The sequence below is a fragment of the Bidens hawaiensis genome, unplaced genomic scaffold (assembly GCF_021521415.1).
Source record: "Bidens hawaiensis isolate Kalapana, Puna unplaced genomic scaffold, B.hawaiensis_p1.1 tig00009577_1, whole genome shotgun sequence".
Classification (NCBI taxonomy): domain Eukaryota; kingdom Viridiplantae; phylum Streptophyta; class Magnoliopsida; order Asterales; family Asteraceae; genus Bidens; species Bidens hawaiensis.
The window spans coordinates 186,002-256,117 of NW_027491716.1; the positions used below are offsets into that span (position 1 = coordinate 186,002).

The 70,116-nt window shown below is 35.7% G+C and overlaps 2 protein-coding genes across 2 annotated transcripts; both read left to right on the forward strand.

Annotated features, from left to right (window-relative positions):
- The first annotated feature begins 16,383 nt into the window (after window positions 1-16,383).
- Window positions 16,384-17,821, forward strand: LOC143533012 (transcription factor ICE1-like). The gene is made up of 4 exons (XM_077027901.1): window positions 16,384-16,556; window positions 16,986-17,111; window positions 17,204-17,374; window positions 17,712-17,821. The coding sequence occupies exons 1-4, from the start codon at window positions 16,476-16,478 to the stop codon at window positions 17,808-17,810; spliced, it is 477 nt and encodes a 158-aa protein (XP_076884016.1). The 5' UTR covers window positions 16,384-16,475; the 3' UTR covers window positions 17,811-17,821.
- A 21,192-nt stretch (window positions 17,822-39,013) lies between these two features.
- On the forward strand, window positions 39,014-55,301 carry LOC143533039 (protein NRT1/ PTR FAMILY 5.1-like). The gene is made up of 4 exons (XM_077027922.1): window positions 39,014-39,165; window positions 39,312-39,529; window positions 39,938-40,494; window positions 54,322-55,301. Exons 1-4 carry the CDS (start codon window positions 39,063-39,065, stop codon window positions 55,205-55,207), a joined length of 1,764 nt encoding a protein of 587 aa, XP_076884037.1. The 5' UTR covers window positions 39,014-39,062; the 3' UTR covers window positions 55,208-55,301.
- The last annotated feature ends 14,815 nt before the right edge of the window (window positions 55,302-70,116 follow it).

Sequence of the window (70,116 nt, forward strand, 5' to 3'; positions counted from 1 at the left end):
AAAGTGGCATAACGATATTCGTTATTAAAGTGGCATCAAGTGGCATAAAGTGGCATAAGTGGCTAAGCTGTAGGGGTAATTAAGAGGCTAAGCTATAGGGGTAATTAAGTGGTTAAGCAGTGGCATGTTAGACTGTGGACTATGTGTCTTCGGATACGTATATATTGTATGTAGTGGTTGTATGATAAGTTGCTTGATTAACTAGAACTCACTCAGCGTAGCTGACTTTTAGTATGCACGCAGGTGAGTAGAATGAGACAGCTAGCTTGAGCGGGCACATGGTGGGCGAATAGGAGACTGGCATCTGAAGACTCAAGATGTTTTAATCTAATTGACGTTTATTTTGAAAGACAAGAATGTTTAATTAAGGCAAGTTTTGGATTGCTGTAACGTTTCATGAAAGTTTTTATATTCCGCGAAAGTTTTAATGAACTATGATTTGTAAGAACTGTGTTTATGAGTAAATCCGACGCTAAAGTAGGGCTACCGGGTTCGGGGCCTTACACATGAAATAGGTTGTGTTTAAGGGCTGGAAATATTTGTTAATTTATTGCATAAACCCCGTGTGTTGATTGATTAGTTTTGTATTGATTGATCAGTGCATTGTTTGATTCTAGACTTGGTGTTTAGGGTTTGTTTGCGGTGGGAACATCCGTAGGGTTTTGTTGCATGATTTATTGGATTAAATACAGCGGTTAGGTACCTTCTTTGAGACCGAGAGGTGATAAGAAGTTAGGGTTGTCTCATTGCCTTTGCATGCTAGAATAAGGATTGCGCGAGAGCGAGTTTGTTTCTTGTCAGGTTTAGGTGTTTTGAGCGACTAGTTGATCTATTTTGGTTTAAGTTGAATTGTTCCTCTATCCTTGGTTGTGTAGTATTCATTGCCATTAGGGTCGAGTGTTGGTGAGACCGAGAGGTGATCTAGCATTAGAACACGTTAGCAATTGTTCCCCGGTTTGGACGTTTCAGGCGATTTTGAGTAGTTTAGGCTTGTTGAGTGAGACCGAGAGGTGATCCAGTAAGCCCGAGCGATCCTTAGTCGTGTCATCTTTAGGAACCGGTGTCTTGAAGTCATTCAATCCATTAGCTTGTTAGGTCTACAATTTGATTCAGACCTAGGTAGACGTTTTTCTTCATCCGAAGTCAACTCAGTTAGTTTGTCGTTAAGTTTTCTATTTTTGGTAAGTTTTGCCAGTCAATCTAGTTAGTTCAGATAAGTTAAAAGAATTCAAAAATCAATTAAATATTATTCTAAGGTAGGTCTTGTCTAGGGTTAGTAATCGTTAGCGTCTTACGTGTCCACGTGTTCGATACTCGGACTTCCTAGGTCTAACTACTTGCGATCGGTACACTTACCGGTTGTGTGTGGTTTTAGGATTTTCGTTTTAATATTAAAGCTTAGTTGTGAGGGTCATTATTATAGGGTTATTAGACACACATCACTCATGTATAATCTTAATTAACGAGATACGATAAATTCTATATTGTGTTGGGCAGTTAGTGCTCAAGATTATGGTAGGAAACTAGTAACTACGAAACATATGAGTATCACCAATGGCATTTTATCGATGACTGTTTTTCGTCGGTTATATCAATGGCTTTGTGCTGGAAATAAAAAAAGAACCTTAAAAATATGCTTGATTACAAAATTTTGTTGGTTTAATTGGTGGGGGAGAATTAACGGCAACCATATTCTTTTTGTCGATGGAAGTGCTCATCGGTGATACTCATTTGTTTAGTAGTGAAAAACAATATATATACGAACTTAAAAGCTATATACGCTAGAGTGGAATCATATGCTTAATATTGCATCACCAGCTGAATGTTGATTGAAGATGAACGACTCCATGATAGTTGATTTATGCTACAAGGCTTTATTAGTACCTCAAGTGAACCTGTAGAGACTACTAAAAAATAGCTACTTACGATCGTTAAAGCGGTCATGAAAGACCATTTGCTATAGATTTACCGCGGTTTGTTACAAATTGGATTTTCGACTCTTTTTATGACCTAATTGAGTTTGAGACAGATGAAGCTAGTGCTCATAGTCATATATAAATAAAAGTAACTTTTACTATACATCCTTTGCATTGTATTGATAATTGATTAGTTCACATATATCGGACCTAGAAACATGTGAACAACAAAGAAAACCCTAATCTATAACAGAATCTTTCTTTTTCCAAGTTTCTAACTTCAGCATGACGGTAAATTAATAATGTACTGTGTTTAAGTTATCAAATCAAGCAGCTTCATCTTTATTCCATACATAGCAAGTTTTATATATTTCCATATATACCAGCTGTGCACTAAAGTCTAAACTCCTATAGGGAGAAAATATCTACATCTATTTGTCGACACAGTTATTTTTATTCAGTAGCCAACCCTTCATTTAAATAGCAACTAGCGAGTGATCACCTTTTGGCGAATGCAGGACAGGTCTGGTAGCGGCTAAAGAGCTTTGGAATGTAATCTCCATATTTTAGGGGACTTTGACTATAACAAACTTAATGACATCCTTAATCTCCCAAACTTATGCTTCTTCTAGGAATTGTATAGCATGCAATGAATCATTTGGACATTCATAAGCAAAACTAATCAACCCTTCACTTTCATCTACTCCAACCAATTTAGTTTATTTTCATTAATCGTTAAGAGAAATATTGCATGCATCTACAGTGGCAGATTCATAACCTTTTTTTTTCTTTGTCATAATTTTTGCTCTTTGTATGTAGATTTTTCTGATAATTGGAAATGCTTTTAATGACTAGAACTTTGATCTGGAAGAAGCATTGTATGGGACAAGGGGCGAGGTGTTTTTAGGGAAAATTATCAAAAATAAGTATGTTTGAACAAAAAATTCCTAAAATAGGCCTTGAGCATGTTGCTAACCAAATAGGCATGATAAAACAAATATCTCTTCTTGGGCACCATTAGACACCAAAAAGGTCGGCACTAAATATCATGAAAAATTGACTTGGCAAAACCTTGTTATGACATATGTCTTCAATTGGCAATAGAGGTGCCTAAACGACGGTGAATGAGATCTAATATTGCAATGCACTTATTTTTATGTTTCTTGGAAATTAAAAACAGGTTGTATACAATATGGATAAACTAAAGGGGAATCTAACAATTCGTGTCTGATCTAAGGTGGAGCCTCACCATTCGTGTCTGAACAACTAGTGTTGCCCAAGTGTTGATATCGGTGAGACTCCACCGTAGTCTAACCAATGTTGCACATATAGTCCTTTACAAAAAATAAAAATAAAAAAGTGTAAGGCAACGCTAAAACTCACTCATCTTCCTACACTTCTCTAACCCGATTGCAACACATATCATAATAAGGTTAATTTAGCCAACTCAGTTTATATGTTATTCCGTGTTGATCCCTTTGGTGCTTGATGGTTCCCAAGAAGCTTATGTGTTAGATGTGATCCCATCCGTATTTCGTTAAGAAAAATTTATTTTCCTATTTATAAGTTTCATTGAGTTTTAAGTTATTAGAGGAAAAAAAAGCAAGAAAGAAAAGAAATGGGAGGCAAAAGAAAAAGAAAATGAAGTGGATATATTATATGAGATTGTATGGAGAGAATTGTATTTTTGTAATGATTAATGCACACATGTGAGCCATCGAGGGGGAGGGGTATGTACTTGATTTGTCTGGGGGAATGGAGATAATTCATCACTTGGAACCAAATGAAGAATATATATATATATATATATATATATATAGGTATTATAACCATGCATTTGCGCAGTCATTCGTATCTAATCAGTCATAAACATCTCGTGATGCATCATGTACGTATATGTATGTGTGCAAATTTGTTTGTATCTGTTGTAATTCACATATAATTTATATATACACACAAGAAGGGTCAATTGACATTAATTGTAGTTTATATCGTGTCGTTTAAGAAAGAAAGATTATATCAAAATGAACATTTATGATTCAACTATTTAGTGTGATATCGCTAAAGGAAAATACATTATACTATAGTCTAAAGTTGGATGTCTATGTCGTAGTTGGTTTTTCAGAATATTTTATTTGATTTTTTGTTTAAAATATGTTTAATTTAAAAAACATCAATTAAAATGTTTCCTAAGTATGTTTATTTTACGAATTTAGTTTTTGATTTGATTTTGCTACCATAACGAATCTAACAAATATCAACAGAATTTGCATCGACTAGCCACCGTAACATCCGGCCCTAACTGTTTTTTTTTTTTTTTGGTTTTTTAAGATATGTTCAATTTACGAATTTACCTTTTGGGTTTAGTTATGGCACCGAAATGAACCTAATCGATTCCAACTGAACATGTGTCGACTAGGCGCAACAATGCCCGGGTTTCACCGAAAATATGCTCATTTTCATATCTTTTTTCGGTTTAATTCCGATACCGAAACAAGCCTAATTGATACTGATCGGATTCGCGTTGACTAGCCGCCACACCGGCCGAGTTTTACCAACGTTTGGGTAATATCATGTTGCCGGAGCACGGCGGGTTCTACCTAGTTCAAAGTTATAATCGTTTGTAAATATTTCCGTAACTGTAACATTACCCTCGGCCAATAGGTAAAAGTTGGGATTAGTAAAATCCAATAACCCTTAATAAGTTATCAAAAGATTATTTATGAAACAATTATGATGTTAACTACTTTTGTTGTAAAGCCGAATTCTACCTAGTATGTTCAGACCTAAACAAATGAAACTCGGGACTTGACTCAATATTCAATAATCTGTATATTTTGTCTACTTTTTCTTAACAACGCCATGCAACATATTTTGGAAGGTGTTTCTTAAATCTACAACGGATTCCATGGCGAGTTCATATCGCGCAATTAAATTAATTATACGTAACACATCAGCTATGGAGAAAAGCATAGTTGCAACTCGGTTTATATTTCATTTTTAGTTTTTTAACTGTGTTTGTGAAGTTTAAGTTTGAGGTGTTAGCAAACGACATTGAAAAAGAAATTGTTTTCTAATTTGAAAGTTGCAATTGCGTAATCTAAAACTTGAAATTGTTATGCGGATACCCAAACAATTCAAACGCAATCGGTAGTTTCGTCATTTGCCCCGTATTAGGATCTACCGAATGAGCGACACCGCAAAGGTGCATTAATTCCAGTAAATCATGTGGAGCTGATCAAACATTGGTAGCTAAGTTTACACCGCTTTGTAATTTTTCAAAGCCTAAAACATTACTAGTTATGTTCACACCAATAATAGATGTTTTGCATGTTGTGACTAAACAAACATGTCTAATACTTGTTTATACTAACATATGAGAGTGATATGGGGCAAAAACCCGATTTGAACAACTACAAATGGTTTTAAATGCCTACAATACTGGTACTGGTAGCTTTGTTAAACAGGTAGAATCAATTCTTAGATTGGTTCCTAAATCGGTTTCGATTACAACCCGGAGCCGAATTCATTGGTTTCAAATGGGTACATATGTATACCAACCGTTTACAAATTGGTTTCAGGTTGGCTTTTAACTCGGTTTCTAGGGATAGAAACCGGATTTTTTGCATCTTTATGCTATATGAAAAGCTCGAAACGCCAAAATCTTCAATGCAAGATAACAAAAAACGGTGGAGATTTTAAAGCCAAATAAGGAGCAATCGTTTCTCTGGCTCTAACATGGCACAAACGTATTTTAGAGTGGAAATTTTAGGTGCATTTTCGTTTTCAAGATGTTTTATTTTTTTTGGCATCATACTAACATCTTGTTGGTGCTCTTCTAAATGAGATCGATCATGACGTTAAAAACATATATTATTTGCATATCTTACACCACCGGCCTGCAACTTATTCAAACTTGTGCCTCTTGGTAGAGGAAGCACCCCAACCACCATGCCAACTTGGCATTTAGCCTTTTATATATTTAAACCCGTGAGTTGTGTTCTAATGGGTAATGGCGTGTTGAACAAACCGGTAACCGGCAATGAATTAGATTTTTATTTTCTTTTAAACAACGACGACTTTCTTGTGTTTTATGTTATCGGGCTTCCTGAATTAGAGAGTCCCGTCACCCCACTCTGGTCAGACTATGTTGTCTTAATGGGTTCACCCTTGCTTCAGAGTTTGGCTTAAGCACTTCCCCGGGAAACCATACCGCCCACTGCCACTTGGTAGTCTTTGTGCTGCCGCAAGAGCGGAACTCTCTGCGTAACACATAGTGGGACGAAAAGCCGCGTGAGCTCGGGATTCTATCTAACAAACCCTCAAGGCCTGGCTTAAATTCTTCATTGCAGATCCACCAAAGTGACATAATAGGGATTAAACTTGGGTCTCCGTGAAAAAACCAAGCCTTCCTACCACTAGGCCACAAGTGGTTCATAAGACTGCCCGCTATGGGCGCGGTGGATGGGGCGCGGAGGGCGCTGAACACCGTGGAGGGGCGCGGTTGCAACGGGCGCGAAAGGGTTGGGCGTGGAAAGGACAGCCGGCGCGGAGGAAGCTTTCTCTCTCTCCATCTCTCTCTCTCTCTCTCTCTCTCTCTCACACACACACACATATATATATATATATGCATTGGGGATGAATCTTTTGAGAACCATGTTGAGTTGTAAGAACTTAAAAACTCTATTATAGGCCACACATTTAATTAGGTTGATTGGAATATGTGGTTGAGATTAAATCTGGCAAAAAAGTCAAAGTAGGAGAGAGAATAAAGATGTAAGTGGTTACACTAACTTTTACGTCCGTTGCACATGTGTAAAAAGTCGGCTCGGTGCGTAAAAAATTCTATAATTTTTACGTGTATGTAACTTACATATATTACGCATGTGTAAAAAAAATTCGAAAAAAAAATCGTTACACTGAGTTCTTTCGAGGTCTTAAAACTCAAAAGGGTTCACATTTGAAATCTCCCACACACACACACACACACACACACATATATATATATATATATATATATATATATATATATATATATTAGGGGTGCCCATAGGGCATTAAACCATAGTGGGGCGGGCTTCGATGCCTCGTTTTCTACGAGGCGATGACGTGACTTTGACGTAGCATGGTGGAGAGGCTTCTATGCCCCCCACCATAGCGGATAGCCTAAGTGTTGAATTAGATAGTTTGTTTTAGTTAAATATGAACAAAAATAAAAATAAATAAATAAAAACGGAATAAAAGGAAAAAAAAGGAAAAACAAACAAAAAAATACAAGAAAATAAAGAAAAATATTAGCGATATTGGATTTTAATAATCCAAACTTTGGCCTAGTGGCCGGCATTAATCTAAACTTAAGAAATTTCCTAAGTTAATCACAACTTTCTTTCTGTTGGCCTCAACCGAGCATTTTCCTAACGGAGACTAACCCGGTTAGTTTTAAGGCAAAAAATTGCCATTTCTCCAATTTTGAGATGGACAAATGGAAAAGGAAAATAAACCTCAAAACCCACCACCACTGTCAGCGCCGCCTCCGTCGCCCACCAATATCGCCGACGCCGCCACCACTGACGCTACCATTACTTCCGCCTTCGTCGCCACCACCGCCGCCACCGTCACCTCCGCCGCCTCCACCGCCACCCACCGATACTGCTGACGCCGTCTCCACCGCCACCCACCGATACCGCCTATGCCGCCACCACTGACGCTACCGTCACCTCCGCCTCCGTCGCCACCACCGCCACCACCGTCACCTCCGCCGCTAATGCCACCACCGTTGTCACCAACACCTCCTCCGCCACCACCATCATCGTCACCTTTGTCGCCGCCGCCGCCACCGTCGCTTTAGAAATAAAGATAGAAACTATTCGAGCTCGAGCTCGTCTCGACCCGTTTTTGTACCCCTGATTGGGGAGAAAAATAAATTTAATTTATAATAAACAAAAGTTTTTTACCCCATGAACTTGAAGAAATGACATATTTTGCCTAAAAACTAACTGAGTTAGTCTCTGTTATAAAAAAGGCTAAGTGGATACGAATATAGTAAAAGTAATATAGGAAATTTCTTAAGTTGGAATTAATAATGGTCAAAAGACCAAAGTTTGAATTATTAAAATATAATATCCCAATTTAAAACACTTAAAACATTTTTGAAGTATAAGTCATCACTCTAATTTTAATATTGTTTTATTTTTGTGAAACCTTTTTTAAATGTTAAAGCTAAATGACATGAATGAAATAAATATGAAACTTAGTTACTATTTATATTTTTAGAGTTAGGTTAAACTTACCCTTCTTACTTGTCAAATTCATACTCTAAACTTTCAATGCATTTTACATCTTTATTTGACATATCATTCTCTTCTAACATTTCTTTTTTTCATTTTATGGCCTGTTAAATAAAAAACTATAAAGTTTATATTTTATTTTTCTTATTTTCTTTCTTTTTGTATTTATTATCCTTGATCATAATAGTGATATTGATTATTATCAATGCTGATACATTATTATATTAATAAATTTATATATGTGTGTGTGAGAGATACTAATATTAATATTGATACTATTAAAAATAAAAAAAATTGATAATATTTACAATAATAATAATTAATAATAACTTAATAGTTTTTAATTTTGATATATTTAGTGGAGACTATTAAGTGAAAAAATGTTAGAGACACTAATATGTATATAAATAATGTTAAGGGAAAATGGTAATTCATTTGATAGGTTTTTTTTTGTTTGGGGTGGGGGGGGGGTTCACTCGGTAAAAATCGTATGAATAAAGGTATGTTTAGGTTTAACGTTAAGATAAAGAAGTAAAGTAACCCAGGTAAATGAAACAAATATTAACTTGGTTACTTTTTATTGGTATGCTTGAAGTTTAACCCAAAATAAAAGGTAACTCTGAAAAAAGGAAGTCACTTATTAGTGCTCGATAAATAAAGTTGGTTACTTTTTATTTGATTGTTTAGTGCTCGGTATCGCCTGAAACTTCGATTCACGTTTTCCTTGAATGTGTTCGGGCTAAAGAGGTGTGGAGGGTTGTTTCTTTGTGGTGTGACTGGGAGGGAAGGGCTTTTTTTGGACGGCCGGCGCGGAGGAGGGTGGGGGTGGGCCCCTCTTTCTGCATCTCTCACACGCATAATTTATATATATATATGATTAGGTTCATTTCAGAAGTGATTCTTATAGCGAGAAGTGATCTAAACCATTAGATTATTAATCAATGGTTGAAAATGTATTGTATTTATTGTAATTAATGAAATTTGAGAAAAAAATAAAATAAATAAATAAAAGGGTAGTATAGGTAGATTAAAATAATTCAACATTTAATTTTTTTTAATATATCCCTAAATAAAAGTCTAAAGCATTAATATCCAGACTTTATGATTTGTAAGTTACAATTTATTTATACCACCAAATGTCCTTTAGTTAGTATGGATTTATTTTTGTTTCTTTTTTCACTAGTTCCATTTACCATGAAATAATTGATGCATTTCGAATACCAGTTTATCAACTAATATAACCAAATAACAAATTACGTTCTGTTTTAAATTATTTTTTTTAATCTATGAATAATTCGTTCGTCATAATATTTCAAATTTAATCATATCTATAAATATTTTCAACTTTATACCGAATTCGTAAAACCACCTACATATTACATAAAATGATCCTACACACGATAAAATTTACACTTATATAATTCGAGATACCACATACCCAGTAAATATATGAACCTACACACGCTAAAATTTACACATACACAATTTAAAATACCACTTACACAGTATATATATGAACCTACAGAATATAAAAATTACGAATACACAATTCGAAATGTTATCTACACAACCCATATATGAACCTACATAACACATAAATGATCCTATATGTTATAAAATGTACACGTACAAAGTTCGAAATACCACCTACACAGTACACATATGAACTTACGCACGACAAAATTTACATATATACAATTCGAAATACCACCTCCACAATACATATATGAAGCTACACACAATAAAGTTTACACATACACAATTCAAACTACAACTTACACATTACAAATTAAACTCTTTTTTTATATTAAACTACATATAATAAATAGCGGATCATGCTAATAACTTATAATTATAAAATTTTCACATACAGTAATGTCTAGCTTAATGAAAGAAATATACTAGTAAAAATTATATATGACACTATGACCATTGATTAAGCATAAAAAAATTAAACCGTTAAATATCACTTACACAATACAAAATAAATTCTTTTTTTATATATATTAAACTACATATAATAAATAGCGGATCATCCTAAAAATCTACAATTATAAAATTTTCACATACATTAATGTCTAGCTTAATGAAAGAAATAAAATAGTAAAAATTATATATGACACTATGACCATTTATTAAACATAAAAAATGAAACCGCTAAATGCATTAATATCTAGCTTAAAAAGGGCTACATCACAAAAGACATATGCACCATTTTTAATTAAAAATATGTCATAAACATGTGTTTGTATTTACGAATTTGCCATTTCTTTTGTTGACCATTGATAAAACAAATCAATGGTTCAGATTCACTTCTCGCAAGATCCATCAAATATATATATATATACATATACATATACATATACATATACATATACATATATACATATACATATATACATATACATATATATATATATATATATATATAGGGGAGATATTTTTTGAGAACCATGTTGAGTTGTAAGAACTTAATAACCACATTCTAGGCCACACATTTAATTAGATGGATTGGAATATATGATTGAGATTAAATCTGGCAAAAAAGTCAAAGTATGAGAGAAAATAAAGATGTAAGTGGTTGCACTAACTTTTACGTCCGTTACACATGTGTAAAAAGTCGGCTCGGTGCATAAAAATTTCTGTAATTTTTTTACCTGTATGTAACTTACATATATTACACATGTGTAAAAAAATTCGAAAAAAAAATCGTTACACTGAGTTCTTTCGAGTTTTTAAAAATCAAAAGGGTTCTCATTTGAAATCTCCCCTATATATATATATATTGGGGCGCCCGAGGAGCTTTAAACCATAGCGGAGCGGGTTTCGAAGCCCCGTGACAATGACGTGGCATGATGGAGGGGCTTCGATGTCCCCCACCATAGCGGATAGCCTTATAGTAACGCGCGCTAGAAAAAATTTAAGTTAGTATAATTCTGTTATTATTATTTTAATAACGATGACTTTTTTTTTTGTGTTAGGCCATCGTACTCTCTAATTTGTAGAGCCTCGTTGCCCCACTATGATCAGACTATGTTGTCTTAACTGGATTTACTTTGGCTTTAAAGTTTAGCTTAGATGTTCATTCGGGAAACCTATCATTGGCTGCCACTTAACAACTTTTTCCCTTTTATTTATTTATTTATTCCATATGAATATGGTAAGTTCCTTTATCGTTTTATCATTTTCTTCTTTAACGACCATTTGAATAACCGATGGGTTATCGCCTAACCGATTATTATTTTGTCATATAACAATAAATTAATTTTTATCAATCCAAAAAAATTAGAATATTTTTATTCATATTTATGTGCTATATATTCTTGTTTGGTTTTATCAAAAGCAAAGTATTAAGTTTATAGTTGCATGTATATTCCTTGAAAATTTTAAATAAAAAGTTTTAGTTATGTGTTAAAAAATTCTCTTAGTTTAATTAACTAAAAAATTTTCTATTAAGTTTTTGTATTTATATATTACTATAACTATTATAATAACTATTTGTGTAAAAATGGCTATAATTCTGACAAATGTTCACGAAAGTTTGCAGCAACAAATATCTACCTACACTTCCGTGCAGAAATAATATCTTTTGGGATAAATACATTAGTGCATTTCTTCATTTTCTGCTTCTTTTTAAATAATTAGAAACATAACGATCAAAATGAATTGAAAACCGAAGGATGTGCTTTGGATATATTTATTATTGAGATATTGGATTTTAATAATCTAAATTTTGGTCTGTTGGCGGGTATTAATCACAATTTAAGAAATTTCCTATGTTAATCTCAACTTATTCCTATTGGCCTTTACCGAGCGTTTTTCTAACAGAGACTAACCCAGTTACTTTTAGGACAAAAAGTTGTCGTTTTTTCAATTTGAGAGAGACAAATAAAAAAGATAAATAAACTTCAAAACCCACCACCACCATCAACACCGCGTGCCACTACTACCGCTTGCTGCAACCAATGTCTCTACCTTCACCTCCGTCGTCGTCACCGCCGCTATTGTCACCTCCGTCGCCACCACTGCCGCCAATGCCACCACAGCTGCCACCGTCACCTCTGCCACCGCCGTCACCCCTGCCGCCGCAGCGCGCCGCTGCCACCGCCACCACTGTCACCTCCGCCGTGCCGATTATAGATTTATGGGGGAGTTTGAAAATTTATATTATTATTAATTAATATATATAGTAACAGAAAAATAAATAAATAATACATATTATATAATATTTTTTTATATATTTTTTAATTATAAATATATAAAAATTCATTAATAAACGGTAAACGAGTTGAACTTGAGCATGAAAAACCACTCATGAGCCGAGCTCAAGATTTAAAATAAAGATAGAAGCGAGTCGAGCTCGTCTCGGCTTGTTTGTACCCATAGTTGGAGAGAAAAATAAATTTGGTTTAAAACAAACAAAAGCTTTTTACCACATCAACTTGAAGAAATGACATATTTTGTCAAAAAACTAGCTGAATTAGTTTCCATTAGGAAAAAACTCAGTAGAGACCAATATGATAAAAGTTGGGATTAGCATAGGAAATTTCTTAAGTTGGGATTAATGATGGATTGATGGCTAAAGGACATAATGCCGAGTAAAAAAGATATATATAATTGTGTCTTTTTACTTATAATTTTGTTTATGTTAATTTTCATCATTGACTGTGTTTTTTTAACATTGTGTTATTTTTCATTGATATTGTGTTATATTACTTAAAATTATGTTATATTTATAACCTATTGCGTCTTTTTTTATCATTTTGCTTTTTTTTTTGTCTATTTTCGTTAGTGTGTCTTTTTTGTCTTTTTTTTAATTTATATTTTGATTTATGGTTTTATATTATTTTTTAGGAGGGTTTTTTTAGCACAAATTTTTCTTACATTTCTCATTTTTTTCTAGTTTTGTATTTTAACCCTTTCCAATGTTTTTATTTTAGTAAGCTAGAACCTGCATTTTGATCATATTATTATACAGGCCTGTGCAAGTAATTTAATTTTGCTATTGTGGTATTTAGTCTTATTTTGGTTTTACATAATTATGAGTTACGTATCAAATAAAAAAATCATTTTCCGAAAATAAAAAAAACAGTTCAAGACATAATGCATAATGAGAAATAAGCGCGGGATGGCATGTGAGGACAAAAGATTGACGGCTGTTTTGTGGTAAGAGACTCCAAAATCCCGTGAGAATTCTTTGGACCGATCGATATCTCACTATATCACCTCATGTTTTATTTCCCTATTTATTTCTTATATTAAAAAATATATATATAAAATTCAAGCATACTGTTACATCAACTTAAGACAGACACATATACACACACATTATTACGATTATAATAAGGAAAAATAAGATGTCTGAGTGGCTTGTACTCGTTTTCAATTATTACATAAGGTGTTAATACTAATCCCTTTTAATAAGGTCTGAAAAATAGCTAAAATCAATTATATACTTATTATTTTTTGTGATAAAAAAATGGATAAGAGAATTCATGATTGATCGTTACAGGTGATCACCATCAACATTGGTGAGACGACATTTGTAATCACCACCAATATTAGTGAGAATATAGAGTTGTAATCGCTATCAAGGTTAATGAGACGATATTGGTAATTACTACCGGGTTTAGTAAAACAAGAAGAGGTAATTATTACTTTCTTAATGAGACGTTGTAACAATGATGTCTACTGACTTGGAGAGGAGATCTTTAGTAAAGACAAACTATCGGTGGAAGATCAATGAATGGACGCAAGGTGGTTTTGTTCAACATTCACCCGAACCACTATATATTTTGTGTTACCTCTTCCCTTTTATATTTACGCACTTGCAAATCCTTTAACATTTTCAAATGATCAACACTATGTTTTTATTTTAAAGCGAAAGAACTTTAGACTAACCTATTCATTCCCTTTAGGTTCATACAATTTGTTCTTGAAAACTAGCAAAGTTCAAGTTGTTTTGGAGGATGTGTATCTTGAACTTGGTAGCTTTCATTGGGGTTCAAGAGAGTCAAGCACGCACGTTGCTCGACTAGAAGTAGATTAACGCCTAAGCTTGAGCTACGCCTTATAGCTCATTAAGACTTCATAATATAGACTTGAGATCAAATTGAAAGCTGAAACATATACACAAAAGTTACTTTTGTGTTTTGATAGCCCGAAATATTTTATAAGTAGCAGTTGGCCAATTCAATGGCATGCATGTGATGGTTAAGGTTTGGGATCTTATGATCTTAAGGTCGAAACCTAACTCAAGGAGGTTTTCCCACATTGTTTAATTAATTGATTTTCTTTTTTATGACGTTATTAGACGAGTCAGACTTGGAGCGTCAAAATCAGTATGAACAGTTGACATACCGTCTCAGGATGACTCACTCAGGTATTGAGGGTAGTTTCAAACGCTGTTATAAAATGAAATATTTTTTAGGAAAAGTAACTAAATATATATAAAATTACAACAAAACTTGATCATTAATGATTTGGGTATATGATAAGTATAAACAATCAATCACAAAAATGCAAAGAATGTAATAATTATAACTATATATGCTTGGTATACCTGATCTCAAACACCTTTACATCAATGGATGACTTGGAACCTTTTCTCCATCCCTATTTTTAACTACTTTCAATTATTATACTACTTTCAATTATTATATCACATACTTACGTGTAGTTTATGTGTGGTTGTACTTGTGTTAACAAGCTTAATAGTTTGGAGGAACAGTTGGATAACCAAGGTCAAATCATGCCCCTTTAGATCAACTACTTTTATAACGAATTGACCTTAATTTGTTTATTTTATGTTAAAACCTTATCGTCATGTATTGTAAAGATCAATGTATATTGATGGTTAGCCGATGCCTCTTGGCTTAATGGTACCAACGTCTTGTATAAGACTTTGCTTTTTTAAGGGGTAAGGTTCAAGTTCCGTAATTAATATAAGTTCCGTAATTAATATATATGTAGTTTAAGAGTGGATTTTGAAAGCTTAAGTATCTTTGTCCCATTTTAGCATATTTGGTTACATGCATTTATCGCAATACCGTGAACAAATATTATTTGCATTGAAGTATATTATTATATATCTGCGATTGTTTATTGTTTATACGTATAATAAGTGATATGCTTTTTTACCCTTCAATTCCAAACAAGAATCACGAGCTTATGATTCTTCCTCGTCAGTCCTCCCGTGTTAGCATTGTCTAGTCTCCCATACCCTTTCTTTTACTAATATACCCTCCTCACTAAGTTCTATAAATAATTTACCATTACTAAATAATTAAGCAAATATGATATATACACGCATATTACATATATATAAACTAATTAAAATCAAAATACTTATACCAATTGAACATCTTTCGCTAGTTTGTCGGTGAAAGTCCACAGGAAATTATGTTATGTACGTGTAAAGACTTTACCGACGAATCATAGACGGTCATTATTCACTGTCGACATTGTATAATGATGAATCACCGATCACATCCTCACCATAGGACATAGATGAAACCTCTACTTACACATCACAAATGACCTCTTACTTACATATCACCGATAGTGGATTCACCAACAAATCACCAACATGTTGTCATCAGTGGCCTACCATTGGTAATGGTTGTTTCTAATAATAATAAAAAAAATCTTGATGCATGTGTGCATTTCATAGTAATTGTAGAATGTCGATACATTAAACGTATTGATTAAGCAAAAAAGATTAAACATAATATGTACTTTGTATATCCACATATTAATTTAGACATTTTCTTAACCACGTAAAAGAACTTATTATACGGCGTATATTGATTTGTCTGTTTAACATAAGGGTCGACAAACAATTTGCAACTCCAATGTCGTGGAGCTCTATAACACCATCATATTGATGTGATTTCTAAATAGGTTTTTCACTTTTATCTTTAAAAACCCATGATACTTTCATCCATCCATCCATCTACAACATATAAGATGTGATTTGAACTCAAAAGCTATGATGAGTAAACCCTAATAGGCAATTTATTTATTTATTTATTGGCATTTACTTGTGACAATCGAACCAATTAAAAAGTTATAAAAGTTTTTACGAGTCTGTAGAATAATAAAGCATATATAATTGTTATATATATTTTAGGGAGTGTTTGGTATTTTGGTACAAAGGGAGTCATGTGAGTACTGATCAGTAGAAAACAAGCCATTGATCATTGATTTGAGAGCTCCCCTTCTCCATATAAGCTTCAGATTCATAATTCAAAGAACCAGCCCCCTGATCAACATGGTGTCAAGAAAGCACAAGAAAGATGTACTACTGCATGAGAAGCTGCAACTCCTTCGATCAGTCACTAACTCTCATGCAGTAATTCCCTGATCTTTTTCACTGATTGATCAATATTTCTTTCATTGTCTTAGTTTCATCTGCTTCAATCATATGCAACACACAAACAAGTTTGAAGCTTGAAAGGCTTTCTTGATCATTTTACCTTTAATTCTAGAAGTTTGGTGGGGCGATCAGAAGTTTTACCTTAGGTTCATCTAAGGGTTTCTTATATTGAATTGACGTCGCGGGTTTGAATCCACTTATGTGCCATATTCCCGGGTTTAAGCCTAGGTGAAGCTATCACTGGTGGATCAGGCCTCACGGCATCGAACCCACTGAGTGTTTTCTAGGGGTTTAGCCAGTGTTCGTCATTCAAAAAAAATCTAGGTCTATATTGTTTTATCTTGATTGGTTCTTTCTTGTCGTATTGATTCTTTAACTTGTTAAACTATTGCTTGTTGCACGCAGACGAATGATTCGTCTATCATACTAGACGCGTCCAAGTACATTGAAGAGCTCAAACAAAAAGTAGAAATACTGAATCATGAGATAGCAAGTGGAGAAAGTACAAGCTACCAGAATTCATGGCCAGTGGTATGTGTGTGCATTCAAATTTAATTAAACATTCTGGTTATTTCTATATATTCTAATGATCATGTTGAGTGTGTAATATAAATTTATTGCAGGTAACAGTTGAAGCTGTAGAAAAGGGTATACAAGTAAATTTGTACTCAGAGAGGAGCTGCCCAGGGTTACTAGTTTTTGTGTTGAAAGTTTTTGAAGAACTGAGTCTTAATGTGTTGGAAGCTAGGGTTTCTTGTACAGGCAGCTTTCACCTAGAAGCACTTGGAGCTCAGGTATTTAACTTATGGGCTTCACTACCCTTCATATATATACACAAGAAAATTATTAAATAGAAAATAAACTTCTATCTGTGGTCAACCATTTTTCTAAATAAATGTAATTAAATAGAAACAAACTTAATCTTGAGGATTAATGCATGCAAATTTGTTGATTTTTCATGCATGAACTTCTGGTACCAATCTAAAAGCTTAATATATTTAAGTGTAATAAAGTTCTTTGGAGTCCAGCATTGTTAAAATAATCAAGCATTGTTAAAATGACCAATTAAAACTTGCAGCAAATATTGTAAATGTTTGCATTGAACTAATTAAGAAAGATTGGTTCTTGCAGAGTGAACAAACCGGAAAAAGGATAGATGCCCATATTGTGAAACAAACAATCTTACACGCAATCGAAAACTGGAGCGAGAACAATGATCATCAAGACTGATCAATTGACCATAATGCATGTCTGGTTCCTCTACTTTCTTGAATCTTGTTATCTTTTCTAGCTCGCAAGAACTACTGCAACTAGAAGATCCACTGGCATTCAAGCAATATATAAATTTTACGCCCAAAACCCTAAATTTAAGTTTAAATTAACCTCCCACAAGGGATAACTCGTGTACTACGTATGCTTGAATTTCTGTACGCTCATAAACAAGTGTACCCTTTTGGATTTAGATATGCAAGTAAGATCATAAGTGCTCGATCGTTTCGTTCTAATACGATCCCATTTTACTGTTATCATTACCATTATTTAGTTAACCCTTGCAATCTTATATATATGGCACGAACCTACCACACTTCATTGTGGAAAGAGTTATCAGTTATCACTAATATGGTGTTGATCACATTTGTTAGCGTGTTATCGATAATTAATTATATAAATAGTTTGTGTGTTATGTCCAAAGTAACCACCTGCTCTAATTTTAAAATTTGTATATATGTTTAAGATTTATAGTTGTTATTTTCCTAACTACGTGATCTAGCATTACTTCAGTAAGAAAAATTATGTTAATCTTTTTAATATGGCGTTTTTACCATTTGACAAACCACATGGATTATCTACATAGTTACTCAAAAAATAATAGCCCCAAAGACCCGGCCCCTCATCCTTGCACCCCATTCAACCATCGGTTGGGTTCGTAGCCAACCCAATAAATGTTTGTGAGTCCAACACGTGGGACACAAAGCAACAAGTTATTTTGAAACAATAGATCACCGGAGATGAACAAGTCAATTGGGTATACTATAACTAAATTTGAACAGGTATACTAGACATATTCTCATATTGATATGTGGATTTATGTTTCCAATAATCCGACCCTTACTTGGATTCTGGTTATAATCCAATCAAATCAGTTGTGGTGTTCTAATTGGCAAATTGCCATGTAGAGAACTTAATAACAGAATCACCTCCCCAACCCCACCATCATATCCCTACTACAGAGTTTGACGATGTTATAATTGTACCATACGTACCATGACCGCCTCCGACAAATAAGACAAGCAACCCTATCATGCTCTAGCGTTTATATATCAAACAACTTTTGTGGAAGAAAAACGGGCACAAGAGGAGATTTCAGACGACTAGAAGATCGAGCAACTCCATGTGATGGCCTAGTTAATTTGTGAGTCATGCTTTCAGGATGCAATTTACAAAAACGTAATAAAACTGAAACAGAAACACGAAACCTAATGGCGTATGTCCATTTCTTTTTGAAGTAAAGTTTGATAAAACTATAAATATAAAATTCCACATTCCCGTCATTCTCCCTCTCCACAAACTACGCCCCCCCCCCCCTCGGTTTCATTGTGTACCATATGTATGGTTTCGACCAAGAGAGTCAACCCATTTGATTGATTCGTACACGTTATCATCTATTTCATTAATTGTTCCGTTTCATCACATCAGCATTAGTTTCATTAAGTCGATCTAATTCATTATCGGCGAGCACTTTCTAGTTAGAGTACATGTACATTGTAAAGGAGATACTTCTTCTACCCCGATAAAACTGACAAGTTTATATAGGAGACATGGGTATGTCTCTTGGAAGAAACGCTAGCATAAATGATGGCCTAGGGGTATACAATTTCCATGACGAAGCGCCAATGGTCTCAAGTTGCAATAACTGAAGTCTCTTAGAGCATTCTCATTCCACCCCTATCCCTAAACCAAAAATTACACTAAAACTCACTATATTTTCTCTCTCTATTTCAATTAAATAATACTTTTTATACCTTTTATCATTACCTTTTCTTTTTCCTTCACTCACAACCACTCTCAAAATATATTAAAAAATTATAGGGGATGAACAGTAACTTTTCAAATATATAGAAAAATCACTACTTTTTCTAAAATATAAAAACTCTTCACTCACAACATCCTGAATCACTCTCTAAATTATAAAAACATCAATCACATTAAATGATCGATGAGAATGCTCTTAGACTCTTATTAAGGGTCTCTATTTGTAGGTCAAATTAAAGATCCTTTACATTGGAGATCCTTTGTGCATCATAGTCCATCAATCAGAGCATAATGAATTTCGATTTAAAAAGTGGAAAAAGCATTTTCTTGGTGAAGTTGATGTAGATGGTGCCTACGTGCGTACTAGGGGTGAATCGACAGAGATGGCGGCTATTAGCGGTGGTTATTCGGTGGTTCAGGAAGTACAAAGAAGTATGGTGGAGTTTTCAATTGACTTGTGTGTTGTTAATAGTAAGTGTATATTAGCAAACTAGCTTTTAGCACGTGCTACGTGAATTTATTTAGTTTTTTAACATTATTTTGAATATATAGTTTTTTATATTGATTTAATTAACCTACATGGATATGAATGTCGCTTTTGAATCGTATGCAGCCCTTAAAGCACTTCGCACATTTATTTGGTTAACTGGTCCAATATGGGTCAACCTCACATCATTGACTGGAAAGTCAAACATTGTGTCATACGGTTTACCTAACAATTGGCCTGAGATAACAATCTTTGTAGAATGTAGTATATATCTCACTATTAATGCCTTATTTTTCAGTTACTTTGGCATTTATAGTACAGGGGGCCTCAGTTCATTGACTTTAAATTGTTTGTCAAGGACGTTTAAGTATACGTTAGTTGTGCGATGTGTGTCTAGATTAATTACTTCAGTTTATTCATTGTTAGACTTATGGTCATCTAATATTACAAGGGTTTTTTTACAGCTTTTGGTTAATACTCATTACAAAGTTATCAACACTACTAGAAAACTGGTCAATTTGCGACAGCAGTTTTTGTAGCAAAATTGTGGTAAAAAGCTCATAGCCACAGTTTTCCGACGAATCTGATTTGAGAGAAAAAAGCCGTGGCAAATTCTGTTACTGGCAATTTTCCGACAAGTTTTGCTTCAAATTTACTACAAATGCTAGTTGTCACTATAATTTGTGACAGTTTTGCCACAATAGTTTTGTTTAACTTTTCTTACAATTTTACTACAATTTTGTCACTACATTATTTAAAATATTTTAAATTATTGATAACATTAGTAAAACTAATTAATCAGTAAAAATATTTAATTAAGTTCTTATGGACTTTATCACAACTTTGCTACAAAATCTATAAAAATTTTACTACAAACTTCCTACAAATTCTTGCTACAAACTTGCCACAAAATTTTAATAATGTTTACCACAAACTTGCTACAAAACTTTATTAAAATTTTCCACAAACTTCCTACAAATTCTTGCTACAAACTTGCCATAAAATTTTAATAATGTTTACCACAAATTTGCTACAAAACTTTATTAAAATTTTCCACAAACTACCTACAAAAACTTGCTACAAACTTGCCACAAAATCTTAAAAATTTTTACTACAAACTTTCTATAAAACTTTAATAAAATTTTCCACAAACTTGCTACAACATCTGGAAAAAATCTACAAAAAAAATGCAAAAATTTTGCCACAAAATTTCTGCAAATAATAAAAAAATTTTGCATTTTTTTATGAATTGTAAACCAAAATTTTGCTGTAAGAACATGCAGAAATATATAAAACTTTCCAAAAAATCCCGTTTACAATCACAGAATAATAACAACAAACATTTATGTGATCACACGTTCTTTAATACAAAACTAACACATAACAAGACAAGTTTTTTACTTGCCCACAAATTTCTGCAACTGTTATTCCATCCTTTTTTGCCATTCCTCATATTCGGCACACTTTTTTTCTAGCTCCTTTTCAAGTTCGACACGTTCTTTTTCCCACTCTTGTTCACGTTCGGCCCGTTCTTTTTCCCGCTCTTCTTGTTGTTGTTCTAAGAGAACTTATATTTCTTTTCGGGACTCTAGCATTTTTTCTAGTTCCGCTTGAAACTTTAGGAGCTAGAAATTGCAAAAGATATATAATTAATACATAATTAACCAAATATTTTTTACTAACACATTACACATATACATAACAAAATGGACTATCATGATTAAACTTCTAGGAATGTTACTTTTGTTAACATTCTAACATATATACATAACAAAATGACCTGTTATGATTAACTTCTTAAAATGTTAAGAGCCATGTTTGTGCATATTAATCCAAACGTTTTAACTAACTGGTTAATCTAACAAAATCATCCAGGTGTCTAAAAAATATATAAAATCAGCTAACAATGTATAATACTACCTAACATTTTACATGCCCAACCCGATGATACCCGTACAAAAATACATGAATAACCCGATACCCCTATTTACATACCCGTTTGACACTTCTATAGGTTATTGTAAAAAGACAATGTTTCCTAGGAATGGTAAGAATAATTATGGTCCATTAAATTAGGGGATCCAAGGGTTAAGATTTAAAATTATCAAAAACCGACATAGTTTTCTAGAATTACTCTTTCACCATTATAACTGACATAGTTTCCTAGAATTATTCTTTTACCATAGGTTTTAATGCCAAATGTCAAAAATATATTGGTGCTTACCATTCCTAGAAAACTCTTTATTCTTATTTGAACCTTTTTCTATATATATATATATATATATGCAATAAAGTCTAATATATACTACCTAACATATCACTAAAGTCTATTTTTTTTATCATCCATAAATATATTTTCTAGATATTAACTATTCAATATATATACAAAACCGGTCCGACTAGCCCACAACAAAAATGCCAAAACAATACTAAGTAATAATTATAACAACAATAACTACAATAACGATACCTCTTGTGATTGCCGAGCATCACCATATGACCCGCAAGTTGTGGAGGATGGTGTCCCCATCACCACAAAAAGTGGATCAGCTGATCCTACCTCGAACAACGGGCGACCCTGAAACTCGGTATGCAAACTCTCCCACACGTTAAGATCATCGCAATCCATGTTCCCGTGCAACTTTTGAAGTTGTTTCATGTACGAGACCTACAACGTATCAAAACCGAACGTATGATATTCTACTAAAAGTTGATACAACAATTATACACAAATAATAAAAAAGATAACTCACATATGAACGTTTAGCACGAGTAGTAATAAACTCTAACTGTTCCAAGTCTTTTTCAGTGATCTCCCCGTCCCTCAATCTTTTTTTGTACTCTTTGGTGGCATGGGTCTTGATAAACATTGACCTAAATATAACCTTATCACCCGATTCTTTTTCCTACAAAAAAATGAGTATGTACTTCATAAGTTTTAAATGTAAAAATAGTTAACAAAACTAATAGTTATTATTAGTTTACCATGTGGATACAGTGCTCATCAATTTCTATTGACCCGCCTATATGAAGATATAAGTCATTCTTGCGGCGGGCTCTTCCGGCTTCGGACCTTTTTTTCCGGTACCTTCGCTAAGATCATTATTAGCACCACGACCACTACCAACACCAGCACCTCTACTAGGACACCTACCAACACCATGACCACTATGATGTTCGGTTTATTTGTATAGATTTATGTATGTTAACTAAGTCGTCTTAATCGTTTAGTTTAGGAATTTTGGTACTTCATACATGTTTATTATGTTTCAGGTCACAGGTACTTAACGCGCTTAATTTGGACCTGTACGAGCATGGAATGAAGACCCGGGATGTCCAGCACGAGAATCTAGACATCAATATGGAATTGCTGAGAAAAGAGACCCATCGCGTAGCGCGATGGGTGTTGAAGGTGAGGCATCGCGCTACACAATGCCCTGTAAATGACTGCGTTGACTTTGACGCGATGGACTAGCAAAGGAGACCATCGCGTTACGCGATGGTCCCCAGAATCGTGAAAGTTAGGGTTTTTTCATACATTACATCTTGACGACCCTAGACGCTATCTTACACCTTCCACGCGATTTTCAGAGCAGCGACGGGGAGAACCATCACTTCCAATCATCTCAAGACCTCATATATGTTCCATAAGATCATAACTAAAGCCCGAGAGATGCCGATGCGTAGCTAGTTCCTTCGAGTCATGCCCGGGATGTAGAGTATTGTATCTTTCAGTTTTTCTCATGTATTAAGAACGAATTTATTGTAACCATCTTTGATTAATCTATGAGTATTGATGTCTAGTATTATTGTGCACTCAGCCAGTTTAGGTTTATTTCGATCAAAACGATTATTGTGCCAGTTGCTATGATAATTGCTTATAGGATTGCTTTGATTAGTTGAATATGATGAAGCATACGCTTTCCCTTAGTTGAGTCACACTGGCGGGGACCGTTTGATAACCAGTGCCGTGTGTTAGTAAGCGTGGATGCCTAAGGTTTATCTAGTTAGTCAGTCTGTATTGATCATTGATTGTTAATCTGTTAAGTTGCATGAGATAGCTGTTTGCTTACTTGCTTGAATCCCCAGGTGTGACTTGTCTTTGTTAATTGCTTGAAAGTTAAGTACTTGTTTAATCAATATTAAAATCAACTTGTTTGCTGGTGTGATCAGCACTTCGTTAAATGAATTACTTCATAATGTTAGGAATCATTTTCACTGCACACTGACCACATACTCCTGGTGGGTATGATACCTAACTTACCCTAGCTACTTTGGTTAATTAGGTTTTTGCATGACTAAAACGACGGTCATCACACTACTAACACTAGACACTCTGCTAAGGCCACTACCAGCATGACCAGCTTGCTTTGTCTTCCAACCTTGAAGACCACTACCAAGATGACCGGCTTGCTTTGTCTTCCCACCCCGAAGACCACTACCAATGTCGCGACCATCATTAGGGTTATCTTTACCACCCATAATCGATCTAAACATAAAAAATTCACATACATTTATGCACATAAGAAACTCACATGCTCTATCTGACACATTTTTATCGATCTGAAAGTACTAAAGTATGCTTGGTTTGGTGTGTGTGTGTGTCTATATATATATATGTGTGTGTGTAAGTTGTTTAAAACTAGTGGTGCAGTTCTCATTTCTTATCTGCATACAGACAAGAAACTAGTAAAAAAGGTAATTTGGTTAAAACTAGTAATTTGGTTAAAACTTGGTTTGGCATTATGATGAATTTTTATTTTTGTCCATTTCTAAGTAAAAAAAGTTTGCTGTATAGTTGAATACATGATTCCGGTTTCTTTTCTGGATTATAAGGCATCATGGTTGTAAACATCCTCTAAGTTGTGTTTTGACAATTTATTATATGCATACAGACAACTTTTTACTATTTTTATACATTATAAAATTTATATAAAGCTTCAACAAATCTCAAACCACGAAACCAAACCATTAGTAACGGTTCGGTTTCAAGTTTAAACAGTTCGGTATCGGTTCGGTTTTAAGATTAAACAGATCGGTTTCGGTTTTCGATAATAAAAAACCGTAAACGGTTTGGCTTACGGTTTGACCTAAAAACAATCAAAACCAGACCATGAACACCCTTAAGGAAAGCATACATTTACAGAAAAAAAATCAACGTAGTTCTAACAAAAAAGTCATGTATGTTCTTTGTTAAACGAGACGATATTTAAGGGCGGTTCGGTAAATCTCATGGGATGGCTTGGAGAGATTTTAAAAAATAATTCGTTTATTATTTATTAATAAGTTAGTCTTATTTTAATTAAGTTAGTCTTATCATAATTCCTATTTGAGTTTGGCTCAAATTATGTATTTGAGTTCGAGTAGGATTAGGCCAAAGAATATCTATATAAGCCTTTGGTATTTGATGTATTATTTAAGTTTTTAGTTCGTCTTTCTTAAATAAAAAGAGTTAGAAGGATTTTGTTTGTCAAAAGGAAATTCATTGTGTGTGCAATTTGAAATAGTGCAGCTCAACCAACTTGGACTTTTGTCCTCTGTTCCTGTGCGTACAGCATCATCAATAAATCAAAAGAAAGAGTAATTGTTTTGTGTTCTGCACATAGAAGATCAGTTCTTCTTGGTTATCGTCAGCTCCATTGTGTTATATTTAACAAGTGGCATCATAGCCGGGTCATCGAACGTCCGTACATTAATCAAGTTTAGCCGATCGAAGTCCAGCCAAGAGATTAGTCTCACGGACGATTGCCTTTGGCGATTATCCGGGTCTGTAGATCGTAAGCTAACAGGTGAAGAAAAGAAGCCGACGAAGAAGGAAACGATGGCCTGTACGTCGTTTGTTGCCGGAATCAAGCGTTTGAACCAAACTAATTACTGGGCTTGGCCGACATGTGTTATGTCATACCTTCAAGGTCAGGTCCTTTGGGAGGTTACCAATGGAACCGATACGCAACTACCAAGAAACGACACCGGAGGTGCTGTCGGGAAGTGGTGAGTAAAGGTTGGGAAAGAGATGTTCGTGTTGAAAACAACAGTCGAAGAGGAGATTTTAGATCACTTTCAAGAAGCTGAAACACCGAAGCATGCATGGGATATTCTTGAACGACTATTCACGAAGAAAAACGACACCCGACTACAACTTCTTGAAAACGAGTTGCTTTCGGTCACTCAGAAAGATATGCCAATTCCAAAGTACTTCCATAAAGTGAAATCGCTTTGTCGCGAGATTGCCGATTTAGATCAGCAATCAAGGAACAGAGATGCGAGGATGAAACGGATTATTATTCACGGGTTGAGGCCAGAATTTCAGTCGTTTGTCGCTGATGTTCATGGTTGGGCGACCCAACCGTCACTCTCGGAATTTGAAAATTTGTTATCCGAGCAGGAATCCTTAGCTAAACAGATGGCCGGTGTGTCAGTCTCCCGCTGTACCGAAACAAGAAAACGAAGCACTGTTTGCAGGTAAAGGAAACGGAAAGTTCAAACCCAACCACAATTACAACAAAAAGAAGCCATGGGACCGATCGAACAAAGGAAATAAACCCAAGGAACGAAACCAACAGGAAGGTGGTGATGAACGAAAGAATTGGAACCGTAATAAACAAGGTAAACGTCCGTCGTTTAAAACTTTTAAGTGTTATAATTATGGCATGCGAGGACACGTCGCAAAGTATTGTACATCGAGTGCAATTGAAGAAGGAAACGCCACGACAACACAAAATCGAACTGAAGAGCCTTGGGATGTCGAGGCCCATTATGCCAGAATTGAAGAGGTTCACGCATTAATGGCTGCGGTAAAACCCTCTTTAAATTTGTTAAATGATTGGATTGTAGACTCGGGTTGTTCGAATCACCTAACAGGTCAAAAGAAGCGGTTAAAGAACCCCGTTAAGTACGAGGGTAATCAGGTGGTAGTTATAGCCGATGACTCGCGACACGGCATAACTCATATGGGTGAGGTTGATATCTCATCAGATTCTGAGGAATGTGGTTTGGTTCTTAAAAACGTGTCAACCACCATCGCCTGCCACCTTCCACAATCGCCTGCCACCAATCGTCCACCACCACCCACTTCTACAGTTCGTACACCGCCACTAATTATTTTAGTAGTCTATAGATGTTAAACAAATTCTATCTACTGTGATATATATGATAGGTAACTAATTTTTAGCTTGTGCAAACGATATCCAGTTTATAAAACAAACAATATTATATTTTCAGATTGCAAACCTTCAGACCACATCTTCAGTTACAGACATGAAATCAGATGAAATCAGATTGCAGACAGTTTTTGTCTTCCAAAACAAACAGCACCTAATATATTTAGTCAATGAAACTTTGGTCTCTAATGGTCACATTTTTTGTAGTGCCTAGTGTCTATTAGACTGTCTCCTTCGCCTATTGATCGCTTTGTGTCCCCATGTAAAGGGGCTGAAGTACAATTCCGCATGTACATATCACTATTTGTTTTTCCACTTGCAGTACAACTCGTGTCTCTGCTTCTTGTATATATCGATCGCTTTATGTCACCACATGAAGGGGCTTAAGTTATGAACATTAACCGTCTTGTATTGAGTTCAAAAGCCCGTTCTAGCCCATTTGCTCACATCCATGATTTGGTTTACTGTTGATTACAACACGTGTTGATGATAGATACAATGTACAAAACAAACGTTTACAACTTAATTTGTTACCCTTTTAAATTTATTTGTAATAACAAATAATAAGAAACAGAGAGTTTACGTAAAGCTATGTTTTTATAAAAGTTTTTAAAATTCAATAAAAAAGAGAGTTTTGTAGTAAAATTGTAGAAAGTTTGCAAGCTTCGTGACAATTTTGCCACAAATTTGTTTATTCTCATTTAAGATTCACAAGTTGTTAGAACTTGTAGCAACATTTGCAAGATTGCTACAAATTAGCCACAAAATGGTGCTTTTATTACTTATTAATATTTAATAAATAACACCGAGTTGTCATAAACTTGTAGCAAGCTTAGCAAAAAATTGCTACAATATTGACGTGTGGTTTCATTATTATTAGTATTTATATTTAATTTCATACACAGCTGCCGGACACTTGTAGCAAACTATACAAGTTTTTCCACAGTTTTGCCACAAAGTGTTGTCTTATAAAATATATTACAAATCTGTAGCAAATTTGTAGCAAAATTTGCAATAGTCCGACCGTTTTGCCACAAAAGTATGGTTTCATTATAATTAGTTTAAATATTCAACAGTTAACACGCATTTGCCTGAAACTTGTAGCAAACTTTGCATATTTTGCCACAACTTTACCACAAAAGTTTTAAATTACAAATTTGTAGCAACTTTGTGGCAAAATTTGCTAGTCTTTCCACCGTTTTGCCACAAAAGTATGGTTTCATTATAATTAGTTTAAGTATTCAATAATTAATATGCATTTGTCAGAAACTTGTAGCAAACTTTGCATATTTTACCACAATTTTGCCACAAAAGTGTTAAATTAAATATTTGTAGCAAATTTGTGGCAAAATTCGCCAGTGTTCTGACCATTTTGCTACAAAATGTGTTATTTTATTTGTATGTTGATTTTTTTTATTTTGAAGGTCAACATATACAACAAATTGTCGGTACTTCGTCGGAAATGGTTTTATGTTTTCGTCAAAATTGCGACAAGACTTTTTTATGCCTCTATGTTGTAGGAAACTTGTGTAAATTATTTAGACTTTTTTTTGTATTTGATTATTGACAAAAATTTGTGGAAAAATTGTAAGAAAATTTGAGTTGTGGGAAAATTGTAGAAAATGTCTGTAGCAAAAACAACCATTTTCTAGTAGTACAAGAGTCAAGACTTGCACACTTTATATGATGTCTTTAAAAGGTAGAAGTAACATTAACCTGAGCCACTGGTCCATGTTACTGTATTGAGAAATCAAGTTTTGACGCTCATTTTAGTGGATTTTAGTGGATTCTTTGTTCTTTTGAGTCAAATAACATGGTTTTCTTTATTTGATTACAAGAATTTACTCTTTTCATATGTGGAATCATTTGGTTACTTGAAAAAGAAAGCGCAAAGAAACGAGTAATCATAATCTTTCTTATAATTCTAAATTTGTTCTAGGTTTAGTTAGTTTATAGTTTTATGATCTTTTTATCTTTTTGACATTTTTTTCCGGCATCAGCACGTTGGCTAATAATTAGGAGCACTAATATTGCTTCTTCACAAGGGACATCAGATGCAGCAGTGGAGGCATTAGCTTAGTGTTTATGGTTTAACTCTAATGTGAGCGCACTTTTAAGGGTCAATTATTTTACATTATACATCATGTAAAACTGTCTATGGATGACCCACGCTACAACACGTGGATAATAAACTCGTTGGTTTTAAATAGGAAAATTTTGATTTCTGTTGAGAGAGAAACAAACAAAAAGGACTAGAGTAAAGAAAAGCTTAAAATTCTAGTATTTAGACTGTCAAAATTGTTTTTGGTTATAACTTAATTTAATAAGTTTGTTACTTAATTATGAACCCATAAAATACTTTTGTTAGAAAGTGTATGTGGGTTCATCCGATCATGGACATTTTGAATTGCTTCTTTTAAATGGCAAATTCGTACATCCACTAATTATAGTAATTATAAATCGTCTATCATAGGAATTGAAGAGAAACACTACTATATACACACCTTGATATCCTTGAGCTAGAAGCCTTTTGGTCCATTTTGATATATACCAATTTAAAATTGTTCATGTAGACTTGCTTAACTGGTAGAGATAGAAACTATCACAAAATGATATCTTGAAACTTAATAAATAGTAGCGTTGTAATATTAGACTATGCTTATAATCATAATCCGAAGGGAGAGGGAAAGAATAGCACTCTATGGGCATAAACGAATCGAGCCGAGTCCAAGCAAAGACGTTTAAAGTGGAATTCTGTCGGTTCAATTAAAAAGTGAGCATGTAAGTATTGGAAATCAAAACAAGGTAGTTGGTAAAGGATAGAGTTGTCAAAAAATACTATGTGGGAGTGGGTAGAGTGGCAAACCCTAAAGCAAACGAGGAAAGTGGAAAAAGACATCCCAGCAAACATGTCACATGTGACATGTGGATGTGGTAAGCTAAACCAAATATTTTACAACACCGTTTAATGTTTCTAAATGCGTAAAATAAGCTCCTACTTTGTGAAACTATTAGCATTTTAATCCAGGCTGTTCAATTCAAACAATCCCCAAATGATTAGACTAATTAGTATGAAATTCTTGAGCAGAAATGTGCAAACACATTTGTACCAGAAACCGGCCCAAAAGCATGACATTCTTAAACACGATATAATTGCTCTTAAAAATTGGCCAAAACGTGATCCTTAAAAAGCCCATTCCTTTGTTTAGCATGAAAACAATTCTGCGATCGTGTTTTTTCCTTCTTTTTTGTATATCATCTCTATACAAGTTAAATAAATGTTTTTAAAAAATATTTATTTTAAAACATGTCATATATTTCTCAAATATGTCTTATAAAAAAATAAAGTTTTAGTCTTATGGTGTAATCATATTATTTACCAAATTATAGAAAATATTTATTGTTTAATATGAGAGAAAGACAGGAAATCAAAATCTAGACTGCGCCAGAAGTCGTCACGTGAAATCCACTGTTTAATACAAGAGAGGAATGGAAAATCCAACTTTTAAGTGGCCTACAAAGTTGACATGTGTCTCTCATTATTTTTATTATGTATAGATAGGGGCAGACCCACATAGTGTGGGTCGGGGTCTCAGGACACCAATGTTTTTTACAAATTTCTTAGAAACGTAATATTAAATTTTTTAAGGACCCCTTAACAATTAATACTTGGAACCCATGCTATTAATATCGATGTGGTATGGTGGAAGTTTTGTTGTTTTATCTTTGAAAGGTCATGGGATCGAGGCTTAGAAGGTTCCGTTTTTGTGTTTTTGAGTGTTAATTTGCAGATTGTCTTGTGTTCTCATTGCATGCATCCTATCATATTAGAACATCCAAGATAATTTGGAAATAAAATCCACTAAAACCATACTCATCCATTTAATAACAGCAAAAACACCTGATATATATAATTGTTTTCAACATATATACCGATTTTATTTTTTAGTAGTTTAATTCATTTGTTTTGAGTTCTTTATTTTCAATTGTACATACTAATTTTATTTTGTTATTTATCATGAAAAACAACCAACTCTCTATTACTACTAAAATCTATATAACTATCAAATAATCAAATGTAAAGAAAGGTATAATTCACATCACCCATCTCCGAGTAACAATTATAAGTTGATAATTTGAATGAAAGGGAAAAAAAAGGTTTGCGTGTCAACCCGGCCCATTTTTCCCGTTTTGGTGGTAATGATTGAAAAGAAAGTTTTATTATGATATTATTTTTATTATGTTCTCACCTCGACCCTACCCAAACGACCGACCAGGAAAATTTGAACCTGAAAATATAGAGTCTCATTGGCAAAAATTTATGGGTCCGTGTCTAGAAGATATAATATAGAAGATTCTCTAGGTTTTTATAAGCACAAATTACAGGTTAGTTTATAAATTATAACTTAAAGCCAATTTGTATATCATCTGTTATGATTCACATCAGCTTTGCGAAATATAAAATATAAAAATAAAAACTATGTTAGTAAAATACTTAAAATCAACGACAAATTAATCAGTATAGGAATTTTGAGCAAAAGAAACCACGATGTAGAAGTGGTCTGATTGGGCTGTACTATGTGGACCTGACTAGTGACTAGGACACTTATCTTGGGCTTGATTGGTCATCCATCCTCCGTTAACCGTCCAGTGGCCATTTTGTATGTAAGGCTGTCAAGTAGAGGTAAATATCCGGTTTCGGAGCCAACCGGGAACCGGTTTGTACTCGCATTTGACTCGCGGGTACGATCTGGTATTGGGCTTCTCTTCGGATCTGTATCCAGAACCAAACCCGACCCGCACCAGCCAGAACTGATTCCACCTTTACCCGGTCAAAACCCGACCCTACTCGAAAACCGAAAAAACTCGGTCAAACACGATCAAATACCCAACTATACCAAGAACTAGTCCCTACCTGACCCGGTTTAGACTTTTACTGACCATACCTGGAACTAGTTCCTACAAAATACTCGGTTTGTGCACCTTTACTATGAGTCGTACGGGTGTCAACATTAGTGTGGGAGTGCCATCGTGACTTACGGTAACGTCCTAGCGTGTTACTTGACCAAGAGAAGGGCTTGTGAAGTAATGAGCCATTGTTATGCTCAATGCGTGTAGCGTATGTGATTTATCTCAATTCACTTTTGTTTCACAAGCCAATGATAATCATCCACATAATCCATTTTCATCTTTTAACTTTTCATTATATTATTTTAATTACTAGCTTAACATGATTTTTCACAAGTGGATTGTAATCATTAACTTTTGACCAGTACTGTTTATTTTGTTTTTCTAAATATTTCGATATAAATATTAACAAAAAAAACGTGTTGTCTTCCAATTAAACTATATTTAGTTCTCGTAAAGGGTTTAGTTTCACAATTTTAACTAAATAAACATTCTCTTTTACTATAGCAATGTAGTTGTTTAAAACTAACTAATATTAGTTGGAGCAAAATAGCATGTAAATCGTAGTTCAATTTAAAAAAAATAAAAACTCCATTCACTCATACAACGTATTGCATCTCCTTGTAAGATACGCTTCTACACATGTGGCGCCTATGTGGCTCTGCTTATACACACACTAGCTCAACCCGGATGCTGCCCATAGCCTATTAAAAACGTCTCAATGGGCACCCCACGGACCACTAATTAACGTGAAATGGGTGGAGAGACAAGGATAGAACATGGGTCAGTGAGCTTTGCCAACGTAGATGGAGAGGGTGATAGAGAGTTGTCCATGAACCCCTCCAATGTGGATTTTCTAAAATCATGATATTATCTGTTGGCTAAGAGAGAGACATGATTTAGATAGTGGGACCCACAATAAATATCTCATAGTAGCAAGTTTTTACTTGGTGTTTTAGTGTTGTAGTCGTATACGATAGATGAGACATATAAACAAGCGGGATGTTGATCTTTTTGTTATTTTAGTCGAGGTTGGAGATGCTGAAAGGACTACTAATTTATGGACCTAGCTAGTTCGGAGCTTGGACTAGCCTCCTAGGTTTTGCTTTCATTCTAGTTGATGCTACCACTGCCCTTCAACTATGGGAATCTCATTATCCTTCATTTCCTAATCTTAATCTAGTTGTTTTGGAACTAAACTTTTTTTTTTTATGTTTGTTAGGCCCGGTTTTGTATTGATAGTCTTTTGTATTGATTCAGTTATGTACTTGGGCCGATTGGTCATTTTGTATGTAGTTGAGCCACGGTCCATTGTAAAGAAGCCCATTGGGCATTAGAAGTGGTTTACTTCTCATGCATGCTTCCCTATAAATAGGAAGCATGCCATGAGAAGTGAGGGGGTTGAAGTTTGATATACAAATAGAAAACCTTTTGAAAAAAAAACATGATTTGAAGAGAAGGGTAGCCGAAAAGGGAAAATTGATAGAACTTGAGGAGGAGGAAGAAGACCAGCCGCCACTGAAGCGTTTGAGGAGACATGGAGACTCCCAGAAGTCAACCAAGTCTCATGTCAAGTCTCCCTCACAAGACAAGCCATCAGACCAACCAAAAATAACCAAAGAAACCCTGGCCTAAGCCCTCAAAATCCTAGATGTGACTAAAATACAAATCCCTGCCCTCAAACCATCAAAAACCATAAAGAAAACCAAAGCCAAGAAAACCAAGACCCTACTTCATGACTCACCTGAATCCTCACTTGAACCCTCACCCACAGACCAACCAATTTCAACATTCCTACCCCAAATACCTTCCTTACCACACTCACCACCACAACGACAAACCCAACCTGAACCAACTTAAGCCTCGACACCACCTGCACAACCAACCTCATCCATATTTACTTCGTCAGTCTTTAGCTCCCCAATACAAACAACAAGCATATGGATCAAAATCGTCCTTACTTCCCCAACCCAAACCGTCACACCAACTACAATACAACCAACACCACCCACCACTATAACTCCACAAATCCTTACTCAAGCCATCACCCTACCTTTACCAACTACCTCACCACCCATAACAACCACCACCCCACCAGCCACCATTATCTCACCCAAACCAATCTCCCGAGGGATGTCTTCGACACCTCCAGTGTACGTTGATCCTATCCTCGATAGGATCGTCGCACTGGAGGAATCAAACGCCAAAAGGGCAGAACGAGAGATTGCACTCCTCAAGCTCATTAAAGATATGAAGCAAAAGGCTCTTGAGGATGAAAAGGAAAAGGCGGATCTGAGGGAAAGGATCCGAGTGTTGGAAGAACAGAAGGTAGCAAGTGATGAAGTTGCTGAAAATCAACGGTTATTGACCAATACCTTCCACACCCGGATCCAGAATCTACAGACGTTGATGAATCATGAGGCCTCTGAGAACTTTAATCTGAGAGCCGATCACACTAGACTTGGAGATAGACTGGCCACACTTGAAAGAGACTTACCAAGTGCTAGTGCTCTCAGATCAAGCGTAAACAAGAAGATTGAAGATGCTACGAGTAGGTGGGATGTTGAAAAGGAAGCTACAAACTCAAGAGTTGCTGATTTGGAAAATCAACTTGCTTCCTCCACCTCTCTCGATTTGCTCAGATCAGACATGGAGGCCATTAAAGAAAAAATCAAGGAACAAGACCGTCTGAATGAGCTACAGCTCAAGACTAATGAAGAGATGGTGAGCAAATACCAGGCGGCCTCAAACCTCATGGGCATTCAAGAAGATGAATTTCACGGTCTGGAGGATAGGCTTGACGCTGTGTTTAGAACTTGGAGAAGGTCTGGTGAGACTTCTCAAGTTGGTGGTTCACAACCTGCCGCAGGTCCTTCTGTGACCATGCGAGGCGTACAGGTTGCTGTGTCAGAAGGAGAGGCGACTGTTGGTCGGTTAGTACAACAGGGCGGCCAATCTAGCGGTGTTGGTGGTGGCTATGATGGTGATGAAGAAGATGATGATGATGAAGAAGATGACGACGACGATGAAGTTCATGACAGCTTTGATGATGATGATGATCGTGAAAACGGTGGTGGTGGAGATGGAGGGGCAGGGGCGGCAGGAGGTGGAGGTGGAGCTAACACTCAATCACCTCCACACTCTCAACACGATGCTCAAGACCCTGCTAACCCCGGCTCAGCCAGCAAAGTCAGAGAGGATGACTCAATACTTGACAGCTTGTACAAAGATATCATCTCTCCGACTGACAATACAGGTGTGATCGCTGACTTTATTAATGCAGGTATGAGCTTTGAGGAATTCATCGAGGGAACGGGAACGGAGACGGCAACAAATGAACAAGACGATGACATTAACTACTCGCCAAATCCGGATACTCCTCCCGCTCAAGCTTCACAAGCTCCTGCAACCGATTCTGTCATTGTCCATCCGCCAAAGAAGAAGCGAAAGACGCACATTGTCTCAAGCTGTGCGTCTGCCCGCGTGCTCAACTATCCATATCACGATGACTCGCTGATCGTATATGCAAGGTATGATTAGCGGAATAAAGTTTGGGCCATCAGACGCTACAGCGGGGACCTCATCTATCTCAGTCATCACGAGCTGAAGACTCTACCTGAGCTTGATCTGAACTATCTACAGAAAGCTTTAGATCATGGTGCTACTGGAAGTACGCTGGAAAGTTGGGTCCCAACTTATCTACAGCGTCAATCGAGAGTCAACTACAAGGACTTCGAGCCGAATAAGGGTCGCAGGTACAAGAACCCAAGAGAGATAAACCTGGTTACCGGAGAGCCTCGCACGATGTGGAGATACAAGGCGCCGAAAGAATGTCACGAGATTTATCATGGCGAGCCTTATCTTCCCAACACTCTCTGAGACTTCATCGATTGGGAGTTTGACAACACAACCGGCGAGGCCGTCATCCACTGCCGTGATATGCACGAGATCAGAGTGTTTGACGAGCATGAGCTTATGGGACTACACGTTGAAGATGTGAAGAAGCTCTACTACAAGCCGCTGGGAACCGTCGAGGATTTGGGACGTCAGAATACCGACCGGATAGTGGAATCCTTCAACAAGTTCGTGCGTAGACTTGTTGAACTTCCACTAACCGAGGACGAATGCCTGATATACGACACCGACGGGTTTCAATACTAAAGACTAGAAGGAGATTGTTAGGCCCGGTTTTGTATTGATAGTCTTTTGTATTGTTTCAGTTTTGTACTTGGGCCGATTGGTCATTTTGTATGTAGTTGGGCCACGGTCCATTGTAAAGAAGCCCATTGGGCATTAGAAGTGGTTTACTTCTAATGCATGCTTCCCTATAAATAGGAAGCATGCCATGAGAAGTGAGGGGGTTGAAGTTTGATATACAAATAGAAAACCTTTTGAAAACTCTTTCTCTTCTCATCTCTCTCTCTCACTCATTCTCTTTTCTTTAACCGAAAATAAACTCAAGATCCTAGACCTCTTGGTTGCTTAGTGTGATTTCCGCTAGCACTAAGTTAGGTTGATCCAAAGACGTTGTTAGATCCACCCGTCCAGGGACCTACAATGTTGGGCCTAACAAGACTGGCGGTTGGGTCGGTTAGCGGTCAAACCAGGTTTGAGTCAAAACTGGTTGTTTTAAAACGATTTTGACAAAAATGAGTTTTTGGTTGAAATTGGTCATTAAGGAAAAAAATATATCTAAACGGGTTAGGCCACCTTTTATGCATTTGTATGGCGGCTGGTGTAGTGGTGGTGGTGGTGGTGGTGGTGATGACTAATAGGTGGCAACAAAAGACATTGATGATGGGTGGTGTTGACCTATTTGAGTTTGTTCCACGACCGTGGCAACTATCGTATGAGTGATTTGTTGAAAATCAGTTATGAACAAAATAAACCTCAACAACATACGAGAATTTCCCATAATAACCTAAAATTGGGTGCTTGGATTTGTTTCACTTTTACCACGGATGCCACCCCTACATGACTTTAGCTCTTTATGTTTACATGTTATTCGTAGATTAATGTAGGGGTGTTCAAAGTCGGATATCCGGAGTTTCGGATATCCGAAATTCGGATATCCGAACATTTCGGATAGTGAATTTCACTATCCGAATCCGTATCCGAAATTTCGGATATCCGAAGTTCGGATATCCGAAATTTCGGATAGTGAAACGGATATCCGAAAATCTGGAAAAAAAATAAAAAAATAAAAAATCTAACAATATGTGATTCAAGTAAAGTTTATAATCTATCACAAACAAAGTCTGTAAGACAACTAACAAAATATGAAACAAATTTGTAATTAATTAACAATCAAACAAGGAGAATGTCACGGTGGAGTACTTGAGATCTTGAGAGAAACCTTTGTCTTTGTTCCTCCACTGGTTTTGTCTATCAAGGAGAAGGCCATGGCAATTGATGCTGGACGAATAGACACCGTCGCCAGAGGTAGCCGACGGTTGAGAGGGGGTGGTGGACGACTGGAGGTGGTGTGACGGCTGTAGAGGGATAGCTCAGGGTAGTATGTTTATGAATTAGGGATTTTGTTTCATTGTTTATGAATAATGGTATATAAAATATAATTAAAAAATATTAAATTTAATCTTTCGGATAGTTCGGATATCCGAACTATCTGAAAAATCCCAAAATTGTTATCCGAATCGAATCCGAATTTTCGGATATCCGGGATTTGGATATCCGAAATTTCGGATAGTTCGGATTTTCGGATAATTCGGATACGGATTCGGATTCGGATTCGGATTATTTTGAACACCCCTAACTAAATGTGAGCCCTTACTAGATCAAAGTACCTTTATGCTATAAATTCTTGGTCTTAATACTTTGCTTTTAATCACGATTGATTAATGAATGGATGGTGAATTAACTAGTCTCGGATAGGTGGTTTCTCGCGAAGGTAGATTGTTGGTAAACAAAAGATCATGATTGCGCATTAAACACATAAAATAACGATGTTTCAAGTTATGTAACTATTTGGCACCACACGTAGAAATTGAGAGAGGGGCACCCCAACAACATAAAGGGCATGTTGAATTAAATTTCGCATCTTTCATAGACTAGGGACCTATTATCTTTGACCACATTAACATTCTTTCCCTTCACATGGGAAATCCAATTGCCCGCTTTCAACTCCCACTATATCCCTACAATCATTCTCTATTTACCCACATGGTTATAACATGGTTTAGGCAATACTTTATCGAAAAGAATGTGATTGTTTGGTAGCCTTTAATGATTTTATTAAATGGTTACCTCTGAATCAGTCAAAGGTAAAGTGTTTTTGTTTCACTAAAAGACGTCTCTTAATTGCTTATGTAGTTTTTTAATGGGTAAGTTTTATAAACATGTTACGTGCTGAATGATTCAAACGCTACATTTTAATTGGTAGATCTCTTAATGATTTAGCACGTCAAAAGCTCCAAGTTTAATTTACCTCATTTAACTTGGCTAAAGTTTAAAGGAATGCTTAAAATGTATGAAACAAGTTAAAAGTTTTCTAGATTAAAGGTGTACGTAAGTGTTAATATATTTACAAATCATTTATTTGTAAACTGTTAAAACTTAGCTTATCGTGTACTTATACGTAATTTAAATAATATCTTATCTTAGAATATTATTTTATAAGTCTTAAACGTTCATTAGTAAACTATTTAATATTTTCTTTATTCAAATCAACTCATGTAATACATGGATTTCTAACCTGATCAACTAAGCGTAATTATTTTCATGCAAAAGTTGTGAAAACCCATTTTCTCTCCCGCACAAAATACCTAATGAAAAGTAATGAAAACAAAAGGCTATATTGGTAAAATAACAAGTTAACACAACCGTCTATTTATAGCATTAGTTGCCTCTCTTTTTCTCTCATTTTGAGCTTCGAAAATGGAAGAAAAAGGGTACGCACAAGATGGCACAGTCAATCTTCGCAGGCAACCCGTGCTTTCTTCCAAAACTGGCAAATGGAAAGCTTGTGCTTTCTTAGTTGGTAACTTCACCGTTTTCTAATTTCATGTTTACATTTCAAGATTCTCCATGTATGCAAAATAACATGAAAATTAAATAAACAAACACGATTATTACTTTCTTTTCTTTTCTTTTTTTTGTTTTCTTATCTGGATTCAATTGTAAAAGGGTATGAAGCATTTGAGAGAATGGCGTTTTACGGGGTGGCGTCAAATCTGGTGGTGTATTTGACAACACAGTTACATGAAGACAATGTTTCGTCTGTGAGAAATGTGAATAATTGGTCGGGTACGGTGTGGATGACTCCAATCTTTGGTGCATACATCGCTGATTTTTATTTGGGTCGTTTCTGGACTTTCACTGTGTCATCTCTAATCTATGTCCTGGTACGTGTATATATTTAAGTATATATGTTTATATTTTCTATTTATTTGATATAGTTATTCTTGTTAATATATGGTAAGGCTTTGATTTTGATCAAGGGATGTTGTTGCTTCCTTTTGTGACTAATTTGGTCCATAAGTTTTATTTGAACAAAAATAAAGACACATATAAAGAAAAATAATTCTTGGCTTGTATTTGTTTTGACCAACCACAGTTAAGTGCTCAACATATAATCATCATGATTTGTCAACTTCAATGGTGGTTATCATTTCTTTGTATCATTTTCCACATTTAATATTATTATTTAATAATTATCACACAAAACTTGTGAAGCTTACTCTTTGCATGGTTTAACTGTTTCTTACCAAATTTAATAATATTTATTAAAAGTTTATAAACGTTTTTTTTAGGGGATGGTGCTATTGACATTGGCAGTTTCAATTAAATTCTTAAAGCCAACTTGCAGTAATGAAGTATGCAACAAAGCCACCACTTCTCAGATTGCATTTTTCTACTTATCTCTGTACATCATAGCCATAGGTGCAGGTGGGACCAAACCAAATATCTCAACATTTGGTGCTGACCAATTTGACGATTTTAACCCTGATGAGAAAAGACTCAAAGTTTCTTTTTTCAATTGGTGGATGTTTAGTAGCTTCTTGGGTGCACTTGTTGCCACCCTTGGCCTTGTTTATATTCAAGAAAACTTGGGTTGGGGTCTTGGCTATGGCATCCCAACAGTTGGTCTCATTTTGTCACTTCTTATTTTCTACATTGGTACCCCTATATATAGGCATAAAGTTAGGAAGACCGAGAGTCCCGCTGCCGATTTCTTTCGTGTTGTCAAGGCGGCAATTGCTAACCGCCACCGTGAGCTTCCATTTGACTCGGTGGAGCTTCATGAGTTCTCTTTGCAACATTATGTTGATAGCGGAAAACGTCAAGTTTATCACACTCCAATGTTCAGGTACACTTTCGTTTTTTCCTTTGATATATATGAATTATGTGGTAACACTTAACACTTTAGAGGTCATAGGGTAGAAAAGGTTGTTTTGGAGATTCTAAATCATAAATAATGTTAACAACAATCGCGGCCAACTATCATCTTTGTTCAAGGCGATAGTTTTGTTAGGGATTCGGATATTAGAACACACACAAACACAAACAATACCGCAAGAGAGATAATAGACGAAGATAAACAAGCGAGATTTACGTGGTTCGGTCGGCTGACCTACGTCCACGGGCTACAACCAGGATACTTTTCTTATTGCTTTCTGCCTCACTCGTGATGAGGAATTACAAGTACAAGATACTATTTATAATAACAAGATTAGGGTTAACAACTTGTTCCCTAAGAAACAATAATGGGCTTTAATTAAATAAACGGGCCAGGCCTGCCACAACTCTTAATTTAATTAGTCTGCCACAAAAGATGTCTTCTAACTTGGGTCCAATTAAGCCTCCATAAAACCAACAATCTCCCACTTGGAGGCTTGATAATCTTCAAACTGCCTACCGATTATTGCTTGTACCTCTTGTAATCTTCCTCGTCTTCCTGGTTGCATCTGCCTTCTCATCAGTTAACCTGAATGCCCGTTGAAGCTCCCCCGAGCTCCAACACATCAGTCATGGCTACCACTGCCCCTGACTCGTTCTCTATCCCTACCGGCTCCCACTTACACGAACTGCCGAATCCTGGAATACCTTGAGAAGAAACAACACTCTCCATATTAAGCAGGTAATCTTCTGGAGAGACTTTAACCGCTGAAATACCGGTTCTCTTAACCCACTGTCTGGTAACTCAGGCTAAAGCTTTGGCTGGTCGACTGCCAGTGCTCTCACTGCCACGAAAACCCCTGACTGGTTTCTCTGAACCTTTTCTAGCACGTTCAACCTGAATCTGACATGTGGCTCTGGGTTTATCTCCTGTAAAACAAACATTCTTCTGCCCACTAGACTCTGTGAACCGGACTTTGGTCTTCTTCTGAACTGGGTCGGTCACTCCCTCAGATGATAAACTGACCATATACAACGAACCCCTCTTTCTTTCTCGAGCTATGACAAGATTTCCCTTAACAACTTTCCACTTCCCGTTCCCAAATTTAACCTCATGCCCCTGTTCATCCAACTGCCCAATAGAAATCAACTTTTTCTTTAAGCTTGGAATCACTCTGACATCCTTCAAGGTCCATGAACCGACTGAAGTTAACTAAATTCATGTCACCCATGCCCATAACATCAAGAACATCATTGTTCGCCAGTCTAACCATACCAAAATCACCTTCTTTCAAATTCTGCAATTCTTCACTGCTATGGATAGCATGAAATGAAGCACCAGAATCCATGACCCAGGAATCAACATTATCCTCAACACTAAGAACTAAAGCCTCATCCTCTGAGTATTCTTCCGCTGTGTTGACTTCTTTCTTTCCATTCTTTTCATTCGGACACTGATTCCTAAAGTGTTCTGCCTCGTTACAGTTCCAACATACCACATCCTTTCGAGTCCTAGACTGACTCCTTTTCCTGTTCCCGCTCCTACTACCTCTGTTATTTTTTCTTCCTCTGCCAACATGCATTAAATCACCCGATGATTCACCTGAATTTCTTCTTCTGACGTCTTCGCCTAGAATAATATCCCGAATCCCATCAAAAGTGAACTCACTGGTAGAACTAGTAATCACTGTAATAGTCCCTGACCAACTAACTGGCAATGATGATAACAGTAGTAGAGCCTGAATCTCATCCTCGAATTTGATACTAACTGACCCAAGTCTTGACAAAATCGAGTTAAAGTTGTTGATGTACACTATAACTGAACTTCCTTCTTTCATCTTCGTATTCACCAATTCACGAATCAGGAAAACCTTATTAGCTGCCGAAGGCTTCTCGTATATATTAGACAAAGCATTCATTATCCCACACGCCGTGGTTTCCTTCAAGACGTTGAACGCAACATACTTCGATAACGACAATCTAATAACTACCTTGGCTTTCTTATCCAAAATTTCCCACTCATCCGGTTGTATCTTCTCCGGTCTTTCACCCAATACCATGTCCAAATCTTTCTGAACTAGCAAATCCTCCATTTGCATTTTCCACCAACCAAAGTCTTTACCATCAAACTTTTCAATCTGAAGTTTCCCACTCTCAGCCATTAACTCAAACTAAGAATTCCCAACTTTGGATCTAGGTAACAATATCAAGAAAAATAATCTCGGACAAACAAAATAACCCCCAAAAATCACCACAAAACCACTCGGCTAAACTGCCCGACAACCGCCAAATCCCGATGATCAAAACCCGTGGCAAACTCACGAACCAACCACAAACCTAATCAATAATCAGAAACTGAAACCAACTAGAAACAAAAAAACATGTTCCTGGTTTCTTTCTGATTTAAAGATGATTAAAGTACAAAGTAATAAAATTACTTATGGTTTCTGTCAATGTATGCTCACAATTGACAAGAAAGATAGCAGCGTGCAATTATTGATCGATGATGCAATAGTATATTATAATCCAAAATTCACAATTTGTGAACAATGAATAAAGCAGATATACTATTTCTTGTTGGCGGTGGAATTGTAAATCACAAATAACGAAACAAAAAACAAAGAAATATTGCAAACTGCAATATATTTATTTCCTTATTTGATGTAAAATTATGGAGGTACCTTTAAACAAACTGTCGACTAACGGGTGGTAGGCGGCTAGGATCTGCTGGCCTTATACCCTAGACCAACCAACTATTTTCTCTCGCGATCGTGTTTCGTCCGTGTGTAACCGTAACCTCGGCTCTGATACCACTTGTTAGGGATTCGGATATTGTAGAACACACACAGACACAAACAATACTGCAAGAGAGATAATAAACGAAGATGAACACGCGAGATTTATGTGGTTCGGTCGGCTGACCTACGTCCACAGGCTGCAACCAGGATACTTTTCTTATTGCTTTCTGCCTCACTCGTGATGAGGAATTACAAGTACAAGATACTATTTATAATAACAAGATTAGGGTTAACAACTTGTTCCCCAAGAAAACAATAATGGGCTTTAATTAAATAAACGGGCCAGGCCTGCCACAACTCTTAATTTAATTAGTCTACCACAAAAGATGTCTTCTAACCTGGGCCCAATTAAGCCTCCATAAACCCAACAAGTTTGTTGTTAAGCATATTATCAAATTAAGCAGATTCATATCTGAAAAAGGCTGACATTAAATTTTTTAATAGATTAGGGAGTGATAATCAGAATATTTGTGGAGAGCATGAGAGATTCCAATTGTGTCTCAACGGGAGTCCTAGGTAACACTTTTTTGAATTTGACACCAATAATGGGTCATTAGTAACTGTCTATATAGAAGGCACGACTCAAACCATCACAACGGTTTAACTCGGTTGAATAGATGCAAATGTAATTGTCAACTAGTGTGACGGTGACCTAATCTGCCACAATCATGATGCGTGTGCGTAAGAGTACTTCGCACCTTTTCATAGTTTCTTGATCCATAGAAAACACAAAAAATTTATATCCTTCACCGCATTGAAAACAAGAATTGCTTTGTTAGAAGAATATCACGTACTTCATTTCTCGCCTTATCCTAAATTATAGACATGTGTTTTGTATTTTTATAATATTCCAAACAGATTCTACAGTTTACTTCTCTTCTAAAAAACAAGTTATCTAGTTACGAGGTTAACTGTTCTACGAAAAAAAGAAGTCGTATATCATAGCAAAATATAATAATAGCGTACATGTAATAAAACAACACACTACAATGTCACGTATTAGCAATTGTGTGATTTATACTTTATGAAAACCCTAAAAAACAACTGGGTTAAACAATTCAATATTGAAGAAAAAATATTTTATCATCAAGATTGATTTAGGTTAAAAATAAAATAGAAATTAAAGAAAAAGTTCGGAAGCTATAGAATTAATTACACAAATAGTTCATATAGTTTCACACATATTTGAAGTCTATTTTTAAACAATGCATGTTTGGGGTTACGATGACTTTCATTTTGTAATAAATTTGAACTAGGTATCACAACCGACGCATTGTGTCGAGCTAACGGTGCAACCGGTAAAATAAACAAATTTGCCAATGCTAAAATACAACAAATTAACATATTTAAAAAAAACAACGAGTTGCAATGGCTCACCGACACGAATTTGGTCGATATCGATTGACGGTACTTGAACTACACAAAAAATAAATTCAGTAACAAATCTTGTGACGAACAAAAAGGTTCTTGCATGTTGCGGTTGCGAACCATTGCGAGCTCAGTTGGTATCAAAAGTGATGGCATTAAAAAACAAACAAATATATTAAAAAAACCACGATAAACCAAAAAAAAAATAATAACCAACTTTTTGTGACCGTGAACCAACGCAAATTCAACTAATATTGAAACAATGTATAACATGTTATAATATCACCACAATTATAAGAATATTGAATATGATTATGAAAGGAAGATGATAATAGCAAATATGAGAATGTGTCTCGGATAATCTTTACCCTTATATTTACATGATATATATATATTACAACCAACTATACTATTTAGAAGACAAGATTGTATAATTGGTAGACAAGGTCATATAATTGGCCTTTGAAATTTGGTGTCATACAATATTGTCAGCAAGGTTGTCGGTGGTGATTCATAACACTCCCCCTTGGATGACACCATTTCAAAACTTCGGGGTCTTGAAGTACTGCCTCATTAAAAACCTTGCTAAAGGAAAACCCAATGGGAAAAAAACTTTAGCTAAGGGAAAATGAGTGCAGTATATAGCTCCCCCTCAAATTGCAGGTCGTTACATTGTTCGTACAAGGCGCATGCCAATATCATGAACATGTTTCCTGAATGTTGTTGTGGGAAGTGCTTTTGTGAAAAGATCAGCTGAGTTGTTGCTGGACTGGACATATCTCATTTCAACCTGATTGTCTTTAATAATGTCTCGAGTATACTCAAAGTATCTTGGTGGTATATGCTTTGTTCTGTCACTTTTGATATATCTTTCCTTCATTTGCGAGACACAAGCTGCATTATCTTCATAGATAGGAGTTGGAATTCGATCTTTCTCTAGTCCACAAGAAATCAATATGTGTCGTGACATAGATCTTAACAATACACATTCTCTTGAAGCTTCATGCAATGCAATGACTTCAGCATGATTTGAAGATGTTGCAATGAGTGTTTGTTTCTGAGAACGCCATGAAATCGCAGTTCCTCCATTCTTAAATACATATCTAGGTTGAGATTTTGCTTTATGGGGGTCAGATAAATAACCTGCATCTGCATAACCAACTAACCCTTCTTTTGAATCGTTAGGATAAAATAAACCTAAATCAACAGTTCCTTTTAAATACCGAAAAATATGTTTAATGCCATTCCAATGTCTTTTAGTAGGGGATGAACTGAATCTTGCCAATAAATTAACTGCAAAAGAAATGTCAGGTCTTGTACAGTTAGTAAGATACATAAGTGCTCCAATTGCACTGAGGTATGGTACTTCGGGACCAAGAATCTCTTCATTATATTCGCAAGGACGAAATGGATCATTGTCAACATTGAGTGATCTAACAACCATAGGTGTGCTTAAAGGATTTGCTTTGTCCATATTGAAACGTTTTAAGAGTTTCTCAGTATAAGTTGACTGATGCACAAGTATCCCATTATGCATATGCTCAATTTGTAAACCAAGACAATATTTGGTTTTTCCAAGATCTTTCATTTCGAATTCTTTCTTTAAAAGAGCAATTGCTTCATTAATTTCTTTTTGTGTCCCAATTAAATTTAGATCGTCAACATACACAACTATGATCACATATCCTGATGTTGTCTTCTTGATGAAGACACATGGACAAATAAGATTATTTGTGTATCCTTTGCTTATCAAATAATCACTCAAACGATTGTACCACATCCTTCCAGATTGTTTCAGTCCATACAAGGATCTTTGTAATTTGATGGAATACATTTCCTTAGGCTTTGAGCTTATTGCATCGGGGAGTTTAAATCCTTCGGGAATTTTCATATAGATGTCACTATCTAGTGATCCATACAAGTAAGCTGTGACAACATCCATAAGGCGCATCTCTAAATTTTTAGAGACTGCTAAGCTGATTAAATATCTAAACGTAATAGCATCCATGACAGGAGAATACGTTTCTTCATAGTCAATTCCTAGCCTCTGAGAAAAACCTTGAGCTACAAGTCTTGCTTTATATCTTGTAACTTCATTTTTCTCATTTCGTTTTCTCACAAAAACCCATTTATATCCTACAGGTTTCATTGACTTTGGTGTAATGACAATAGGTCCAAAAACCTTTCGATTGTTTAGTGAGTTTAATTCAGCTTGCATTGCATCTTTCCATTTGTTCCAATCTTGTCGATTTTTACAATCATCTACAGATTTTGGTTCAGGGTCATCATTTTCTTCCATGATATCGCTTGCCACAGAATAAGAAAATATATCATCAATATTTTCCATTTCATCTCGATCCCACATTATATGTGATTTACCATAGTTTATTGACAATTCTTTATTGGAATCATTTATTTCTTCCTGAGGAAATGTTATATCATTTATTCTTTCCTGAGGGAAGGTTTTGTCAATCATTCCTTCCTTAGGGTCAGTATCCTTCTCAGAACCCTTTCTTTTTCGAGGATTTTTATCCTTTGAACCGATTGGCCTTCCACGTTTTAAACGTTTTTGAGATTCATGAGGTGCATTATTATGGTTTTGCTTGCTTGGAATCTCAACTCGAGCTGGAGCATTAGCAGCTGGTATATGAGATTTAGTGACCCTGTTTATATCAGTAAATGCATCAGGTAACTGATTTGCAATTTCTTGTAGATGTATTATTTTTTGAACCCCTGTCTCACTTTGTTTTGATCTTGGGTCTAGGTGTAACAATGATGGCACACACCATGATATATCTCTTTCTTGCTTTTTCATTTCTCCCCCTAATGTCGGGAACATTGTCTCGTTAAAATGACAATCAGCAAAACGTGCTGTAAATACATCACCTGTTAAAGGTTCAAGGTATCTTATGATGGAAGATGTTTCATATCCAACATATATTCCCAACCTTCTTTGGGGACCCATTTTTGTGCGTTGTGGTGGTGCAATAGGAACATACACAGCACAACCAAAAATTCTAAGATGAGAGATATTTGGCTCATTTCCAGAAACAAGTTGTGTGGGAGAGTATTTATGATTTGCACTTGGTCTCACGCGGATTAATGATCCAGCATGCATAATTGCATGACCCCAAATAGAAACAGGGAGTTTTGTCCTCATTATTAATGGTCTAGCTATTAGCTGTAGGCGTTTGATCAACGACTCGGCTAAGCCATTTTGTGTGTGTACATGAGCAACAGGGTGTTCTACAACAATCCCCACAGACATGCAATAATCATCAAAAGCATGTGATGTAAATTCTCCCGCATTATCAAGCCTTACTCTTTTAATGGTATAATCCGGAAAATGTGCACGTAATTTGATAATTTGAGCAAGAAATTTTGCAAAAGCAACATTACGAGTCGATAATAAAGAGATATTAGACCATCTGCTGGATGCGTCTATTAAGACCATGAAGTATCTAAATGGTCCACATGGTGGATGAATTGGTCCACATATGTCACCTTGAATTCTTTCAAGAAACATTGGTGTTTCTTTATCGACTTTTAATGGCGAAGGCCTTGTAATTAATTTTCCAAGAGAACAAGATGTACATTGAGGCATTTTATCTATTTTATGGATCTTTTGACCTTTCAGTGGATGCCCATGTGTATATTCAATGATCCTTTTCATCATTGTGGATCCTGGATGGCCTAATCTGTCATGCCATAAGTTTATGATACCAGAATCGCAACAATTTTCTTTGACTGCCATATGTGCTTGAGGCATATTTGTATATGTATAATGCAAACCAGAATGGAGCATTGGCAATTTTTCCAATATTTGATCTTTGCTTATGATATGCAAATATTTTTCATTACTAACAGTCCTTGACTGAGTATCATATCCATTATGATATATGTTTCTGAAACTCAACAAATTTCTTGTTGATTTTGGGGAAAATAAAGCATTTTCTATTTTGAGCTTTGTACCATTTGGTAATGCTAAATTAGCTTTTCCCACTCTTTCTATCAAGTTTGTAGGACCTGATATTGTATTGATGATCCCTTTTGTTGGTTTCAGTTTATAAAAATATTTTTTAGATCTAAGTATAGTATGCGTGGCTCCACTATCCGCTATACATATATCTTCTTCATTTGTTTGATCTTGTGCTCCGGTGATTTTCATTTTAAATCTTGAAAAATATTAAGAAAAAAAATAAGTGTATAACGAAGACATATGATATTTTAATAAGAACTTTATTTAATTGAAACACAAGTAGTACATGAAAGAGGAACTACATAATTAAAGATAATGAGAACACACTTAATAACTGCATCTAATTATAGTGGTCAAGCAACTTTGTTTCAAAGTTCTACCCCAAAGTCTTCAACGCTCAGCTCAGCATTGATATTATTAAAGTTATCAACATGGTTCACTTCTTTCTTTTTTCCTTTTAGAGAGGCTTGGTACAGTTCACACAGATGTGGAGCTGTGCGACAAGCCTTTGCCCAGTGGTTTGTACTTCCACATCTAAAACATGAAGTGCCATTGTTTTCGGACCTACCAGCTTCATTCCATTTATTTTGGTGGTTGGAATTGGTATTGTGTGGGACATGATAATTATTGGCTCTCTGGTTACGACCACGACCACGGCCATGACCGTAAGAGTTATTGTTCCATTTGAATGGATGCTTACGATCATTAAAATGCCCTTTGTCAAAATGACCACGTCCACGTCCACGGCCTCGTCCTCGACTTTGTTCCCATTTATGATCAGAATTTTTATGAGAACTTTTGTGAGCAACATGTGCTTCTGGTATTGCTAATGAACCCGTGGGACAAGATTGATGATTTTTCATCAATAATTCATTATTTTTCTCTGCTACAAGGAGTAATGCATTTAGATCAGAGTATCTCTTAAAATTCTGCAAACGATAATGTGTTTGCAAGTTTATATTTGATGCATGAAACGTGGAGAAAGTTTTCTCTAACTTTTCTTCCTCTGTTACGGGATACCCACAAAATTCTAGCTTTGAACAAATTCGGTATAAAGCAGAGGTGTAATCATTTACCCTCTTAAAATCTTGGAACCTAAGACTGTTCCATTCATCTCTAGAAGTAGGAAGTAAAACTTCCTTTAGATGACCGAATCTGCTTTTCAAATCTTCCCATATCATATATGGGTTATCATAATTAAAATACTCATGCTGTAGTAATTCATCAATATGTTTATGGATGAAAACATCAGCTCTTGCTTTATCCTGGTCAGAGCAATCATTGTATTCTTGGATTGCGTCTAACACATCCATAGATTTTAAATGTCTTTTGACATTTGCTGTCCAAGACATATAATTTTCTCCAGAAATGTTGAGTGCAGGGAATTCGAGTTTTGCTATATTTGACATTTTGTTGCTAAACATAATAGAGCAAATAATAAGATAAATATTAGAATCCATATATGTCAATCAACAATGAGATACAATACATTGGTAGAGCTATAAACATATAAAAGAAAAAGAAAATGCCGAAATCTTCAGATGGGAGATTAAAAATTAGAATGAGAAGTAGTATAAGCATTATAGTGACCAACATCAAAACCGGGTGAATCATTTTGAGAATTTTATCTTGGATAAATTTAATAAGAAGAATGTTTGTTGTAAATGAAATGGGGTTATTGATTGGTTATTTATAGTGAAAATTTATAACCCTTTTATAACGGTTATATTACCGTTTATAACGGTAACATTACCGTTTGTGTGTGTGTATATATATAATATATAATATTAATTATTTTAAAGTAAGATAATAAATAAGATATTAAATACAGTTTATTTTATAAAATATATGTAATTAGTATGCACAATAATAAGAATAGAATTGTTAGTGTAAATAAATCTAACTTCTAAATGAGATATTAGTGTGCATATATAAATAAAAGTTAGAATAGTTATCAAATTTTAATAACAATGTTTATACACATTATTGCTATTACTCAGTATATTAGTTAGTATATGTATATGCATAGATATATATATCTAATGTACATAATTAAAGAAGTGTTTATAATGCTTATGTAGATACCTTTGTGTCTATTACCTTTCTTGGTTAGGATATAAGCGGCTCGTGCTGATAACGTGTTATAATATCACCACAATTATAAGAATATTGAATATGATTATGAAAGGAAGATGATAATAGCAAATATGAGAATGTGTCTCGGATAATCTTTACCCTTACATTTACATGATATATATATTACAACCAACTATACTATTTAGAAGACAAGATTGTATAATTGGTAGACAAGGTCATATAATTGGCCTTTGAAATTTGGTGTCATACAATATTGTCGGCAAGGTTGTCGGTGGTGATTCATAACATAACAATAATTTTTAGAGTGTACTAATAATAATATCTAAAAAGCAAAAAGAAAAAACAATGTTATAACTAAAATACAAAAATAAAATATTTAAAAAATTGTGGACCACTGAGGGGCCTCAACAAGACTAATAGGTCACTTGTTACACCAAGCAAAGGGTTTTTTTTTTTTTTCCATCTATATTATCGTTATAATTCTAGAACTAACGTTTTTCAAAAAGTAACACTTAAATGCCATTTTACTATTTTAGTTATAATAAGCAACAATAAGATTAATAAGATTGTTAGTGTAAATTATTGTTAGTCATACTTAATTAGTTTTATACCGTCTGGTGGACAGACATTTTAATGTCAAAATAACAGTTATTTTCCTTTACATTCCAAACAAAAAATATGTGTTTAAATCAAAGTACACCTAGTTTTAACTTATGAGTGAAATTTAGTTAACTACGCTAAAAGAAATGACAAAGCAATCTGCATTCGATGCAGTGTCAAAAAATTATTATCTGGAAGTATATAACAGCATACGAAGCCATAATTACAATATATATTTTATACTTTGTGAAGAAAATAAAATCACTGCAATCACTAAATGTGATATTATGTATTAAATTTGTTATAAATAACATATAAAACAACTGCATAAATCTCTTTTTCATCAAATAATCATCCTCCTTTGAACAATCAGTAAATAAAAGAATTGATTGGATTGCTCTAAAACAATAACTCCGCTTTTCCGTTTTATATCTATAGCCTGAATACAAGAAACAAATTGGTAACATAAATAATTAAAGTGTAACAATCTTATCTACATCTTGATTAAAAGATGGTTACTTGTTGCCACATTAGCTTTTGTGTGAAGGGGGCTCACCAACCATTGGGAAGACCATCTGTTTCTCCATCAGAGCATATTCAAGCGTGCACTCCCACTCACCAAATCAAAAGACAAAAACACAACTGAGACGAGCCAAGGAATGCGAACAACCGACAGTCAGGAAGGAATCTGGAAGTTGGTGGCAAATGACGGAGAAGAAAAGAGTGAGGAAGCCCCATTTATTTTTGTGTGAACAAAGAGTGGTGGTTAATATATGTGTGTCGGTTACCTTGATTCTTCTTTTCCCTAATTCACCGGAGGAGAAAAAGTGGCAAGGAGGACGCGATGAAGGAGTTGAAGAAACTAAACAACTGCTGCTAACTTCCCCTTCTAGAAGCTTTTCTAAGACTTATTACAATAATGTATATAATTATATTCCTGGCGACTTAATTATATTCTTCTTCCCCAGCCTCTCTCCACTCTTCCTAGCCTCTCAGTGTAAAATGTGTTCACTAACCCTGACCAATGCTTCAGTTTTAAATTGGACCAGATCAAACAAAAGGAACGTACGTACGCTATCGTATTTCGAAGTGCGGAAATATTATGCATGCATGTATATCAAAGTGGTGGAGATGGCTCAATTTTGTGGTTGCAAGATCCATTCTCAATAACCGGTTAGCCATTTGCAGCGTGCCGCACAGACGATAGCAAAACAAGTAGTTTAAATAGTTTGTGCATAAGTTTCCTCGTGATATAATGGTCATAATGTAAAATGGTCATTTTACAAAAGTTTAATGGAGTATTTAACCAAAGTTAGTTGTATAATTCAAACTTGTTACAAAATGAAACCAATATAACCAAAATTGGACATTTGCAGCGCTGCTAGAAAATTGGTAGGAAGCATGTGAACAATTAGGCTTATAAACGAATCGAACAAACATGAACAAGGGCATGTTCCTATTTGTTCATTAAGAAAACTGATATGTTCATGTTAGTCATTTAAAATCTTAACGAACAATTCACGAAGGTAACGAACACAACCAAACACATTAAACGAACATAAATGAACCCAAAAAAATATAATTGACAAACACAAATGAATACAAACGAACACAAACTCTAGTAGATTATCACGATGATTTGTTTTTTTAATTAAAAACAAACAAATACGTACACACACACATATACATATATATGGGAAAGTTAACGTACAAATTAACTTATTGTGCTAATTGTGAGAATCAAGTAGTGTAATTACGTTAATATAATTTGTATTTGATCCAACCCTTATATTTATATATATAATTTAAGCGAGCCCTTCTATGTGTAAAATTATATAAGTATAACTATTTATGTATTAAAATTAAAACAAACATATATGAATAATCATAAAAGAACGAATGTAAACAAATGTTCACGAACAAAAATATTACAAAGAAAACATGCGTTCACTTTCCTTTGTTTAACAAATTGAACAAAAATATTTTGTTCATGGTCGTTTCTTTATTAAATAAACAAACTTCCCACCAAGCAATTCATGAGCAGTCCCTAAATGATCAATGCATTACACTCTTACGGATAGTTTTTATAGTTAGCTCTTGAATAAAATTTATACGTAAGTGTTCCCCATGATATATTAGATAATGTAAAATGATCATTAAGAAAGAAAAAAACTAAAGGGCTATTTAATAAGTTAGTATTATAACTCAATTTGTTACAAAATAAAAACAATATAGCAAGGAAAAAAAGTACAAGTATTTAAAGTCATGCCTCAAATATGTAAACATGATCAAACACATAGACTATTTGTGCATAAATCAAAACAAACCAAACAATTTCACAAAAAAAGCCAAATCTTTTTGCAACAAACCTTTAGTCACAACAAGGGTGTCCTGTTCCAACTGGTTGAATGGACCCTAATCCATACACGCCAAGAAAGACACTCACATTCATTACCAAACGAGACATTATATCATAAAGTAACATTTAAACAAACAAAGGGGATATACTATGCAAAAGCAAGGCCCAATTAGAATTCCCGAATCCGTTGTGGGCCCTCTTAATTAAAAACGGCTTTAAGGTTGGGGATGATTCATTGTAGTTTGTTACAACTGTTGCAGAATTTAATTCAAGATTTATTTAATGGTCCATACAAACTTGTTATCAGATGGGCCCATGGCATTAAATTTTATGTCAAATTGGGCCCATGAACATCATCATCATATTCATATACACACACCCAGAAATAGTATCACCCATTCACACTATCACCTACATTGGAAGGTTCACCAATTATGTTCATTTAAGAATCACAATCCTATGGATATTCTTGTCACACCTAAGATATTATTAATACTTTTTTACAATAGTTTTAATTTTCAACATGTCCTATAAATATTAAACAATTTTGAAATTTATTAGTTGCTATCTACTGTGAATTGACAATTTTGACCTTAGGTTCTTAGACAAAGGTGCACTTAAAGAAGATAAGGTTGGCAACTCAAAGAGGACACCATGCACAATAACTCAAGTGGAAGGAGTCAAGCTTGTATTTGGTATGGCCATGATATGGCTTGTAACCTTGATTCCTAGCACAATTTGGGCACAAGTCAACACCTTGTTTGTAAAACAAGGCACCACTTTGGACCGACATCTTGGATCCCACTTCCAATTTCCAGCTGCATCATTAGGGAGCTTTGTCACACTTTCTATGTTGTTATCAGTACCAATGTACGATAGATATTTCGTGCCTCTAATGCGTAAAAGAACTGGAAACCCTAGGGGAATCACCCTCCTTCAAAGGATAGGGATTGGATTCGCGATTCAAATTCTAGCCATAGTAATTGCGTATATAGTTGAAGTTAGGAGAATGAAATGTATCAAATCCCACCACATATTAAACTCTAAAGAAGTTATCCCGATGACCATTTTTTGGTTATTGCCTCAATACATCCTACTCGGGGTAGCTGATGTGTTCAATGCCATTGGATTACTTGAGTTCTTCTATGATCAGTCCCCAGAGGATATGCAAAGTCTTGGAACGACGTTTTTCACAAGTGGAATTGGTGTTGGCAACTTCTTGAATAGTTTCTTGGTGACGATAGTAGACAAGGTAACAAGTAGAGATGGAAAGAAGAGTTGGATCGGAAAAAACTTGAATGATTCGCATTTGGATTACTATTATGGGTTTCTTTTTTTAATTTCGGTGTTGAATTTAGGAACTTTTGTGTGGGCATCAAAGAAATATATTTATAAAAGGGAGTCAAGTCTAGAAGAAAAGGTTGAAAGTCTAGAGATGGAATGCAAACCAATGGAGGTAGTTCCATTAGGGTTACAAGTCTAGTATGCTTGGATTGTCATTCAACTTCTAGTAAAAAAAATACCATCTAAGAAACTACTTTTATGGGTTATTATGTGTTTATAATAAAAGCCTCCAAATTATATAAACCAATAGTACTATTCCATTTAAAGCTTATTTTGTGTCAACTTATTCTATTGGTTTAAATGCGATAAAAAAAACTAGACGAACTATCATATCGTTCAATACAAAACCAATATGACGAGAATCGTATAACAGTTCTTTGTTTATTTAATGAAAGAAAAATAGTGTGGTGAACACTTACCTAATCTTTTTATGTATTATATTCAAATTAAGAAACCAGTGTAAGAAATATATACAAGCGTTATCCAATTATCATAGTTCTATATTTATTTTAAATTTTGTATTAGATGTCACTAGCATAGTAGCATGTCTACAAACTTTTAATTATTGACTATACGGTTTTGAAAAGTTAACAAAACATTTAGAGATCAAGGGCACATTACCAGAGTAACCGTTACTAACAAATTGGGCCTCCCACTGTGAACCCATTAGGACTCGTTTTTTGCTATATATTAAAGCCCAATGCTATACAGGGTTACAGGCGAACCCAATTTGATGTGGGTTTCTATTTCATCAGCCTGTACTCTTTTAGTTCAACAACAATAATAAATAATATTCATTGAACAACTGTATTTGCTCACCAGTCACCACTCTGTTTTTCCCATAAAACCACTATATCTAACTATCTATAACTCATTTGTACAACCATTATATATGTCGCAAAATGAGTAGGTAATTGTAGTAGAACCACGAGGTGGAAATCAACATCACATAATATATGAAAAGTAAAAAAAATGATTAATGACTCTTAAATTATAATTTTTTTTCGTACTTTTTGCTATATATTGAACCATTAAAGTTGAATATATTGAATATTACATACGAACCTAGAACTAAAACTACAGAAAACATTGTCAAGTCAAAAAGAAAATCGCAATTTGTTCCAGTGACAATAAGTTCGTTGTGCGTTCAAATCAAATTAGTTTCTCTTTCAAAATCCGAAGATCAATCACATAGGTTTGTCATAGAACTCTTTCTATCGTGCTCGGTCCCAACTCACAAATGGTTGGTTCGAACTCGAACCCAACTAGAAGCTCGCACAATAATACAAGAGTACCAAGAACGAAGAGTTGAGAAGGTTAGCATCTGTTGCATATCACGTATATATAGGGGATTAAAGTCATGGTTGAGAAAAGAGTCCCAATGATTCGTTTAGAGTTGGGGGTAAAGAGGTGAAAAAAAAAGAAAGAAAAAAAAAAGAAAAGAAAAGGGGCAAGTATTAAACCTTGCAAAGTCTGAACAAAAAAAATTTAATTTGATCACATGGTGATTAGGTGGTTCTCAATTTTAAATGATTTTTTCATGGTTTCATATTCAGACACATAGTAATATAGTTTAAGAGAGAATTCTCAAAATAAGCATTTATGAAAACAAATTTCTAGTTTTATATATCATTTGTACAAAATCCTAAAAATAGGTATTATAAACTAGTCATGAAGAGTAGTTTATATAGCCAATTAAAACTTGCCGCGTGCCCTTAAACTAACCGTAACGAGCATGCTCACTAATCATTACTCGTCATGAATAAATAAGTTTCATGCCTCGTAATCAACGCCCACGAACAAGGTTGTAAAAGTCGTTAGGCGGTCGACTGGGAAGTCGCGAGTACTCGGGAGTAGTCGGGGATTACTCGGAAAATACCTAAGGAGTACTCGGCCGAGGCGGGGAGGACTCGATCTAGGCGGGGAGTAATCGGGGAGTACTTGGCCGCCTAGTCGGGAGTTTTACAACATTGCCCACGAGTAATTTATAAGTCCTTTAGTCGCGACGACTATATTACCCGGTTTACATTCCCTACACAAGTAGTTTATTAGTAGTTAACTCGTTGCGACTATCTTAACCTTATAATTTACTCGTCGCGACTAAAGAACTTATGAATTACTTGTGAGGGTTGATTACGAGGCATGAAATTTATTTAGTCGTGAAGTGTATATTAGTGAACGTACTCGTTACGGTTACTTTAAGGACATGTGGTAAGCTCTAATTGGTTTTTACAAACTACTCGTCACGACTAGTTTATAATACATATTTCTGTAATTTTTTTGCAAATGATAACTAAAACTAGAAATTTGTTTTCATAAATGCTTATTTTTGAAATTTTCCCTATAGTTTAATCAAATTGAAATGCAATATGCTGTTTAAGAATGTCAGGCAAACTTTTCTTGTAAACCTACTTCCAAATTTATACCAATTTTCGTTTTAGAACTTGAACTCTTAGCAGTTAGCATGCACTATTTAATTTTAGTGGAGAAATGCTGTAGCGTCATGCCCTTCACAAGTCACACCAATATTGCATGCTTTGCTCCCCGTCGATTGCTCATCTATGAACTCACGGATTTGTTTTTCGTTGCCCTAGTGTAGACTTTCCATGAGGTCATCAATCATAGCACTACTTCCATTTTAACACGCTTAACTATAGAGTCTTCATATGCTCAACAGCAGACTAAGCCCAAAACACTTAATTATGGAGTTTTGATTTGCACAAATCTAGTTTATGTAGTGTAGGAGTGGATTTTGAGAACTTTTTTTGGCGGCTATTTCTTGGTGTTAACTTGGAAATAACCTTTCTTATATTTGAGTATCCGAATTGGATTGGATATGGTGAGGCTTCAAGGGTGGAAATGTATTGTAGATGCATTGAAGAAACTTTCGATATGGAGAGCGAATATGCTTTCTACCGATGGTAGATCTATGCTACTTTCCTCTGTTCTGATTAGTGTGATTGATGAGGTCTTTTTTTTAGTTGGTTAATTTTTTTTATTTTTTTTACTACTTTTAAAAATTAAATTACATCGAAACAGAAAGCAAACGAGCAACAAGTTGCGCCCTTTTGAATTGCAAAAAATCCAATCTTTTAAAAACTACATTTGCGGATCTTGGAGTCATAACATTACTATGCATGATCCGTTGAACACAGGTAAGTAGCTCCACAGCTTCAGACGCGAGGAAACCAAAAGTGTCAAAAACAAAAGGAATAAACATATGTTGGTTGTCAAGACACGCCTTCTCATGTTTGGTCACCTTCCCTGAAGCAGCTTTCAAAGCAGCTTGATTGGCTGTGAACCCACTACTCCCTAAGCCACTAGAGGGGAAACCCATGTTAAATCCACACAAGCATGTTTTCATCCTATCCATCCAAACACCAAAATGTCAGCCGGTCGAAGAGATGATCTTCCCTCCGACGGGTCAGTCAGGAAATTCACAGGTGCTTCTTTCTTAATAGAAATTCCAACCCGCCTGAATATGTCAAATAGCACATCCCTAACCAGATCGTGTCGGTACTTGAACCCCGGAAGCGCTTTACAATGCACCGCGTGCTCCCCATATGAGTCTAAACACGCCTTACGATAAACAGGACATATCTCATCAACCGGGAATAGAGGAATCATGAGGCGATACTTAAGGATAGCATGATACTCCACTGGAGACATATGCTGGCGTAACCCATCTATCGGGATAGCAAGAAGAAAATCTTGAGCATGTGGTGCTCGTAGACACTCAAAAATGGCTTTTTGTCTACTTGTCATGCCAAAAGTTTGACTCCATGTCGTGAACAATTTTACTAAAAAGAGCACTCGCCAATGCATGTTGGGTTTTAGAGGGGCGGTCTCTTTGTTAGTGAAACTGCTAAAATCGACGCTTGGAATCATATCACGAAGACAAGCCAAAGCACAAGAATAATCAGAATCCATCCCGCATATACCACTGTCTCGCAAAATGTGATCCTGAAGCACCCACGACACTCTTGAGGCCATAAACGCATAGGAGGAAACCTTTACTGCCGAATACAACCCCAAACCCTCATTCTTAATGGGTAAGGAAGCAAGTCACCATTGGAGGTCTCCAAATAATGGACCTCCACAAACTACAATGTCCTCGATCGCCTCACACAATCCCTTGTCAAAGAACAGCGCTGCCTCCATCATGTGTACAGGTTGGCATGTTCTCAAACCGAATATAAGTTTAGCAATACCCATACATGATCGAAGCAAAAGTAACTCATTCTGCAGGTCACCAAGTTTTGGGAGAAGACGCATCAAATCAACAGCATTAGTAGCTCTCTTCTTTGCCAACCCCTTAAGAAACCTGGTGTCTTTACTAGCAGCTCCACCAAGAAGCTTCACCCCTATTAATGGTCTCCCGATGTTAGCAGGGAATAAACCGTCACGAGACTTTGTACCATCACAAGAAGGCCAAAATAGCTCAGTTTTCTTAATATTCAGTTCAAGACCTAAAGTTGGACTGTCACCTTAATGATATCCAACACTTTAGCCACCTTCATTGAATCTCCAATGACCATCCCATCATCAAGATACCAAGCATGAAGAAGAAGCTTGCAATTGTCTTGAATATGAAAAATGGACACTTAGGGGTTTGGGATTTAAATGGTAATTTGAAGTTCACGGTTAATTCGGTAAGGAAACGTATCGATAGATGTTTGTTACCGGTTGGGATTTATTCATTCCAAGAAAACTTAACATCTTAACTTGGAATTGATGTGCCATCCACCTGGCGTACTTGTTTACAATTGAATCTCCAATGACCGTCCTATCTTCAAGATACCAAGCATGAAGAAGAAGCTTGCAATTGTCTTGAATCTGAAAAATGGACACTTGGGGTTTGGGATTTAAATGGTAATTTGAAGTTCACGGTTAATTCGGTAAGGAAACGTATCGATAGATGTTTGTTACCGGTTGGGATTTATTCATTCCAAGAAAACTTAACATCTTAACTTGGAATTGATGTGCCATCCACCTTGCGTACTTGTTTACAACAAGTTGAAATGAATGATCACTTATTCGGGTCTTGTGACATAGCGACCAAAGCGTACAATAGTGTGCAAAAATGTATCAATTTTACCACTTCATTTTCTGAAGTGCCCAATGAACTATTCTCTTGGTCAGATGTAACTCCCATAAAAAAATGATTGAGGCAATTATCATTACGATTTGGTGAAATATTTGGCGATTTTGGAATAACTTGGTGAGTCGAAAGAAAGATGATTCCCGAGAATGATTTTTGATGATATTGATTCTTTTTTGTGGTATGCTAGTAGAAACCGTAAAGTGAACATTCCATAGTGTTGTGGTTACAAAACTCACTCTTGTGTTTGTAATGTTCTATTTTTTTCTCCTGTCTAGTTTCTTGCTAAGCAATATTGTTTTTATATATGCCATCCGCTCCCTAAAAAAGAAACTATTTATTGTTTCGAATTTTAAAACGACCAAACAGGGTCCTAAGTCCATCAATTTGATATAGGTTTTACACATGGTTAATCCAAATTAAAAAACCCTAACTATGCCAAAACTCAAATCTCCTCACTTATATGTAAATTCCAGATTGATTGCCCCAAAACATATATGGTCATCAAATCACAATGAATACTAAACGGGAATTCTAGGAACAACCCCCCTCCCCCCCCTCCCCTTTTTTTCTAAAACACCTACCAATACGACCCGTATTGATGGGTGTTTGGGTATCCCTAACAGGAGCCATGCTAAGAGCTACAAGTCAAAAACCTCCTAAAATAAAACCTAGCCACCACTACTACTAGTCGACCACCAACCTGTAAGAGACCAAAGTGGAAATGCCGTTCCACTAAAATATGCCGTTCCACTAAAGTATTATTTTAAAATTTGAACATACTTTTAAGTGTATATTCACAAATGAAAAGCTTTATATTGTTCTTGAACTCAACCTTGATGCAGTATAACCTAGGGTTTGTTTAAAATTTGTTAAAACTTAGATTTTTTAATTTAGTTTTTTTATTCTATTTTAGTTTTGTTTTCTTATGTAAAATCTGATGAAATTTTAATCATTTTAATTTTAAGTGTAATTAATAATAGACAAATTGAAAATAAATGATCTCACTTTTTGTGTATTGTCGATAATAATCTCACCTTTCAAAATCACAACCAACAGTCCAACACTCCAACCTTTCAACTATTTTGTCTCATCCCCCCCCCCCCCCCCCCCGCGTTAAAAAACACTTAACGCCGTTACGTTTTTTTTAGTTTCAAACCGATGTTTAGTGCTTTTGATCGAAAAAATGATACGAGTCAACTGATGTAAAACTTATCTCGAAATGATGCATCAAATGGATTGATCTTTGTTAATTAGAAATTCAAACATCTGAATTGAAATACTGTTTCGTCGTTTGGATCACCGTTTCGAGATAAGTTTTACATCAGTTGACTCGTATTATTCTTCCGATTAAAAGCTCAACATTGGGTTGAAAGTCGAAAAAAAACGTAACGACGTTAAGTGTTTTTTTAACGGATGACCATTGAGACAAAAACAGTTGAAAGGTTGGACCGTTGGTAGTGATTTTTAAAGGTGGGATTATCATCGGCCAATACACAAAAGATAAAATTATTTATTTCCAATTTGCCTTAATAATATTTACTTACATTTATTAATGCATAAACTTATTTAAAAAGATAATAATTAAACAATGATTATCTAATCACCAAACAAGCCCTTCTTGTTACACCACTTTTGGGTATCTAGAACATCCACAACAGGCACCACTCCTCGACTTTCGGGTGAGGTGGCATTGTTGCAGACGACAACATCACAAACCCCATCGGGTTGCGGAGCCAAGTCTGCCTTTGGCAGTTTGTTGATGCAAACCTGTAGTAGACTATTGATGTGGAAACCCCCCTCACACACACACACACACGTATATATATACACATATATATATACACACTATGCCCATTTAATAATTTTCAATGAGGTTTTTAAAGGTTTTTGTTGTTGAAGAAAGTGAGGTATTTACGAAAAGTTTGGAATATGATGTGCTGCTTTTATGAATTTGTTGTAGATGCTCTTACGGATGAAAAAAAAAAGTGTGTCTATGTGTCGCCTATGTGGCAAAAAAAAAAATTTCTCACCCAAGCCCCATAACAAATAGCCTAACTTAAGGTTGCAAAAATCAACTAAGAATCCATATAAAAATTTCTGACGAAATTGATCGAGTAAATTTGCACCACAAAGCAAAACACGAGAGAGGGGTGGTCTCCACGAATTTTCGCCCGTGTTTAGAGTTGTAGTGGTTGTACGATAAGACTAGTGGTGAAAGGAACAAGTAAGAACAATAGCTAGGATGACTAATTAATGTTGTTTTAATTGAACCGGTTATTGAATTGATGAACTTATGTGCCATTATAAATAGTTTAAAACGTGATAGTGTTATAAATAATCTAAAAACTGAAAAATGTATATACCTAATTGTCTAATTTGAAATAAAATAAGAAATTGTTTTGTTCCGGTATGAGATTTAAAGTAATAAATGTATTAGTGACTAGATTTTGGAACATAAAAAAATTTTAATTAAAAAACTGAAAATCCGGTTCAACAACTGTATCCGGTTTTCCATGATCCCACATTAAAGATGCTTCAATAATATACAACCGGACCGCTTGTGTAAATCGCTTATGATACGAATGTTAGACAGGTTGTACATGCAACTACTGAGAACAGATAAGAGAGCAACAGACCATTAAAAACACCAAAAAATTTAAATGAATAAACTTAAAAGTAAAACAGACAAGAATAAAAATAATAAATTTAAAGGAGTCCAAAGGCATTAACTAACTTCCAACTACTATATGTAAATGGATTTTATGATAGCCAAGAGACTATATAATATATATTCAAGTTTTAACAAACCTTTTTAAAATAACTCATAGTGTAATGAAATATTAACGGTTCTATACCGTAATTAATTAGGGGTGTAAACGATTTTAGCAGAGTTGAGTCCTAGCTTGTTAAGACTTGAGTATATAACTCGTTTCAATATAAGAGAACTCGAGCTTGATTCATTTGTTATTTATAAACTATTTGATTAGTTTATTCATATATTCTTATAATTATTTACACACATACATATAATCATATTTTTTTCTAAATAATATAATATAATATAGATCTCTTAATTATTTTTATCATAATGGTATGCATAAAATAGTTATTATACAAATATATTAAATAAAACTCATTGTAGGTCCCGATTCGGGTGGATCTAACAACGTCTTTGGATCAACCTAACTTAGTGCTAGCGGAAATCACACTAAGCAACCAAAAGGTCTCGGATCTTGAGTTTATTTTCGGTCAAGGAAAGGATAGGTTAGAGAGAGAGAGAAAGTGATAGAGTTCTTGCAAAAGGTTTTCTTTTGTATATAAAACTTCAACCACCAATGAACAACAACCAACAACCCATTTTGTTTCTCATGGCATGCTTCTTATTTATAGAGAAGCATGCATGAGAAGTAAGGTACTTGTAATGCCCAATGGGCTTCTTTACAATGGACCGTGGCCCAACAATGTATAAAATGACCCATCGGCCCAAATACATAACTTAATCAATACAAAAGACTAACTATACAGAACGGGGCCCAACAATCTCCCTATAGTCTTTAGTATTGAAACCCGTCGGTGTCGTATATCAAGCATTCGTCCTCGGTAAGTGGAAGTTCAACAAGTCTACGCACGAACTTGTTGAAGGCTTCCACTATTCGGTCGGTATTCTGACGGCCCAAATCCTCGACGGTTCCCAGCGGCTTGTTGTAGAGCTTCTTCACATCTTCAACGTGTAGTCCCATAAGCTCATGCTCGTCAAACACTCTAATCTCGTGCATACCACGGCAGTGAATAACGGCCTCGCCGGTTGTGTTATCGAACTCCCAATCTATGAAGTCTCGGAGAGTGTTGGGAAGATAAGGCTCGCCATGATAAATCTCGTGACATTCTTTCGGCGCCTTGTATCTCCACATAGTGCGAGGCTCTCCGGTAGCAGGGTTTATCTCTCTTGGATTCTTGTACCTGCGTCCCTTATTCGGCTCGAAGTCCTTGTAGTTGACTCTTGATTGTCACTGCAGATAAGTCGGGACCCAACTTTCCAGCGTACTTCCAGTAGCACCAGGACTTAGAGCTTTCTGAAGATAATTCAGATCAAGCTCAGGTAGAGTCTTCAGCTCGTGATGACTAAGATAAATGAGATCCCCGCTGTAGCGTCTGATGGCCCAGACTTTATTCTGCTGATCATACCTTGCATACACGATCAGCGAGTCGTCATGATATGGATAGTTGAGCACGCGGGCAGACGCACAGCTTGTGACAATGTGCGTCTTTCGCTTCTTTTTGGTGGTGGTGCAGTGACAGGATCTGTTGCAGGAGCCTCTGAAGCTTGAGCGGGAGGAGTATCCGGATTTGGCGAGTAATTAATGTCATCGTCTTGCTCATTCACTGCCTTCTCCATTTCCGTTCCCTCGATGAACTCCTCAAAGTTCAAACCTGCATTAATAAAGTCAGCGATCACACCTGTATTGTCAGTCGGAGAGATGATATCTTTGTATAAGCTGTCAAGTATTGAATCATCCTCTCTGACTTTGCTGGCTGAGCCGGGGTTAGCAGGGTCTTGAGTATCGTGTTGAGAGTGTGGAGGTGATTGAGTGTTAGCTCCACCTCCACCTCCTGCTGTCCCGGCCCCTCCATCTCCACCACCACCGTTGCCACCATCGTCATCATCATCATCAAAGCTGTCATGAATGTCATCGTCGTCGTCGTCATCTTCATCATCATCATCATCATCATCCTCTTCATCTCCATCATCCTCTTCATCACCATCATATCCACCACCAACACTGCTAGATTGGCCGCCCTGTTGTACTAACCGACCAACAGTCGCCTCACCTTCTGATACACCAACTTGTACTCCTTGCATGGTCATAGAAGGACCCGCGGCAGGTTGCGAACCACCAACTTGAGAAGTCTCACCGGACCTTCTCCAAGTTCTAAACACGGCATCAAGCCTATCCTCTAGACCATGAAATTCGTCTTCTTGAATGCCCATGAGGTCTGAGGCCGCTTGGTACTTGCTCACCATCTCTTCGTTTGTCTTGAGCTGGAGCTCATTTAGACGGGCTTGTTCTTTGATTCTTTCTTTGATGGCTTCCATGTCTGATTTGAGCAAATCAAGAGAGGTGGAGGAAGCGAGTTGATTCTCCAAATCAACAACTCTTGAGTTTGTAGCTTCCTTCTCAACATCCTACCTTCTTGTAGCATCTTCAATTTTCTTGTTTACGCTTGATCTGAGAGCACTAGCACTTGGTAAGTCTCTTTCAAGTGTGGCCAATCTATCTCCAAGTCTAGTGTGATCGGCTCTCAGATTAGCGTTCTCGGATGCCTCATGATTCATCAAAGTCTGAAGATTTTGGATGCGGGTGTGGAAGGTATTGGTCAATAACCATTGATTTTCAGCAGCTTCATCACTTGCTGCCTTCTGGTCTTCCAACACCTGGTTCCTTTCCCTCAGGTCCGCCTTTTCCTTTTCATCCTCTAGAGCCTTTTGCTTCATTTCTTTGATAAGCTTGAGGAGGGCAATCTCTCATTCTGCCCTTTTGGCGTTTGATCCCTCCAGTGCTACGATCCTATCAAGGATAGGATCAACGTACACTGGAGGTGTCGCAGACATCCCTCGTGAGATTGGTTTGGGAGAGATAATGGTGGATGGTGGGGTGGTGGTGGTTGTTATGGGTGGTTGGCAAGGGTAGGGTGATGGCTTGAGTGAGGATTTGTGAGGCTATAACGGTGAGTGGTGTTGGTTGTATTGTAATTGGTGTAACGGTTTGGGTTGGTGAAGTAAGGATGGCTTTGCTCCATATGCTTGTAGTTTGTATTGGGGAGCTAAAAACTGAGGAAGTGAATATGGATGAGGTTGGTTGTGCAGGTGGTGTTGAGGCTTGGGTAGGTTCAGGTTGAGATTGTTGTTGAGGTGGTGAGGAAGGTATTTGGGGTAGGAAGGTTGGAATTGGTTGGTCTGTAGGTGAGGATTCAGGTGAGTCATAGAGTAGGGTCTTGGTTTTCTTGGCTTTGGATTTCTTTCTAGTTTTTGGTGGTTTGAGGGCAGGGATTAGTATTTTGGTCACATCTAGGGTTTTGAGGGCTTGGGCTTCTTTGGTTATTTTTGGTTGGTCTGAGGGCTTGTCTTGTGAGGGAGACTTGACATGAGACTTGGTTGACTTCTGGGAGTCTCCATGTCTCCTCAAATGCTTTAGGGGCGGCTGGTCTTCTTCCTCCTCCTCAAGCTCTATTACTTTGCCCTTTTCTGCCAACTTTCTCTTCAAATCGTGTTTGGCCTTTGTTCTATCTTCGGCCGGCTCATCGGACGAATCTTGACCACCTTCAGTTGTGGGTTCTTCTTCACCTTCTCCTTCATCAGACTCCTCTTCCCCAGCAGGCTCTGTCTCTTCAAACAATCCAAACTTGGGCCCAGGTCGAGGTCCTATATATTGATGACCTCTGCCCTTGGTGCTCAACAGCACACCAAAAACTGATTTCTTAATCTCGTGAACATGAAATGGCTCGGGGTGTGACTTCTTGTCTTTTTCCTTCTTGTATCCCGGCCTTTGAACGTCTGGGATCATATCATCTAATAACATCTGCACGAATCTTGGGTACATCAACCATGTGGCCCCACTTTTGATGTTTGTGAGCATGCACAAGAATATACGTCTTGAGTAATTAAACTTCTCTTTGTTGGTCAATGCGTACATAACTCGAACCCAATCTGTGCTCATGCTGTCAAAACCACCTCGAATATCGGTGAAGCAATGAGTAATAATGTGGAAGAGGAATCTCCAATACGGTGATAGATGGCTTTTCTCTAAGCTTTTCCATTCAGTGCCATACCCCATCTGTGCAACGAATTCTTCCAGCTTCTTTTTGTTTCCTCTCTCATACTTGTAATCGGACTGGTCGTCGATCTTTAACACCCTTCTAATATCATCCTCTGTGATAGTTAATTCTTGTCTGGCAACGGTTGTTGTAAATGACAGAGAATCATCTGCAACCCTGGCGAAGGCCCAAAAATCTAAGATCCACTTGTAGTAGATGGTTGGATCTGTAGTGATGGCATATGCAAGGGGCGATTGCCTGAGCCCCTTGACCATAGGAGTAAACACCTTGTCACCCTTTGCTTTAGGAAACGCTAGAGCACAAAAGTTGTTATGACCCTGAAATTGAAAATCAAAAGATCATGAGAATCATCATTAAGACAGACCAAAACAAACTAGATATGTACATGGACATTAATAATTTTTACATTGGATAAGTTAGATTTAATACTAGCATTATGTACATTCTAGATGTAATAAGTTAATAAGTTAATTTCAGTCAATTTATAAGTCAATAGGATCAAAATGTACAAAGATCAAGTTCAAAACAGTCTACAAGTCCAAACAGTGTGTTTGAGTAAAAACAGATCAGTTGCATTGTGTTCGAGTTTCTGAAATTTTTTTTTGCTAAGTATGAGATTTTCGCATGAGACATTGTTTCGCTTCGCATGGTCAAGCGAAGCGAAACAAAAAGTGTTTCGCTTCGCAAGGTCAAGCGAAGCGAAAGACTCTTTCATGCGAAGACTTGTACTTAGCACCTTTTTATCCTCTTCTTTCTTTAATCAAGATCGCCTTTATGCGAATTAGGTTTCTAGAAGGTTTGGACTTGAAGCTCCTATGATTACTAGGTCAATTTGTCCTTAGAACATATGAAAAAAAAAACTAAATCTACAAACTTTGTACAAACAATCCTAATGCTAATAATTAATGATGATACTCAAGATTTATAAGTCCAAAAACAGATTATTTATAACATATGAACCAATTTCATATGAAGATCAATTATGAATCGACCCGACGGCTCATCTGAACCGTCGTCTCGATCCACGAGAACCCATAAAACTTGAAGATGAATGATTTATGAAGTTTTGATGTTATACCGATGGTGGATACTCTGGATTCAACGGCATATTTGTGATTATGAGGGCCAGATGCTTTGAAGATTTGAAGAAGATCTGTGTGTAGAGAGTTTGAAGTTTTGAGAAAGGAGAGAGTGAAAGTTCAAAAGATTTTGGTGAATAGTGAAAGATATTTTAGGTTTCCCTTATATATAGGGTCAGCCTATCTCGCGATAAGGTCAAAACATTGTGAGTATTCACCGAAAATACACTCTCAGTCCTCGGTCCTTAAAAATATTTGCATTTTCAAACCCGAAAAACATTTACCCACCGAATCCAAGCACCTGATTGTTTATAATATTTTCTTTTGTTGGTCCGTAACTGTTAATATTTGCACGATCGATCTCTTGTGTCAAAACAAAACATAATAAAAGAAGACACTAAATAAAAAATAAAATTATCATTAAAATTTAGGATGAGAATAAAATAAAATTTAAAAACTTAAAGTTAAAGTTAAAAGCAATAATATTAAATTAATTTACATAGTACTTTCTTTGATTAATTTTCAAAGAATGATCACGATATGGAATCATATTGATTTGTAAAGCCCTAGATCGCGTTTCCATTTTGAAATTATTGTGACACAAGTTCTTCATTGACTGTAGATATTGTCCTCCTTTTTAACTTGACAAGTGTTTTGATGCCAAAAATGATACATTTAGGGTACAATTAGGCACGGTGCGTATGTGGTCCCTACTTAATCGGACATGTCACTGATTCCATCATATCTCAGGCCTACTTTGTGTTAGCATATCACCTCAACTTGACTTAGACCTTTCTTAGTTGATCACAGTACACTTATTGACAGACTGACTTACTGTATACTATACACTGTACACAGTACACATGACACTTTGTGCTTTGCACACTTGACTCGATCTAGAAAGATTAAAATAAAGCAGAAGTTCAGGCCATAACAATCAGGTCGGATAATACCATATTATCGCGCAGAGAAAGTCCAAGGCTTGAACAAAAGAAAGAAAATAAAACAAAGAGGAAGACTCAGGGCCTTAACGATCAGATCTTGTATGACTACAAATGTAGAAAGTCCAAGGCTTGAGTCGAAAATAAATGAAGAAATAAAGCAGAAGTTAAAATTCCTAGGACTGACTCTTTTTCTGACTTCTTTTCTTTTTCTTTTCTGACTCTTTTGTTTTTCTTTTTCTTGTTTTTCTTTTTCTTGACTCTTTTCTTTGACTCAATGAAAATTGAAAATTTGACACTGACTTTCATAAGACAACTGTGATCAGGTAAAGAGAGGCTTGGGTATGACATGTGTAGTTACATTTTTGCCTTCATGAATATGACTTCACGGAATCATGCAACCGCTTCATACTCGTATATCCACTAGCACCGGCAAGAATTTAGGTTTATATCACCCGACACTTACTTGTTTGTCAATCCTACCTACGCATCAATGAAAGACCTTGTAGCCTTTTGTTCTATCCTTTTAACGCGCTAGAATCATTACAAACCAATGTACTATCACTTTCCATATAGTCAGATCAAATTCTTGATTTTTAATTATCCGACTCCCTCTAAGCAGGGCTCCCTCTAAACGGGACAATTCTTTTTGAATTTTCTTAGAATTTACTTTAAGAGGAAATCAATATTGTATATTAAAATAAATCTTTTTGTTAAGTCAAGTGACTCAATTTTTGTTTTTCTGAAAGTAAAATTTAAAATCTTTTTGGTGAGTTAAAGTTAATTTATTTTCTCCCTCTAAAAGTGTGACATATTTGAAAAATATTTACAGTTTTAAACTAAAAGATAGACGATAAAAATTTGCTGAAAGGAAATCATGCCCAATGACTCAACGAGAAACAAAAATCGGGCACGACCGAAAGCTTTTGTAAAGAGATCTGTAAAGTTAAAATCAGTATGGACCCGCTTTATGTCGATAAGCTTGCGATCATAACAATCACGAATAAAGTGTATCCGGATGTCAATGTGCTTTGTCTTTGAGTGCTGGACCGGGTTTTTGACAATAGCAACGGCCACCTCATTATCACAT

Excerpts from the sequence above, each read along its gene's own strand:
- LOC143533012 (XM_077027901.1), top strand. The coding sequence starts at position 16,476 with ATGGTGTCAAGAAAGCACAAGAAAGATGTACTACTGCATGAGAAGCTG. Across the intron at positions 16,557-16,985 it reads CAGTCACTAACTCTCATGCA|ACGAATGATTCGTCTATCAT; the intron begins GTAATTCCCTGA and ends TGTTGCACGCAG. Across the intron at positions 17,375-17,711 it reads TAGAAGCACTTGGAGCTCAG|AGTGAACAAACCGGAAAAAG; the intron begins GTATTTAACTTA and ends TGGTTCTTGCAG.
- LOC143533039 (XM_077027922.1), top strand. The coding sequence starts at position 39,063 with ATGGAAGAAAAAGGGTACGCACAAGATGGCACAGTCAATCTTCGCAGG. Across the intron at positions 39,166-39,311 it reads AGCTTGTGCTTTCTTAGTTG|GGTATGAAGCATTTGAGAGA; the intron begins GTAACTTCACCG and ends CAATTGTAAAAG. Across the intron at positions 40,495-54,321 it reads TATCACACTCCAATGTTCAG|GTTCTTAGACAAAGGTGCAC; the intron begins GTACACTTTCGT and ends TTTTGACCTTAG.